General features: G+C 34.9%; 8 protein-coding genes, 1 non-coding gene and 1 pseudogene across 10 annotated transcripts in view; 6 read left to right on the forward strand and 4 right to left on the reverse strand.

Annotated features, from left to right (window-relative positions):
- Positions 1 to 2,904: 2,904 nt before the first annotated feature.
- On the forward strand, positions 2,905 to 3,168 carry LOC131617400 (small ribosomal subunit protein uS14z/uS14y/uS14x-like; annotated as a pseudogene).
- Positions 3,169 to 24,406: 21,238 nt separating this feature from the next.
- LOC131617411 (uncharacterized) lies at positions 24,407 to 25,418 on the forward strand. The gene has a single exon (XM_058888704.1). The coding sequence runs from the start codon at positions 24,467 to 24,469 to the stop codon at positions 25,364 to 25,366; it is 900 nt and encodes a 299-aa protein (XP_058744687.1). The 5' UTR covers positions 24,407 to 24,466; the 3' UTR covers positions 25,367 to 25,418.
- A 1,850-nt stretch (positions 25,419 to 27,268) lies between these two features.
- Positions 27,269 to 27,342, reverse strand: TRNAI-AAU (transfer RNA isoleucine (anticodon AAU)). The gene has a single exon. It is a non-coding gene; the product is annotated as a tRNA-Ile (tRNA).
- Positions 27,321 to 28,321, forward strand: LOC131644258 (uncharacterized). The gene is made up of 2 exons (XM_058914708.1): positions 27,321 to 27,557; positions 27,756 to 28,321. Exon 2 carries the CDS (start codon positions 27,761 to 27,763, stop codon positions 28,151 to 28,153), a length of 393 nt encoding a protein of 130 aa, XP_058770691.1. The 5' UTR covers positions 27,321 to 27,557; positions 27,756 to 27,760; the 3' UTR covers positions 28,154 to 28,321.
- Positions 28,322 to 29,098: 777 nt separating this feature from the next.
- LOC131644259 (uncharacterized) lies at positions 29,099 to 34,736 on the reverse strand. The gene is made up of 12 exons (XM_058914709.1): positions 34,571 to 34,736; positions 32,441 to 33,920; positions 32,149 to 32,156; positions 31,306 to 31,487; positions 30,996 to 31,056; positions 30,817 to 30,912; positions 30,582 to 30,679; positions 30,390 to 30,503; positions 30,193 to 30,260; positions 29,857 to 29,967; positions 29,497 to 29,728; positions 29,099 to 29,411 (listed from the first exon to the last, which is right to left on the reverse strand). Exons 2-12 carry the CDS (start codon positions 33,823 to 33,825, stop codon positions 29,301 to 29,303), a joined length of 2,466 nt encoding a protein of 821 aa, XP_058770692.1. The 5' UTR covers positions 33,826 to 33,920; positions 34,571 to 34,736; the 3' UTR covers positions 29,099 to 29,300.
- Positions 34,737 to 42,832: 8,096 nt separating this feature from the next.
- On the forward strand, positions 42,833 to 45,669 carry LOC131617420 (ribosomal lysine N-methyltransferase 3-like). 2 transcript variants are annotated; one of them, XM_058888716.1, is made up of 5 exons: positions 42,833 to 42,932; positions 43,027 to 43,399; positions 44,043 to 44,239; positions 44,522 to 44,756; positions 44,883 to 45,669. In XM_058888716.1, exons 1-5 carry the CDS (start codon positions 42,922 to 42,924, stop codon positions 45,492 to 45,494), a joined length of 1,428 nt encoding a protein of 475 aa, XP_058744699.1. In that variant the 5' UTR covers positions 42,833 to 42,921; the 3' UTR covers positions 45,495 to 45,669. The 2 variants fall into 2 exon arrangements, with proteins under 2 accessions (XP_058744699.1, XP_058744694.1); XM_058888711.1 differs by lacking the exon at positions 42,833 to 42,932 and having other exon boundaries at positions 42,953 to 43,399.
- A 445-nt stretch (positions 45,670 to 46,114) lies between these two features.
- On the forward strand, positions 46,115 to 47,974 carry LOC131617438 (4,5-DOPA dioxygenase extradiol-like). The gene is made up of 3 exons (XM_058888727.1): positions 46,115 to 46,421; positions 46,521 to 46,891; positions 47,050 to 47,974. Exons 1-3 carry the CDS (start codon positions 46,191 to 46,193, stop codon positions 47,243 to 47,245), a joined length of 798 nt encoding a protein of 265 aa, XP_058744710.1. The 5' UTR covers positions 46,115 to 46,190; the 3' UTR covers positions 47,246 to 47,974.
- A 6,615-nt stretch (positions 47,975 to 54,589) lies between these two features.
- On the forward strand, positions 54,590 to 55,237 carry LOC131617459 (zinc-finger homeodomain protein 2-like). Its single transcript, XM_058888748.1, has one exon. It carries the CDS (start codon positions 54,590 to 54,592, stop codon positions 55,154 to 55,156), a length of 567 nt encoding a protein of 188 aa, XP_058744731.1. The 3' UTR covers positions 55,157 to 55,237.
- On the reverse strand, positions 55,198 to 58,042 carry LOC131617449 (peroxidase 47-like). Its single transcript, XM_058888737.1, has 4 exons — positions 57,724 to 58,042; positions 56,154 to 56,342; positions 55,910 to 56,072; positions 55,198 to 55,811 (listed from the first exon to the last, which is right to left on the reverse strand). The coding sequence occupies exons 1-4, from the start codon at positions 57,961 to 57,963 to the stop codon at positions 55,432 to 55,434; spliced, it is 972 nt and encodes a 323-aa protein (XP_058744720.1). The 5' UTR covers positions 57,964 to 58,042; the 3' UTR covers positions 55,198 to 55,431.
- Positions 58,043 to 64,604: 6,562 nt separating this feature from the next.
- The window catches only part of LOC131655055 (uncharacterized), a 7,857-nt gene continuing 1,536 nt past the window's right edge, over positions 64,605 to 70,925 (reverse strand). Inside the window, exons 4-11 of the mRNA XM_058924962.1 lie at positions 70,257 to 70,459; positions 70,033 to 70,122; positions 69,496 to 69,937; positions 68,407 to 69,344; positions 67,112 to 68,314; positions 66,237 to 66,455; positions 65,289 to 66,029; positions 64,605 to 65,182 (exon numbers count right to left, since the gene is read on the reverse strand). Of these exons, the coding sequence (XP_058780945.1) occupies positions 64,605 to 65,182; positions 65,289 to 66,029; positions 66,237 to 66,455; positions 67,112 to 68,314; positions 68,407 to 69,344; positions 69,496 to 69,937; positions 70,033 to 70,122; positions 70,257 to 70,459 (4,414 nt within the window). The remainder of the gene's footprint in view (positions 65,183 to 65,288; positions 66,030 to 66,236; positions 66,456 to 67,111; positions 68,315 to 68,406; positions 69,345 to 69,495; positions 69,938 to 70,032; positions 70,123 to 70,256; positions 70,460 to 70,925) is intronic.

The following is a 70,925-nucleotide window of genomic DNA, read 5'->3' on the forward strand; positions in this document are numbered from 1 at the left end:
TTTTGACAAAACTCCTAATACTCAAGATTTCAAAGTATTTGGTTGTCTTGTTTATGCAACCACCATTCAATCCCACAAATCTAAACTAGACCCTAGATCTAAAAAAGTTGTTTTCTTGGGATTCAAGGTGGGATTCAAAGGAAGTGTCATTTTTTATCTTTACACAAAAGAGATATTTGTTTCAAGACACTTATTATTTCATGAACATGTAATTCCATATCCTACCAACAGTCAATCACCTACCAAAAATTGACATGTCTACTAAAATCACAAACCAGACCAACCTCAACATTCATCTTCCGTCAAACATGTAGCCACAACATAAATTCTACCTGTCACCAACACACCTTTACCTATTACAAACACACAATCACCTTCACAACCTACTACTTTACCTCCACCCCTTATATTGTATGATGATAATGATATTCCACCATATATTATTGTCACATATATCAACCAATCAGAACTGACTGATCAAACCATACTTGTCCATAAACAGTCCACAAGAGCCAAACAACCTCCATATCATCTCAAAATATACTTGTGCAACCCAGTCACTAATCAAACTCATCAATCATCATCAAGTACTAATCATCTTATTCCCCATTATTTATCATACTCTTCATTTCTCCCATATTTCATCATTTCATCATGTCCATTAACACTCTTTATGAACCAAAGTCTTATGTTGAAGCTAGCAAATTTGAGTGTTGGAATCAAGCCATACAAGTTGAATTGTCAGCTCTTGAAAGAACATACACTTAGAAAATTATTGATGCACCATCAAACATTAAACCAGTTGGATGCATGTGGATATACAAAGTTAAATTTCACGCAGCTGGATCAGTAAAGAGATTTAAGGCCGGATTAGTTGTCTAAGGATACAACCAAATTAAAGGGCTAGATCATTTTGACTCATGTAGCTAAAATGATCATAGTCAGATTGGTCATTGCATTGAAAATCATTAACAATTGGTTCATTCACCAATTGGATGTCAACAATGTACTTTTTTCATGCTTTTAGTTTGGTTGTTTGTGCTTTTAGTTTGATTTGCGATTTTCTATTGGATTTGTTTAGTTTTGAACACCCTTAATCATTACATGTGATTTTTAAGAAACAACAAAATCAACCTTTTACATAAACCTGGAAACTTACAGTAATTAACATAAAAAAGTTGCTTCAACCAAACATATCTTATACGAATTTCACAACATTTGAAATTTGGGTACGAGATGAGGAAATTTTACATAAACAAGATTTCAAAATTAAAAATTTAGGACAAAATTTGATGTTACTTTAAGTTCAATGAATGTAAATCTTTTTAATGTCAAACCTGCTGATTGGAAAATAATATTTTATTTGAAATGGTGATGTTAAATAAGTGAATGTTCATGATTCGTTATGTAAGTGACAAAAACATTATGTCTCTTTCTCTTGTTAAGCCTCACTTGATTGGTTAGTTGAACCCTTCATAAGATTCTTACAAAAATCAATTTGTCCTAAAGAGCAATACTCAAATGTCTATCTTGATGTAAAACTTGTCTCTTTCCTAAAGGGAATAATGTGAATAAGACAATTCACAAAATATTTATGGTTCTTTGTTAGTAGAAAAGTTCAACTATCTTAGACATTTTAATGAGCTATTTTAGCTGTCCATTTGAATTCATATTCCGGATTAACATATATGGTAGGTGGAGAGTGGAGTATCAATTTTTACCATACTCCACCAAAAAGGAAAAGAGTTTTGAGAAAATGCAATATGCTAGAACAGAATCCAGTTCATATACTTCTAAGCACTAGATGTTCATCATACAATATAATAAAGCAAAATGAGAATTTTGGCAAGTTTGCCAAGTGTCATATTTTTAGAGTTGTTTCTATTTTCATATTTTCTATTAATAGCAAACTTTCTATAATTATCTTTTAAATGTTTAGTTAATTTATTTATTTATTTCTAACTAATATTTTTTATTAATAATAATAATAATAATAAAATTGGACTTTGAAAACAAACAAAGAAACCGTTCAGTTTTTTTGTTATTAATTAAATCTTAAGCAATTATTAAATTATGTTACATCCATTAATTATCACATTAATTGATAAGGAATCTTTAACAATTGTTATGGTCATTTTTTCCTTTTTTTTTCCAACGACCAGCCATGCCTTTTGGGTTTTCAATCTCACATAAATTAACATAAATTAAGGTTTGAATCATTATAATATTTTTGGCTATTGAATTCTACCCACATTCATATTCTTGACCTTTTGTATTCTCACTATTCAAAATATAAACCCTAAACCCTTCTTCCAATATCAATCAGTTTTATCTTTTCAAGCTTTTCTCTCTAAACATGATATATGTTGTCTTTTTCTTCATAAACTAATGATTTAGGTTCTTGTATAACAAATCATACTACAACCTGTATCATCATTCAAAATATAAACTTATAATAACAACAATTTCAAACCATAAGCTCACAATTGTACAATTTTTTAGGAGAATTTGCGCAACATCATCTCCGAATTTGCGCAACATACCATCATAACTGCTCACATCCGCCTCTGTCATCTGCCCTGCAGCCCCAAACCACTGTGATTTCTCCAATGACACTTGCAGACTCACCTTCCTTTGACCCAAGAGAAATTTTTATCGTAAGAAGAAGAAAAATGGTACATGAGATAGATATAAGAGTTTGTTTAGTTTTTTTCATTTTTTTTCTTTCTATTTTTTATTACTTTATTATTTAGTGATTGTCGTGTGTTATGTTTAATTGGTGATGTAATTGATGAGACTTAGAACCATTTGAAAAAATTATTTGATTTTTTGTGTGCGTGACTATGGTTTTTATTTTTGAGATCGCTGCTGCTCTTGCATTTCCTCCAATCTCAAATCGAAGTCATGGGTCACTCCAGTGTCTGGTATTCTCACCCCAAAGACCTGGTTATCGCACCTACTGTGTATGTGGAAACTCTCATGGATTGATCAGGAAGTACAGACTCATGTGTTGCATGTGTTGCAGGCAATGCTTCCATAGCAATGCCAAGGAAATCGGTTTCATTAAGTATCGTTGAAGAGTTGTTTCCACTTACAGTGTTGCAGTATTGCTGATGTATCAGCATTCACATGTTCCAATGTTTTATATTTTACATTGTCATGTTAATCATGCCAAGATGATTTTTAATTTTTGAAGAACTTATTTTATGGTTTTTAGTTAATTATGTTTGTTATCAAACTTGAATTATGAGAATATTATATTTACTTTACAACTTTGTTGTGAAAAAATAATAATAATATTAACTACAAAATGCAGCGCTCCCTTATTATGGCCATTTTTTTTAATTTTTTAATTTTGTTTTATACATTACTATTTTTATTATTATTATTATTAGATAATTAATTTATTTAATAATTAGAGTTTATTTTTCATGGCTTCTTGGACCCATTCAAATGCTATGCATACCTCTCATGTCCTACATATCTCTTTTAGTTGTGCTGAATTTATTTAACTTTAAATTTAGTTAAGTTAGGTTATTATCCAAAATACAAAACCATAAAAAGAAGATTTGGGTTCCTGAAGATTTCAGTATCTCATATATTTTTTTCAAAAATTAATAACAAAAAATCAAACTATTGTCACTATTAATTGTAACGTGTTTAGAACTACACCAAAAAAATTGGTATCAAACATTTTTATTAATATCAATTGAATAAGTTGCTCTGTATGTCATATTTTATCTCAACCACATTATTTCTCCCTCTTAAAGAATTATTATGCATTCTTTTTTATATCAATCATTTATTTAATTTTCTTTCCAATAAATACAATTTAATTAAGAATTATTAGATTGTGATTTTTTTATCTTCAAGTGCAACATTTGTTTGTAATTTACAACCCAATAAGTTGCTATGTATTCCTTCTTAATCTCAATCACATTATTTCTTTCTCATAAATATTTATTTGAATAAGTAGAACTATAAAATTATCGATATACTTATTTATTTTATTATACTTATTATATTTTTAAATAATTTTTAATAAAAATATAAGATATTTTATTTTAAAATACAATGTGAATTCATAAAAATACATGTATTCAAAATTTATTTTTCCGTGCATCGCACGGGTAAAACTACTAGTATACTTGAACAAGGATAATTTAGAGAATATAAATTGGACTTGTATTACACTTTTGAACTTATAATAGACTTTTAAACTACTACTAAAATTTCTTAGGTACTTTGTATTATGTTAAAGTCGGTAATTATCCAATCCCCACTTTAAGTTTGAGAAATATCAAGAAAAAGAAGTGAAAAATTATAAATAAGGAGAGTTAATTTAAATTTATTCACTACAATAATTTTAGTATTTTTGTGTATTAGATATTTAGGCAGTTGTGTGTTTAGGAAATTTGTAATTTTTTTGTCAAAAATTATAGTTTCATAATTTTTACAATTTCTCGGTTCATTCATATATTATAGTTGAGATGATTTATAATTTTTTCCGTTTAAAAATTAAAAAGTATAAGTGTAAGAGTTTGTAATTTTTTTTTTTATAATGTTAACTTGTGTGCCAAAGGCACAAGTTAAGAGTTAGATTTAAAAAAAATTACTTGAAAATCATGTCTTTTTTCATTAAAAATTTATAATTAATATTTTTTATTAATTTTTCAATACAAACAGTTTTTTAATGGTGAAGACTGATACCCTTGAGTTTAGTTGGGTATCATACTCTTGTCCAATGAAATGCTATTATTTAATGCCAAGTTATTTTTTACAATTATTTTATTTTAAAATAAATTTAAAATCTAAACCAATTTACACTAGAAGTACCCATACCCAATTACTTATGATGAGTACATAAGAATTCACCTTATTTAGGGATTAAAATATATTTAAGCCAAAAAAAGATATTTGAAACACCTTCAAACAACCATTGTGATATATATATATATATATATATATATATATATATATATATATATATATATATATATATATATATATATATATATATATATATATATGTTATACTGTTGAATCTTCAATCTTTTCTTATGACTTTTAGATGATAAAGAATAAATCTAACATTTTCGTCTTTAATATGAGTAACAATAATCTACCTTTTTTTTTATCTTTTGAATATTTTCTTAGTTGTTTCAGCAGGGGATGCTTATATTGAGACCGTGAATATCATTTATATTATGAGTATCATTTACCACAGTTTCCAAATAAATTCATGGAATTATTTCTAATTTTCCAAAATCTTGATTTTTTGGTCTTATGAAAGTATTCTTTGTCAACTTTTTTTTCTCCTAATAAACCTAAAGTGAAAAAGATAATAAAATCATATTTCAAGATGGCTAGAAACTAAATTAGCAGAAATCAGAAAAGTAACATGAAGGTCGAAGAAAGGACGTCGAAATCGTAGAAAGGCGATACGACAGAGGATAAATGATAGAGCCGGCCTTATAATCACGATGGTGACAAAGCTCCGATGGCGGGCGACAACTAATGGACCGGGTCTGGGATGAGGGACGGTCCTCAAGCATCCGATCTAGTTTGGGTGATTCGCTGGTATTACACATAGTATTTCCAATTCATGAAGTAATTCGTTGACGGGTTTGGACCCTTTATGGATCTCTTGGGTCTTAATTGTTGTGAATAAATATCTCTATAATGCTTTATAAAACAACCTTTAGAATGTAGTCTAAAAGACAAAGGGATTAGGTGACAATCCAATGGAAAACTTAGAGAGGTAAGGGTATAAATTCATAAGATTGTATTTTTGGCAATCTTTGGAGGTATCTAAGGTGATTGAGAAACACTTCTAAGCACCTTGAGCTAGTGTGATTTATATATAGAGTTGAAGAGATTGTGAAACACTTGGTAGAAAATATTGTTTGTTCTTGGAAACTTGAGATACTATTTTCATGTAACTCTTTCGTAATCTACTATAAAACTCTTGAAAGTATAGTGAAACGGGGAGCTTTTCTCCCCCTTGGAGTATATTGATTTCATCGAAATGGGTAAACAAGTTTATTTGTCTTATTATTTTTTATCTTCATTTTGCTTGATGCAGATTTGCTTACACTGATTATCGATTATTTTGGTTGCTTGAGACAATTTTGTTGTTGTCACTATTCTTTGTCTCACACATATTTACTAGGCGAATTTAAAATTAAAGTTAAATGAGGGCTTTGTGTGTTTCAACCTATCAATTGTTTCACTATTATAGTATTATTGTTAGAGTTTTCACAATAAGTGGCAAAAATGGATTTTCCATTTACAATTGAACATTATAAGTAATAAATGGGACACTGAGAAGGGTTTCAGAGACAACTATTTTGGGTTGTGGTATATAAGCATTTAAGGATGAGGCATCGTTGCCTGCACGCCTAACATAAGAAGAGAAGATTGAGATGTTGGATAAGGCCCAAAGTTTCATTATCTTGTGACTCTAGGATAAAATTATAAGGTAAGTGTCATACCCCAAAATTTGCCCACCACATCCTTACTCAAACTCAGAAGCTCAAGACTTGACTGACTGTACACTCTCCTAAACAACAACCCTCAAACTAGGGTTTTGATCTCTGCAAAAAACAAAATCGAGTTCTAAGGCCTCAAATGAATCCCATGGCTTCTCAGACGATTCAAATAATCTCCATGCCAAGTTTCAAGCCTTGATTCAAAAGATTGCTCACTCAATGGCCCAAACGATCAATAAATCGACTGGTTGACCTAAAAGTCAAACTATGGTCAAATCACAGTCAAAATTCCTGATTTTTGGTCAAAATCCTAAATTTTAAGTATCATTCATCATTTGATCAATATTTGATCATGATTCATCAAGAAAATCTCCAAAATCATCAAAACCTAAGTTTCTAAATTAGGGTTTTTGGACTAAAAGTCAACTGAACTTTGACCAGGCTAAAAACGCTTCATTTGAGAGATATAAGTCAAAACATTATAGGTCCTTTTCAAAAGACAACAAAAAGACATCCTTTTCAAAAGCGCACACAAGGAGCATGGAAAATTATTTTGACATGAGACCAAAAACACTACTTAGAGGAATCTTCAAGGTTTCTAAAAAGTCCTAGAACTCCTCCATACCTCAAAAATTGAGGGAGATATGCCTTGTCAAAGTTGACTAATTTTGAAGGGAAAAATGTGAAAAAAGGTGGTTCAAAATGGATTTTATTTCAAACAAGTCCAATCTCTTATGGCCCAATCTTGATCCAAAAGGCATCCAAGATATCAAATTCAATTGCCACGAATTTATGAGATTTATTTGATTTTTTATGAATTTTTTTATTCATTTAAAATTAACATAATTCAAGTAATTCAAACAAAAATCAAAAGATTTGATTGGAGAGATTTTTTTAACCAAATAAAATCACCAATTGGACATTATATATGATAAATTTTCGTGGAGATTGAGATTGGAAAGAGAAGATCAAAATTAGGCTAAATTTAGAAAGCTTTTAACAAAATTCTCCAATCAAATTTCCAAGATTGAAAGCTTTGGATTCAATGGGATTCTATTAGAATTTGTAACCCTAATACATGCTAATATATATAGACAACAAGAGCAAAGGTTTTAGGGACGAAAATAGGTGAAGCAACTAGGGTTTCAAGGTTCCAAAATTCCAAGAACAAGGAGAAACTTGCATTCGAGTATTCAGCCCTTTTCAAGGTCAAAGAACCGTCTCGAATCATCCCTGAGGTATTATGGAGTAAGAACACATCAGTACTTGAGCTTTATAGCATTTATAATGAATGCATCAATTTCACATATTCATGCATATTTTGTGAATTTTCGTATTCCATGAATCATCACGTTTTGCTCCTGTTTAACGATTATTTTGAGTTTATGAAACGGTTTAGAAGGGAACAGGATCATCCAGCGTGAGAATTGGGGTAAGAATTGTAACTTGCCATGGCTAGGGCATGATGAAGCTTCATCACTGTATTCATCTTCCCAGCGGTTTCGGGCCAAATAAATAATATTTTTGAATTCACCATGGTCTAAATATATGATCTGGGCTGTTAGTTCGAATGGTTTTTACGTTTTTTTGCAGATTTGAAACTCTCCAAAATTAGCTACAGAATTGGTTACAGTAACTATAGCGAAAACCGCATGAAAATCGTAGCTAAATTAAGGGGTTGGTGTCAACGAAGAGGATGAACAGTTGCCACACGCGTGGCTTCTTTCCATTCGTGGGTCAACCAGATCCAATTCCCCTTCCGCTTCCTATTGGTCTGACGCAATGGCGGTGGGCCTGCGTTTGACTTTACTTGAAACACTTCGTTTTTTTTATTTAATTTCGTTTGACTGACATTTTGACAAATAGAAAACGCAACACAGATGGTAAAGCGCATGACTGTTTGATGTTAGAGACGTGGGTTCGATACCCAGCGTCTTACAAATAATTTTATTATTTTGTTTGTTTAAACTTACTTTAAGATTCAGTGCCCTCGCCTCACACAGGATCATGGTACACTCTCATCTCCAACCATCAGATCATGTCAATCTTGGATCCAACGCTCACAAGAGTGCAGGTGCACTATGGACATCAAGGACGTGCCACATCTGATTACTCACGCTAAGTTTTAAATTTTTTTTTATTATTTATTTACTTACTTATTTATTTTTATTCTCTTTGCTTTATTTTAAATTGTTTTTTTAAAAACTAAAATTTTTCTTTTTAAAACTAACTCTTTTTTCTCTCTTCATGAGAATGATAAACCTTCTTTTTATTTTTTAATAAAATTATAATTTTAGAATAAATAGGTTAGTAATTTTAGTAAGTGTTTTTTTTAGGGAAACATAGTTATTTAATTTAGGTTTAGATTGATAATTTTATTTTTGGCTAATAAATTTATAATTAGTATCAATCCTAGTCTAGGTTTTTAATTTGATTCTATTAACAATGGTTAACTTTGCCCCGTTTGGGTTTGCCTTTTCGCCTCTTGCCATGCTTTTTATTTGTTTTGCCTAAATTATTACCATTTTAATTTTTGATCTGTCATGTTATGATTGTTGAGTTCTTTAATGCACTAACGTTTTTTTTTCTTCGTGGCTAATTTTCAAGAGTAACCAGAATCTTCCGATTACGCGTCGTCGAATCAAAAGCTAAGTTCTCTATTTTCTCTTGTTTAAATATCATTTTATTCATTTTATTTTTATTCTGCCTTTTAATAGGGTTAGCATCAATAGCCATTGAATCTGCAATACGCTAACCCCCTATTACTTTCATTTTGATTTTCAGGGTCAATCGAAGGTTCGAGGGAGACCAAGGCATTCAATGTTTAAAACTTATTATTGATCCTTCTTATTTTTCCGCCTTTTAATTTCCCCCATCCCCGCAGGTGTTTATTGTAATAGCGTAGGAAATTTTATTTCTGCTTGTATTTTATTTTAACTGCGTGGTTAGTAATCTTAGGGAGTGCAAGCATTTAACAAAGTTAGGATAACTAATTACAAGATAAATAATCGAACTGAATCACGTGATTGTTGCATCCACACACCTTTAGGGTAATTCCTCTTGTTGCCTGTTGCCTATTAATTGTTGCCTTGTTGCCTTGATTTTGTTGCCTCTAAATATACTAAATAGTCAAAGTCCCTCGATTCCGAGGATACCTAAAGCAATGTTGCCTTCAAAGTTATTGAAACTCCCTCGAGGTTGCCTCATAAGGAATGATTGTCCCAATTGCTAAGGTATCCTCGCATGATGCCTTAAATGACTATTATATCTTTCCCTTAGACTACCTGCCTACTTTATGGCAAGGGACAGTCCTATGGCGAACGATAATTTCTCGATGACCCTTCAACATCCAATTGAAAGACTTCCTGCCCTCTCATGGTATGGATAGATCCTTTCGCCCGAAAAGCTAAAAGAACGTTTTTTCAAACTTAGGGTAGTTGCTACTAATTGCTTGCTCTAAAAATCAAATTACTTTTCACACCTCTCTTTTCAAATTCTTTCAAAACAAGGCTACGTTTATTTACAAGCTAAAGTCCTTAACGAAATCTTTTTACTATTCACACACGACACTTCAAACTTTTCAAACAAACAAGTGAGCTAAGCAATTAAGAGCCCATGGATAACCATGGATGCAAAGGGTGCCTTACACCTTCCCTTTGTATAACCTACCCCCCGAACTCAAAATCTTTCAAAGGTCTTTCCTGTTCCTTTTGCCTTTCCAATTGGATAAAATAAAAGTCGATGGCGATTCGTGCTATCCGCAACATTTCGATACTAAAGTCAGTTCACCGTATTACAGAACTGGCGACTCTGCTGGGGATGTCGATTAAAAAGAGGGGTTACCTTAAAAGTTTAGGAATCACTTAATTGTATTCTATTGTTTGCTTTGCTTGCTTTATTTTTCAGGGTTGTTTTGTGAATTAATTGAAGGACGAATCTTACACCCGGATTCAAGTACACTTAAGATTAGGAGTGGCATAGTCATGGCGACCTCTTTCACATATGTGGGAGATGAGTCAATATGAAGTTCACACTTGAGTTAGGACTCCATAGCATATGCACACCTTTCTCAAATGAGGGAGGTCTATGCATGTGTCTGTGGGTGCGCTGGAGCTCAAGGACCTTTAGTTACCTTTAACCCATCCTAGCCTTTAGGAACGTAGTGGGGGGACTACTCTTGACAAATGTTGAGAACTAGTCGTTACCCGATGCTACAATTCAGATAGGTTCTCTCTCAAAGTATCATTGCATGGTGCAAATGCATCATGTCCGAGGGTGCTTTAGAAGGGCTGACAATTCTGGATAACTTATAGAACCTGTTGCTAAAATCTCTTTATCCATAGAAATACCCTTGGGAAGGACACCTGATCAGACTCCATGCAAGCCTTAAGCCAAAAATTGTGTGACTTGTGTGACTTGTGTGACTTGCCTGTGTTTGCTACTAACCTTCGTTTCCTTGCAGGTTTTGGTTGAAAGGACTTGTTTGTCCTTACTATCTCACACTTAGTCTAATGAACTGTATTCGCATAACATCATGGCATCATGACATCATAAGCATAACATAATTAACTAACCCTTTCAAGGATCTTAGGAATTTAGGGCGCGCAATTTCAGGTGCTCTTATCAAGGACTGAATACCTATCTAGGGGCAAGAGAATTTATTTTCCTCTAGCCACATGCCTTCCAATTCAGAGACTTCGTACCTATCAAGGGGCAAGAGGATTTATTTTCCTCTAGCCATGTACCTTCAAATTCAGAAGTATCCCGAATTAGAGGCGATGACCCACTCGATATGGTGAGCTTGATTCTCAAAGAAGGACGTTCAACGACAAAAGTTAAAGTTCTTCAAACAAATACGCGATCAAACCATTTTCTAATGTTGCTAACTAAAATCCTAAAGATCCTTGAAAAACATTGCATTTGCATTCATAAACACCGCATAACAGGTTTCTTACAATAGGTCTCTCATCCTTCCTCGCTGTTTATTTCAGCATCATGAATCTCGAACAATCAGTTAAGGATCTCCAAGCGCAAAACAGAGTTCCAAGCCTTGATTCTGAATTTGTCCAAGGGGCAAGAAGAGCTTAAAGCTATGCTGACTAAAAAGAAGAAGAAGAAGGGTAAGAAGACTCAGGTGAAAAAGCTTAGACCGATCTTGCAACTCAGGGATGTTGAAACCTCTGAAGACAGTGATGAGGATGAGCAAGATGATGATGCTAGTATCAAAACTGATGCAAAAAGTAACCATGATTCTGCCAAACCCTCTAAAGAAGAAGAGGACTATTACCATGAGGACGAACATCCCGATGACAAATACAAGATGTTAGAAGAGCGTCTGAGAAGCGTGGAAATTCAGAAGGTACCTGGGCTGGATTTTGAAGAGCTTGGACTCGTTCCCGGGGTCGTCATTCCTCCAAAATTCAAAACTCCCGCCTTTTCTAAGTATGATGGAGTCTCCTGTCCCAAGATGCACTTGAGATCTTATGTAAGGAAGATTCAGCCTCACACTGCTGATAAGAGGCTCTGGATCCATTTCTTTTAGGAAAGCTTATCTGGAACTCAACTCGAATGGTACTATCAACTGGAAAGTACCAACATCCATACCTGGGAAGATTTGGTTGTTGCCTTCTACCAGCAATACCAATACAATGCTGACCTCACACCAACTCGCATGCAACTACAAAGCATGTCTATGGGACCCGAGGAAGGTTTCAAGGAGTATGCTCAGAAATGGAGAGATCTAGCTGGAAGAGTCAAACCCTTCTTAGCTGACAGAGAATTGGTCGATATGTTTATGAGTACACTGACTGGTCCTTTCTATAGTCATTTGCTGGGAAGTTCATCATATGGATTCACTGAACTCATACTGATTGGGGAACGTGTCGAGAGTGGCATTCGAAGTGGTAAGATTCAAATGGCTACATCCTCAGGTACTACAAAGAAGCATTTCAATGGGAAGTCAGATTCCAATGAGGTGTATGGTCAGAAAAGGAGTAACCATGACCAATCTGTTGGGGCAGTTCTGATTTCCACACCGGCACCTCAAAAAAGTCGTCAAAACAATCAAGACATGCCTAGGCGTCAGTTCACAAAGATCAATATGTCATTGGCTCAAGCATTACAACACCTGTTGAAGTCAGAATTGATCACTTTAAAGGACCCCCCTAAGAATCCTAGTACTTCTTCTCGTAGCTATAATCCCAATGTGAGGTGTGCATATCATTCTGATAGTCCTGGTCACGATACGAATAGCTGCTGGACATTGAGAAACAAGATTCAAGATATGATCGATGCTAGAGAAATTGAATTTGATCCTCCTGAGACTCCTAACGTAACTGCTAATGCTGTGGATGGCTAGAAGGAGGGACTTTCAGATCATTAGTTTTACTTTCATTTGCAAATTTCTATTCTGTTTGTTTAAAACATTCGAATTATGATAGACATTATCTGTTTTAATAATCATCATCAGTGCATTGCATATGTTTGTCTTGAATAAATTATTTCGCTATCACTCGTTTTAAATTGTGTACTTACTTTGCATATGTTTTGTGTTTATTCAACTCCTGCTAAGCTGTAAGCCTTTTGAGGGAGGATGACGAAAACGATACCGCAACCTCATACAGTATGCTTTCGAACAGACTATGCTGACGATGTACAGGCATTGTTTCAATTCCTAAACAGTGGAGATATAAGGATGTTAATCCCTAGTCAACCCCTTTGAGCCTAAGGTGTAGGAGTTTTTCTTTCTCGAACAATTTAAAACCTTTAATCATAACCTGGGGAAGGGTAGTTACTCAGTTAACCCAAGTATACTAGCTGTTGTTTACGCAAATAATGATGGATTCCCGTAACCATTAAGTCAGGCAGTCCATATGCATCAAGAAGAAAAAGCTGTAAAGTCAAAACCTATGAAGGAGACTTATCAAAAATCGAAACATCCCGCTGACTGTAATCTCAAAATAAACAGTTCAGGAAAAAGTTAGGGATAACAAAGTCAAAAAAGAGGTCACTACAAATCCTCGACCAAAGTAAAAAGAATTACAAAGAAGGGTGACTGACTATCCAAATAAACTTCTGATACTTTAACCATCATCAAACATCAATGTTACAACTTCAAGTGTTGCTAAGGCTTAAGCGGCAGAGTTAACTGAGCATAGGATCGAAGAACATCACGAAGATTGGGATGGGTATAAATAAATTTTTGAGCCATTATCCTTTGTTTCTTAAACCGTGAACCAAGCCACGTTACAACCCTCAAAATTCCTAATTGAAGCATGGTTAGTCGAAAGCATACTATCACCAAAAAGGTATCCTGACTCCTTAAGGTTTACAAAAAATGCTGAGTTGATATTTCATTTTTACAAACATCACGTTTTTACAAATATCACGCTTTTAAATCTCCTGCTTTAATGTTTTTCAAAAACTCAAGACAAACGTATGCATTGCATCTAATGAATTCATTATTAAACAAACTCTGCTACATAATTTCAAATGTTAGCAACAAAAAGAATTTGCACAGGGTATGACTAATGAATGAAAGTTATCCCGACCAACAAAGATTACTCCAAAAAGCAATGTCTCCTACGTATACAAGGGGCATGACGCGTTTTGCCCAATCAATCTGGGGCAATCAAGTCAAGATTCCAAGAATCTCTCAAATGCCAAACAATCAGGTGCATGCATCCAAGTGGGTCTGAATCTACTTCCTGATCAGTCAGGGGCATCATATTAACGGCATGTCGCCCATAGTGCACATCTCATAAAGTCCTCGCGAGGCGAATCTTTCCAAAGTCCCTACTAGCAGGGGCCAATCTATGCGAGTCCAGTCTGACATCCTGATCAATACTCAGTGGTGTGTCCTAATCAATATAAGTCCAGGAATAGCAAGAGCTACAAAACACTGGGAGCAATATTCAAAGCATTCATGCCTTCCCACAAAACCAGTTTCACAGGATCATATCCCTACAGAGTAATCATTAAGAAGACACCTTCAAATGTTCTCGTCCAACAAAGACTGAGTTCCTCAACGGAGTTTAAGTTGACATCTTTGATACTGTTGGCTCTCCGACACTTTTCTCTTCTCAAAAACACGATTTATTCATCTCTCTTATCCCCGGTCAGGGTACATCAAGATCAATCATTCAGATCGCTTTCATCCCCAAGCAAAAATCATAAATCCCCAGCTGAGCATCTTCAAGACAAAATTAGACAACAAGATCACAAGGACATAGAGATTTATTTCCTCAATCAAGACAGCATCAATCATAATCACATAACATATGTCATAAACACATTCATACATTGCATACATTACCTCATAAGGAATTTATACATAACACGCACATTTCTCATTTATTTTGAGAGACTCGTCACATAATACATGCATCATGACATTGCATAGAGACTAACTTTACCTTTTTCAAGATACAGGTACAAGCGGATAAACAATATCTCCAATTGTCAAAGATCTAATCCAGTTACTACGAACGGTGCTGACACAATCAACAGTCGAAGATCTAATTCTATCATCACAAACGGTGTAGACACGATCATCCTTCCAAGATCTAATTTGGTCACCACAAACGGTGCAAACACGATCAACATTCAAAGATTTAATCATGACACTCAATTCAGAAAAGGCCACGACAATGGAGTCACGACAACTGAGTCACGATAAAGGAATCACGACAACTGAGTCACGATAAAGGAATCACGTCAACTGAGTCACGATAATGGAATCACGACAACTGAGTCACGATAATGGAATCACGACAACTGAGTCACGATGATGGAATCACGACAACTGAGTCACGATGATGGAATCATGACAAATGAGTCACGATAATGGAATCACGACAACTGAGTCACGATAATGGAACCACGACAACTGAGTCACGATAATGGAATCACGACAACTGAGTCACGATAATGGAATCACGACAACTGAGTCGCGATAATGGAATCACGACAACTGAGTCACGATAATGGAATCACGACAACTGAGTCACGATAATGGAATCACGACAGCTGAGTCACGATAATGGAATCCCGACAACTGAGTCACCTTAATGGAATCACAACAATCGAGCCACGACAATGGAGTCACGACAATTGAGTCACGTATCTAATCCCGGTATTCAGTTCGGAAGCAATCATGGCAATGCAGTCACGACGATGGAGTCGCGGCAATCAAGTCACAATAATACGACAATGGAGTCATGACAATAGAGTCACTACAATTAATTCACTTCATATTCCCAACATCCAGATGGCATCCGTAAGCCCATCACCGATAAATTTCCTATCAAAAGCCCGAATGGCATCTTTAAGCCCATCTCCAACAAACACTTCTCAATACTTCGAGCTCGGATATAGTCTAACGTACGACTTATTCTGACTTTCGTATCTATCAGATCAGATGGCATCTTTAAGCCCGTCTCTGGCAAAAGTCCTTGTTTCAGCAAGGGCAAATTCCTGGGTATTCTAGTGTTCAATCCTCTTCTACCTTCAGATTCCAACTGGCACACAAACCACCCTACATCTTCAAGTTTAAGAAAATTGAACAGGGGCAGCTGTCATACCCCAAAATTTTCCCACCACATCCTTACTCAAACTCAGAAGCTCAAGACTTGACTGACTGTACACTCTCCTAAACAACAACCCTCAAACTAGGGTTTTGATCTCTGCAAAAAACAAAATCGAGTTCTAAGGCCTCAAATGAATCCCATGGCTTCTCATACGATTCAAAGAATCTCCATGCCAAGTTTCAAGCCTTGATTCAAAAGATTGCTCACTCAATGGCCCAAACGATCAACAAATCGACTGGTTGACCTAAAAGTCAAACTATGGTCAAATCACAGTCAAAATTCCTGATTTTTGGTCAACATCCTAAATTTTAAGTATCATTCATCATTTGATCAATATTTGATCATGATTCATCAAGAAAAGCTCCAAAATCATCAAAACCTAAGTTTCTAAATTAGGGTTTTTGGACTAAAAGTCAACTGAACTTTGACCAGCCATAACTTTCACATGGAATATCAGAAATTTTCCATCCAAAGCTCATGTTGAAGGAAACTAAATTCTCTACAACTTTGTCTCTCACATGCCAAGGCTAAAAACGCTTCATTTGAGAGATATAAGTCAAAACATTATAGGTCATTTTCAAAAGACAACAAAAAGACATCTTTTTCAAAAGCGCACACAAGGAGCATGGAAAATTATTTTGACATGAGACCAAAAACACTGCTTAGAGGACTCTTCAAGGTTTCTAAAAAGTCCAAGAACTCCTCCATACCTCAAAAATTGAGGGAGATATGCCTTGTCAAAGTTGACTAATTTTGAAGGGAAAAATGTGAAAAAAGGTGGTTCAAAATGGATTTTATTTCAAACAAGTCCAATCTAATTTGGCCCAATCTTGATCCAAAAGGCATCCAAGATATCAAATTCAATTGCCACGAATTTATGAGATTTATTTGATTTTTTATGAATTTTTTTATTCATTTAAAATTAACATAATTCAAGTAATTCAAACAAAAATCAAAAGATTTGATTGGAGAGATTTTTTTAACCAAATAAAATCACCAATTGGACATTATATATGATAAATTTTCGTGGAGATTGAGATTGGAAAGAGAAGATCAAAATTAGGCTAAATTTAGAAAGCTTTTAACAAAATTCTCCAATCAAATTTCCAAGATTGAAAGCTTTGGATTCAATGGGATTCTATTAGAATTTGTAACCCTAATACATGCTAATATATATAGACAACAAGAGCAAAGGTTTTGGGGACGAAAATAGGTGAAGCAACTAGGGTTTCAAGGTTCCAAAATTCCAAGAACAAGGAGAAACTTGCATTCGAGTATCCAGCCCTTTTCAAGGTCAAAGAACCGTCTCAAATCATCCCTGAGGTATTATGGAGTAAGAACACATCAGTACTTGAGCTTTATAGCATTTATAATGAATGCATCAATTTCACATATTCATGCATATTTTGTGAATTTTCGTATTCCATGAATCATCACGTTTTGCTCCTATTTAACGATTATTTTGAGTTTATGGAACGGTTTAGAAGGGAACAGGATCATCCAGCGTGAGAATTGGGGTAAGAATTGCAACTTGCCATGGCTAGGGCATGATGAAGCTTCATCATTGTATTCATCTTCCCAGCGGTTTCGGGCCAAATAAATAATATTTTTGAATTCACCATGGTCTAAATATATGATCTGGGCTGTTAGTTTGAATGGTTTTTACGTTTTTTTGCAGATTTGAAACTCTCCAAAATTAGCTACAGAATTGGTTACAGTAACTATAGCGAAAACCGCATGAAAATCGTAGCTAAATTAAGGGGTTGGTGTCAACAAATAGGATGAACAGTTGCCACACGCGTGGCTTCTTTCCATTCGTGGGTCAACCAGATCCAATTCCACTTCCGCTTCCTATTGGTCTGACGCAATGGTGGTGGGCCTGCGTTTGACTTTACTTGAAACACTTCGTTTTTTTTATTTAATTTCGTTTGACTGACATTTTGAAAATAGAAAACGCAGCACAGATGGTAAAGCGCATGACTGTTTGATGTTAGAGACGTGGGTTCGATACCCAGCGCCTTACAAATAATTTTATTATTTTGTTTGTTTAAACTTACTTTCAGATTCATTGCCCTCGCCTCACACAGGATCATGGTACACTCTCATCTCCAGCCATCAGATCATGTCAATCTTGGATCCAACGCTCACAAGAGTGCAGGTGCACTATGGACATCAAGGACGTGCCACATATGATTACTCACGCTAAGTTTTAAATTTTTTTTTTATTATTTATTTACTTACTTATTTATTTTTATTCTCTTTGCTTTATTTTAAATTGTTTTTTTAAAAACTAAAATTTTTATTTTTAAAACTAACTCTTTTTTCTCTCTTCATGAGAATGATAAACCTTCTTTTTATTTTTTAATAAAATTATAATTTTAGAATAAATAGGTTAGTAATTTTAGTAAGTGTTTTTTTTAGGGAAACATAGTTATTTAATTTAGGTTTAGATTGATAATTTTATTTTTGGCTAATAAATTTGAAATTAGTATCAATCCTAGTCTAGGTTTTTAATTTGATTCTATTAACAATGGTTAACTTTGCCCCGTTTGGGTTTGCCTTTTCGCCTCTTGCCATGCTTTTTATTTGTTTTGCCTAAATTAATACCATTTTAATTTTTGATATGTCATGTTATGATTGTTGAGATCTTTAATGCACTAACGTTTTTTCTTCTTCGTGGCTAATTTTCAGGAGTAACCAATCTTCCGATTACGCGCCGTCGAATCAAAAGCTAAGTTCTCTATTTTCTCTTGTTTAAATATCATTTTGTTCATTTTATTTTTATTCTGCCTTTTAATTGGGTTAGCCTCAATAGCCATTGAATCTGCAATACGCTAACCCCCTATTACTTTCATTTTGATTTTCAGGGTCAATCGAAGGTTCGAGGGAGACCAAGGCATTCAATGTTTAAAACTTATTATTGATCCTTCTTATTTTTCCGCCTTTTAATTTCCCCCATCCCCGCAGGTGTTTATTGTAATAGCGTAGGAAATTTTATTTCTGCTTTTATTTTATTTTAACTGTGTGGTTAGTAATCTTAGGGAGTGCAAGCCTTTAACAAAATTAGGATAACTAATTACAAGATAAATAATCGAACTGAATCACGTGATTGTTGCACCCACACACCTTTAGGGTAATTCCTCTTGTTGCCTGTTGCCTGTTGCCTATTAATTGCTGCCTTGTTGCCTTGATTTTGTTGCCTCTAAATATACTAAATAGTCAAAGTCCCTCGATTCCGAGGATACCTAAAGCAATGTTGCCTTCAAAGTTATTGAAACTCCCTCGAGGTTGCCTCATAAGGAATGATTGTCCCAATTGCTAAGGTATCCTCGCATGATGCCTTAAATGACTATTATATCTTTCCCTTAGACTACCTGCCTACTTTATGGCAAGGGACAGTCTTGTGGCGAACGAGAATTTCTCGATGACCCTTCAACATCCAATTGAAAGACTTCCTGCCCTCTCATGGTATGGATAGATCCTTTCGCCCGAAAAGCTAAAAGAACGTTTTTTCAAACTTAGGGTAGTTGCTACTAATTGCTTCCTCTAAAAATCAAATTACTTTTCACACCTCTCTTTTCAAATACTTTCAAAACAAGGCTACGCTTATTTACAAGCTAAAGTCCTTAACGAAATCTTTTTACTATTCACACACGACACTTCAAACTTTTCAAACAAACAAGTGAGCTAAGCAATTAAGAGCCCATGGATAACCATGGATGCAAAGGGTGCCTTACACCTTCCCTTTGTATAACCTACCCCCCGAACTCAAAATCTTTCAAAGGTCTTTCTTGTTCTTTTTGCCTTTCCAATTGGATAAAATAAAAGTCGGTGGCGACTCGTGCTATCCGCAACATTTCGATAATAAAGTCAGTTCACCGTATTACAGTAATTCATCAAGGAGAAGACTATGACTTCGATGTAGGCAAATCTTGAATCATTGTATATGACCAAGTCCTTGGCTCACTGGTTATGTTTGAAACAACAATTATATTCATTCCGAATGGTAGAAAACAAATCCATAATGAATTATTTAGCATAATTTCACAAGAGCATTGACGATCTAAAGAATATTGTGGTGAATATTAATTATGAGGACATAGATCTACTATTGTTATGCTCATTGCCAAGATCTTTTGAGCACTTCAAGGGTGTCATTCTTTATGATAAGGAATGTACTATTACTTTGGATGAAGTCTATACGACTTTAAGGTCAAAAGAATTTTCAAAACTGAAATATTTGAAGAATGACAATAATGCTAAAGGCTTAAGTTTTCTCAATAAAAGGAAGTGAGTGTAAAAGGGTATCCAAAATCAAGAGGTTTGGCAATTCAAGGTTAAAATTATTTGTTTTATAGAAACTCAGTCACTTCATGAAAGGATTGTCCTAATTTGTAGGAAAAAGAATAATATATCTTTTCAAATTACTTTTGCCTTAGATGAGGATAGCAATGACAATGTCGGCACATTAACGGCATCAAGTTTGTAGACTGGAGAAAGTTGGTTCATGGAATCAGGTTTCTCATATCATGTGTCTAAGAAAATAATAAATTGAGACTCTGAAGCTAGAGAAAGGTGGAGTAGTTCACCTTTGTGATAATAAAGCTTACAAGGTTCTTGGTATTGGTATGGCAAAACTTAAAATTTTCGATGATCGCGAGTTCTTTCTACATAATGTGAGGTATGTTCCAAAAATCAACTGAAATTCATTATCCATAAGCATGTTTGATGATTAAGACTATAATACTAGAGTAGAACATAGGGTGTTGAAGATTTCACAAGGTGGAGCTATCATGACTAAAAGGTATAAAATATATAGTTTATATATTTTCGAAGGTTCCAACGTTGTTGTTCATTCATCATCATCTATTCAAGGTTTCGTGACTAGAATAAGCTATGAGATTTAAGCCTGAAATGTGTGGTAGAAGCCTTGAGTTTGTTTCAAATCACTTTATGATTTTTTCAGTAATCAATGGATATAAACACATTTTACCGCGAAGTGGAAATAAAGTTTATAAGGTAAGGATGGTGCAAAAGTAGCTTACTTGATCAACAAATTTACAATCACTTGAATAAACTTCCTATTGAATTATGGAGATTTAAAGTAGGAAACCCAAAGAATACCTTGTTTTGAAGTTCGGCAAAACCTTGCATATTGATCAAATAATTCTAATTTAGCTTGATGGGGAGGTTATGAATTGTGTCTTTAATTGTTACCCAAGAGACGGGAAGGGTTATATGTTGTGGGAAGTGGAATATAACGGATCAAAGTTTACCATTTAGAGGTGTATTTCTTATAGTGAGTCCCAAAAGGGGAGGAAGAGTAAGGACCTAGATATATAAAAAATTATGGCGGAGAAGATTCAGTTTGACGTGGAGGTTCTTGTTATGGATACTAGTAGTAATGAGGGAATAACTACATAGGCCTCTAATTATAATTTGAGTCATGATAAGGTAAGAAGGGGGATTTTACCATCTTAAATATACAATTATGTTGGCCTTGGTATTTATTCATTGAATATGGTTGAAGACTTGCAAAACTTGAAAACATAAAGCTTCAAGGATGAATTCAAAAGAAAAGGGATTCAAATATGGTTGAAGAACCATACTTGGGAGCTTGTTAGACTATTAAAGTAGGATAAGGCGGTAGGAAACAAGTGGATTTAATTTAGGTTCAAGTGTGGGTTTAACTTGATCAAGGTTTAAGTGGCAACATGGTAGTGAGCAACAAGGTGGTTGATGAATAAATTGACATAACCATGATTTAAAGTCAGGGTGGAGAATTATAGAAGTATTCCTTTAAACCTTAAGTGATGAATTGAAGGAAATCATATTTTGATACTTGGAAACTCATGATCACATACAACAAAAATATCCTAGATTCAACACCTTGGAAACTCATGATCACACACAACATTTGAAGATCCTTCTTCACAACCACATATATTGGAATGGGCTTCAACTGTGCCTGTCTTGGTCACCATATAGTCGAATTTGAAATTCTATAAAATTCAGTAAACACATAAAACAATCTAAAAGACTGTTTGAAATAAACTAAGCCAAAGGGGGGAAGAAGAACTTTCAAATCAACCGTGAAGATATGAAAAAAGAGTATAACAGAAACCTCTCGGTCCAAATACCGACATACATATTGGAATGCTTATATAAACATCCATTAGTTAGGATGCAACTACGAATGCGCCAAGGCCGAATATCAAATAACTTGTCGCTCAAAAAGGGTGAAGGGTAAAACAAATTCCATTTCCTAGAAAACCACATCAAACATGGGGAAAGTTGGATGAGGGAAATTTTGACATATTTTATCTATGAAAAAGGGAATAATAATCTTCCCAGCACCAGAAGGACCCCCTGCTTCAGCAACAACATCGTAATTTTCTATTTCTCTTGAATAATAGTAGATTGAATGCGTTTTTAAGTAGATATCATTTACCCATGGGAAAAGGTGTGTGCATCCTCATTTAGAACAAGGTTGAGTGGGTATCTGATAGCATTAACCGTTGCACGTAGATACACAAAGAAGAGTGTGAGATGTAAAGGGAACAACCTCATACACTCACCACCACTCCCAGAAAACTACCACCACAAAGTGAAGGATAAAGGCAATGAAATACAGAGAATACGGGAATGAAGAAATTTATCAGTTGAAGAAGAAGGAAGCTAAGATTATTTTGAATACGGTTATGGAAGATGCCAATATCGGCTTGAAGTGATTGCAAGAAATGGATCAATGACACCAAAGGGGAAGACTATAACACCTATCCCTTTTAAGTATTTATAATCATCAAAAGGCTAAAGATGAATGAAGTACATAGTAGTGGAAAATTAAACATTAACCAACTGATGAGGCACATGTGACCAAAGGCGCTATCAGGGTTATAATAGCAAAGATAGTTTCTAAGAAGGCCATCATTATGAGACTATCGATAACACATCATGTTACTAACCCTATACTAACATACGACATGCGGGTGAAGAGATAGAGATTAAGGAGTCTTACCAACCTCTAACAACAAGGCTTAATGATACTTAAAAACTAAAGGAGAAAAATAAAGGGAAGATAGGGAAAATCCAATGTAATCTTTTCATAACCCTAACTACAAGAAGCTACAAGTCTATACCCGACTCTATTCAATCAGGCTTGGGGAGAAACCATTGCTACCTTGACCGAGGCAGTGGTGAAATCGACCCCACAAGAGAAAAACCATATAGACTCAAGAGGTAGAGATATTGGATAAGGGCAATGTCAGAACGATGACATCATAACAATGCCATTAAGCAAAATAGATTCTAAGATTTGGGAACATGCATAGGCATGCCTTAAAGAGACCTACTCCGAGCATAAAATGAAGGCATAATCGTTAGATCACATAACGAATCAAAGTCTCGTATTTAACATTATAAATGGTCATGATTAAAGCTAAACGAGGAGAATTTACATAAACCCTAGTGAAAGTCCTATAAAAAGAACAAAAGACAAAACAACAAGGTATACATTCCTAAAACACCCAAGACAATTTGTTCGTTGCCTCGATCTCTCACATACTTCAGTGTTAGAGTTTTTTTCTTTTACCACCCACAATGCATCGCCGAGTCAAGAGGGAATTAGTCAAGCTAAAACCATACCGACATCTTATCTGATTGCTAATTTATTGTGAGACATTTTGGTCGGGACATTCAGAAATTTTATTACTTAAAAGGATAATAAAATTTATTAGTTCTAGCAACACTCTCCTACTTTCTTATTAGTTAAAACATGTGTGGGTCCCTCACTTTAAAAATAAGTCCCACATAAAATGGTAGGACTCACACATGTTTCAACCAATAAAAAAGTGAGTGTTTGAGATAGTGTTGAAAAGAAAGTGTTCTTAACAATAAAATAAAATATATAATGCATGTGCCAATAATTGGAAGCAAGGCCCATAATGTTCCTTTCGTACATGGTAGTGTCCTGCCGCACCATGCACTCTCATTACAGCTCATTTTCAGCAAATTATTATCTCACCAATATACATTGCTTAATTGTTTCACCGCAAAAATAAACAAAAGAAATGTGGGGTGGGTCCTTTTAGAATCCTTTTCAACGACTAAACCATAAAATTCTATTTAGTTAGGTCCTCCATTGTCCCTTTTTGTACACCTCAATTGCAGCTATAGAATCAATTTCATTGATCCTATTCACTTTTCTGTTGTTCTGTTGTTTTTTGTCTTCAATCTAATATTGACACATGTCTTTTTCTAATATGCTTATTCATCTCTATATATAGATGCATACATTGTACCACCACATTATCAATTGGTCATCTTCTCTTCTGTGACTTCATCCTTCTCTTGTGCTTTACCAAAACTATATCAAAATATTAGCACACCATGAAAGCACCAACTATCTTAAAGAGCTTTCTCTTTCGACCAAGGGCTCCCGCGATGGTAGTTCCTTTGCCGCAAAAAACCCGATTTGACCGAAAACTTACGGCCGGACTTGGCGTCCACGGTTGTGATATGGAGTTGGTTCAATTACTTGATGCTGCCGTCACCACCCAAAAAATTGTATTGGATTCTCTAGCTAAAATTTCTTATAGTGATGGTTATGATCATGGAGATGTTGATAAGTACCTAGAAGACAACGTTGAGTTTCTTGATGTATGCAATTACTTTGTTGAAAAAATCGAGAACATTTATAATTATCTAGACAAATTGAAAGTTGTAGTACATTTAGTTGATAATAATTGTAGTCCATTGAAGCCTAATAATGTTGCAACAACACGTGCAATGGAACTTTTGAATTCATCATCATGTAAAATTGTAGAAAAGAGATCAAGCAATGGTTTGAAAAAATTGTTAAGGCAAAAGCTATGTCATGATGAAACCGAAATGAGTGAGATTATGTGTGGTTCTAAGGCTATGACATTGATGTGCTTAAGGTTTCTGGAACTTGGTTTGTCATTTGATTTGAAAAGTTTAATGTTACCAAAAATGAAAATACTTTCTCAGCCTACAAGTTCTTCATGGTTGAGATTGTTGCAAGAGTTGACAAAAGAAGCAGAAGCAAGTGTTGATGGGAAGAAGTTGCAGGAGACAGTGGATGCAGCTAGAGAATTGAAGGAACAGATGAAGAGGGAAAAGGAGATGAAATGTTGTGTTGAGAGATTGAAGAGAAGATGCAAGGAATTGGAGGATGTGGTTGAGGTTATTGAGGAAAGAGTAAAAGATTTGTATAAATGTTTAATTGATGTTAGGATGACCCTTTTGGGAATTCTTTCCCAGCACTGAATTAATTAGATCTTATGAATAGAAATTTAGAATAGCTAGCTTGGAAGCTTGGTTAGGATATAATTCATTACATAAATGATGTAACTTTGGTCTATCACGTTTAGTGTTCAAAATAAAAGTTACTGATGTGTAGATTTTTTGAATATAAATAATAAATCCCCATCGTTTGTATATATATTAATTCATCTAGCTAGCTAGCTAGCTAGTTTCTCCTTATAATCTCTAGTTATTTTTAGTTTTTATGATGATCTCTTCATCCCACCGACCACTAACGAAGACTCCGTTTAAAGTCAGAACTTCATAATAAAGTTCTGTATGAATTGGTCCGACACAAAGATTAATAGCACATAGCAGAATTCGAACTCATGACTTTGAGAGAAACAAAGAAATATCTAAGTTAGTTAATTCTGTAAAAGGAATCATGAGAATGAGACAATGCACAAAATTTTCATGGTTCTTTCTTTGTTACACAAAAAGTTCTCACTTTTCAAGCATATATAGGCATACCTCTCCGAGAGAATTTATTTCCATGAGCTATAGCTGTCAATTTGAAGTCATATTCCTAATATATATTTATGGTTGCTTTGAGAGTGGAGTATCAATATCAATAGTCACCATACCTTTTTTTTTTTAATTGTGACCATACTTCATGAAAGGGATAGCCTGAATTTGATTAATTTTTTTTTTTGAAATATTTAATCTATCAAGAAACATCAATACTTACCACAACTATTCTTAAAAAAAAATAAAATAAAAATTGTTTCTTTTAATAAGAATTTGACCTAACTTATCCTTACAAAAACCGGTTAGTAAAATGAGTAGTGTTACTCTATATAAATTATTTTTAAGTTCTAAGTCTAACCAATGCGGGACTTAGAATATTCTTAACACACCCCTCACGCTCAACACTCTTTTGAGCTTAGTGTGTGGATATTAACGGTGGGCGGCCCATGATCTGATCGATAGGCTCTGATACCATATTAACATTTGATCTTGTCCATCCTTATAAAATCGATTGATAAGGTGAGGAGTGTTACTCTATATAAACTATTTTTAACCTCTATGTCTAACCAATGTAAAACTTAGAATATTTCTAACACTTCTTAATCAAACAAACTTTTAAGTTTCATCACATCTGTCACATACAATTAAAGATGAATTTATGAATGATACTCTAGAAGACATGATTTGTGATATTGGAGTAGAGGCTTTCGAGAAAGTTAATGTAGTACATACTTTGCAAAGAGACATGGAAGAGTCGTCATTGTATATGGGATGTAAAAGTTTTACAAGATTGTCAGTTGTGTTAAGACTATTTAATTTTGAGCGGACGAATAGAAGTTTCACTGAATTATTGTTGAAAGAAATGCTTCTAAAAAGTAACATGTTGTCGAACCATAGTTATGAGGCCGAGAAGATATTGTGTCCAGTAGATTTGAACTATGTCAAAATACATACATATCGTAATCATTGATTGCATATTATATAGAAAATAATTTGAAAACTTGAAGATGTACCGAGGTATGGGGAATCATCGTATCAGAAATTTCTATGCAGCGGTCATCTTCAATCTTTAGTTTATTTATGATCTAAGTTTGAAATAGTATATAATTTGGTCTTGGTTATTGCTATATACATGGTAGTTCAATTGTTTGATAACATTCTTAAACAATATTTTCAATCTTAATCCAAACTTATAGCAAGAACATTTAATCAACATTTAGAACATATTTAGATTCACTTACTGGAATTATCTATACATAAATTTTGAGATATTGTTTAAGAGATTTCTGTACGTATTTAGGTTACATGAATTTTAAATAATTTAAAACTAAAATATATTATATCACACAAAGGTCTCTCATTTCTTAGTTGAAAGTATTGACTGTATTGTCAAAAAATTGGCCCATGCAGGTCTCGAACCTGCGACCTTCGCGTTATTAGCACGACGCTCTAACCAACTGAGCTAATGGGCCAGTTGGTAGAGTCGTCACAAATACACATAATATTTCTACTTTCATTCGCAATCATGTTTATGTTTAGATTAGGATTTTCAGAGTTGCAGTGTTCCTTCACTTTTTCATCAACACTTCTAATAATGCGTTTCCAATTACCAAATCTCTAACAGCATCGTGATTTCCCCAATTTTTCGTTACCCTAATTGTTGCAATCAATAACTTCATCCAACACGGTACGATTCTTTGTTCCTTTCCTTTCAAACGTTAAAAATATTATCTTTTCATTCTGCTTCAGTTTATGTTTAACTATTTCATTAGTTTTAGCTTAAGGGTTCTTTTATTTATTTTAAGTTTCAATTTTTTTTATTTGTTTCATTGTTGGTGAATGCAATTGGGTTGCAAATTGAATGATATTGATGTTTTACTTGCAGTGACAATGGCTTATGTTGATGAGGATGGTACTTCTGCCTCTGGAGATGATTTGAATATGTTGGATGGACATAAACCTCACCCTGTTGTTGTTCGATCTGGTTCCGGTGGCCAGAAGCGAAGCAGGAAGGTTACCGGTGACGCGATTGTCGATGCCATGTTGGAGATAGCAGCTGCTTCAAAGATGAGAGCATCTGTGATTTTGAAGAATGAGGAGAGGTTCTGTATAAGTAAGTGTATTAAGGTGTTGGATGAGTTGCAGAGAGTTGATGAACGGGTTTATTTTCATGCTTTGGATTTGTTCGAGAATAGTTCTAGTGCTCGTGAAATTTTTATCTCTCTTAAGGGTGATAAGAGATTGCCATGGTTGCAGGGAAAGTGTGGTGTTCCCTTTAGTTGAGATTGTTAATGGAAATGCTTTGTTTATCATGTTGAATAGGTCTGTACAGTTAAGTATATTGATAGGGAATTGTCAATTGTGTATATAGATTTGAAATTTTTGAATGGTAATGGAGTAATTTTCCCTTTTCATAGTGCCAATTCTTTTGCTTGGATTGCTGTTTTATGAGATACTGTATCATAAATGACATTGTTTCTTGCACTATTTGTATTCGTCGAGGTTCATCTTTATAGATACACTGGTCAGGATAACATCTGCTGCTGGCTGCAATCATGGAGTTGCCAGCAGACACATTTGTGCGATGTTCATTTTTACAGATGCACAGGTCAGGCTAACATCTGCTGCGAGCTACAGTCATGGAGTTGCCAGCTTGCATATTTGAGCTGCAGACTATACTATCCACCTTGGCTGGTCTGCTTCAGACTCACAATCACTAATCTAGATTCTATAGTCCAATGAATGATGACCAAGATCTGACTTTCCCTTAAATTCCTAAAGATTTCACATGCTGCAATGACTGAAGATATTGTTTTGGATTGCATAGATTTTGTGGGGAAATCTCTACATTGAAATGTATCAAGGATGCTTTGGTTAAATTTGTAACGTATCAGTATCAATGTTCATTACCTTGCAGTGCTGTATTACATAACTGCTGTCATAGGTTCCTCAGTTTGTTTTACTTTTTACTATGTGTAGTTAAACCTCAAAATTATGGGTAGATTTTGTATTTGATAATGCATATTCTTTAGTTTAAATGTGTTTCTTTTACATTATACACCAGAGGTTCTTGTATTGTTTTTTTGCTGTATGGAAAATTGATTACTCTTAAATATAAAATGTTAGTGCTACTACTTAATTGATTGTAGAATATCTGTATTGCAATTTGGATTAAAGAAACAATCAAATGAGGCAAGCCCCTAACAATCAGCATGGCTTAAAAAAATATTGACAACATAAAGCAATTTTTATTGGTCTCAAGTCAACATAGGCATGCTACATAAACTAAACTGCTAGAGTTACAACATACAAGAGGAAATATCTTTCCGAATAAGTACATAGATTAGTATTTAATACATTGATTATTTCATCTCACCATCACTTCCCAGAGGACATGAAATAACATAAATAGAATCCCAAAATAAGAAAACTAATTCATTGACAAGAAATGCACCCTTGCAAGGGTATATTCCTTTCCTGCAATCCAAACACCAGTTTGCGACCATTGTATATCTTCCCAGTCCAAGTTCTCCTCCAACACCTAATCATTGTGCAAATAATAGTATTATTATATACATTGTTTTACATGCAAGTTGAAATTAAATGGAGAGTGGTATGAAAAATACCTCTACATGTTCAAGAGGCACAGGGATGCCAATCGAGCGCATCACTTTCTGTGGCAGAGGCTTCTTACAACGAGACCACCGGAAGGCGTCGATCATGACATGATCAGGCTCATGTTTTTCACCATTTGCAGAATGTGGATGGTGATTTTGAGACTTCTCTGCGCCTGACTCATGCGACTGAATTGCTGGGGTAGCCTTGACCAGTTTCTCTCCAGCAAAACAAAGCTCATATCTACAACAAAATGACTCAGTTAACGACAACAGAAGGAAATTTCTTCGTGACTTCAATAAGACCTCAAATTTTCAATTAGCCTGAGTCATGCGGCATTAGAATGTGCGAGAACTTCCATGTCAAAATACCTGGAAGTGTGTGTCTCCAAATACAAAACTTCTCCCTTCTTCAATCGTGCAGATGTGTATTGTGGCTTTTTCAGACCCTTGTCAGCTACAATGCTTATACTATATTTGATCCTGATGGTGTACAAAATAAAATTAAGATAAGATGCAAAAATGTTGCATTGCATCTGATAACTAAAATTGGATAAGAAAAACTGCATCTCAATTCACATTGCATGTCTCAAAATTGAGATGTTTCCATACATTACTAAAATAACACAAATTGGCTCCCATTATTTTTGCACCAACTCAGCACAATATTAGTTTAGTCAATCAATTTAACAACATAAACTAGCATACCAGGGCTCATTGCAAAGATTGTACTGAATCGTAACTTCTCGAACATATCTTTGCTGCCGCAATGCATTCTGAAAAATTAAGGCCAGAATATAAGACAGTAATAACTAATAATAACTATGAAATAACATAAGCAATTATTGGTTATATTTTCCGCAGGCAAAAAAAATGTTTGCTTATTATTAGATGCTGAAACAAACCGAAGCTGCAGCCCTGGTAGTCATTGTCCGCTCCACAGCCACTGGAGCAAGGGTGGGCTCAATAGTTGATGTGTGTGTAAGGCAAGGTTCAAGATCAATAGTTCCACCTCCTTTCTGAAGATAAACAAAACGATCAGTTAGATATTAAATTGCTAATAATTATAGAAGATTTTGCAGGTCGTCTGATACTACCTTCACAATGCAGCACCGTTCAATTCGATAACTGCAGCCATTAGCAGCACCTCCCCAAGCGCGGGAACGTACATTGTTCCTCAGTGTAGAAATATAGCCTGAGGTCACATAATTAAAAATTTTAGATTGAAGCTTTAACTCAGCCAAAAGAAAATTTCTTAGTTTTTATTTCATTACTGCTTAAAAGGCAATTAGATGCGATAAAGATAATAGTGATTAAGACTGTGGGACATACAATCTTTTGGAGGTAGCGCCCGAATGGTTGCGCGCAGTTCTTGTATGGCTGCAGGAGGCTGAGATGTTAGGCGACAGTAACCTGTATGCATGAGAACTGTGCCAATACTAACGTCAAACACATATCTTCTAGCATATGCAAAATCAAGCAAATCCATCAGTTTTGTAAAAGACATATACCAGAAACAAGATCCGAGTCATACGTGTACACATCAGTCCCCCAAAGCTGGCCACCTCTGACCTGAATATAATAATGTCACTCTCGTTAGTATTTTATATTAAATTGTTACTAGTAACAAATCTATAAATTAACAGTAGCATTGTATTCACTGGATCAACGCAGGCAGAAGATGATACAAAGGTGAAATGAAAGGAATAGCTACTCAAAATAACCTTATCAGTAGAATAAGATCAAATCATTTAAAGAGAAAAAGCACAATTGATACTCTTTCATCGATTTAAAAATATCAACAACAAAAAAAAGGCTTACTTGACGATTTGTAGCAGTAACATACTCAGCCGGTATGCGAATTTCCAGAGTGGGGCCATTACTAGAGCTTTCACCATTTCTTTCGATTTGAGATTGAGATGATTCATATTCCCTCCACAACTTTGTCAGCTCTTGCATGCTTTCACCAACTTTATAAACAACAAAAGAAACCTCCACTTTACCTGAAATATCAGAACTAGTATATTGGACATACAAAGGAAAAGGTACTTTCCAAACTCAAATCCGGAGTAGTTAATCCTAGATAGCGGCGCGGAGCGGCCGACCCCAAAAATGGGATAGCGGGATGGCGTATTGCGGGATGACCATTATTTAATTCTTTGGACAAATTTCATGAAAAATAATTATAAACATATGAAGTAGGGAAGAACGGGGAACTTGTGATTTTTTTTAAGCGGATGAAGTGCAGAAATGTCGGTGAAGGAAGGTTAGGGTTGAGTCTCAACTCAAATTTGATTGAAAAACCCGAAATTACCCTTAAAACATTTTAAATTTATTTAAGGGGTAATTTCGGTTTTTCAGAGGGGAAAAGGGTACCGGAAAAGAAAGCACTCCGGGGCGGGAACAATTTTGCCCCCGCTACCCGCTAATTATCCTATAGCGGCCGCTATAGTGTTCTACACCGCTAAGGCTCTTCCCATAGCGGCCAGCCTTTGCTCCACTCCGCTAGAGCGGAATAGCGCTGCTATTGACTACCCAGCTCAAATCTTCTCCACTCCATCAATAAACAGTGTCATCAATTGATTAGCAATGGCCAGTGACAAGAATTTCTGCTGGCACCGGTGTTACGTTAAATCAAGCCACTGAAAGAAAATGATAGCATACCTTGAGACCTGCAAAATATATGGCAAGATATAGTTATTAGAATGAATATAATGAAGAACCATACTTACAAACTATGTTAAAAGACAATTCAATCAATTAAGATAAAGAAACCTCTATCTAATGTAATTATGAAGCTTCAACTATTATAAATTTATACCTTAAACTGATGGTGTAAATTATAAATAATAATAATAATATATTGAAATTTTCGCTAGATATGTGAACCATGGTATATTTTATGGATAAGAAAACTAACAAATAAAAAAAAAATCAAGGAAGAGGAAGAAAGTACCCTTCGTTGTCTTGAGTGCGAGATCTAAAACGAGGTTCCCGATTAGGCACTTGAGGGCTCCCCCGTGATCTTTGTATCCTCTTACGGTGCTGACCATTATAGTTATAAACATCCCTCTCTTTTTCAACTGCTCCTTCCCCATCAGCACAACCATCATCAGATTCCTTGTCAAAGCACCTACTACGCTTATCAGACTTGTCTCCTACCAAATCACCTTCCCTTTCTTTTCTCTTGTCTCTAGCTTCTCTATCAACATCTTTGTGTTTCTTCTGATCTGGCATCTCAACGTCTTGTTCAGGAACCTTAGCTGATCCTTCAACAGGTTCCTTCTCATTATTTGAAACATCTTTCTCGGCTATGTTCCATGATTCCCTCTTCATCTGATCCTTTTCTCGCTCTTTTAAATTTTCTTTTTCTTTCGGAAGATCTTTTTTCTCCCTCTCCCACCTCTCCAATCCACTATCTTGCTTCACAGGTTCTTTCCATTCACCACCCGTGTTGCTAACCTGTGCACTGTTTCTACAATCATTCACAGACTCTTTCAAGTCACTGCTCGCGTTGCTTATTTGTGCATTGTTTCTACGATCACTTCTTTCCTTTTCCTTCTCCCCCCAGTCCCGATGTTTCACATCCTTTCTTTTTCTATCTTTCTCTTTAGATCTATCGTCAACTTTAGAATCAATTTTGTTCTCCCCAACAGCTTCATGAACTTCCCCGCCGTACTCCTTATGTTCAGCCGATGAACTCTCTTTTCCAATCTCAAGTGCACCTTGAGTATGGCCACGTAACATAGGCCATTGTTCCAAACTCGCACCGGGAGGATCAGAATACATTTTTCCCTTGTGGTATTCTTTTGAATCTTTCCAATTCAAGTGAAGACCGCTAGCCGCATTATAACTGTCCTTTTCTGTCTTAATATCACCTTTTGAATCATTATGACTATCCCGATCATGTCGGACATCCTTGTTGTCATCTCCTCTAACTTCAACATGCGAGTCCTTTTCACTTTTACCACTCTGAGGATCCTTTCTCACTTCGCCAAACAACTCCTTCTTCTCTATCTTCGTATCGCGATTCTCAAACCGAAGATCTCTACTGTCCTTTAAATCTCTTGATTCTAACCTCTTCTCGGGACCAACAAGATGATCCGCGTGAGAATCAATAGCAGACGACGGAATCCGATAAATTGAATGAAGGGGAGACCTTCTATCCCCATCACGCGGCACTTTTGCCACCCGGGAATCCTGACTTATATCATAAGACATATGATACTCATTCGAAACCGACGACGGCACCAATTTGGAATACGAACCCGCATCCTCATGCGGGTGTTTTGAAGACTGATGAACAGATTCTTCATGAGATCTCTTAGGCGTACCACTCATAATGAAAATCCAACACAGTCATACACAGTCATACAGCACAAAGGGAAGTTATTCTCGCGCCGTTATTCGTTATATTAAAATCCTCAATACCGTAACTGCACACCAACAAAGAATCCAATTTCAGAAGCATTCAAGAATAAATATCTTCGAAAACACATATATTACATTACCATAAATGAAACACATCAAACATTTACAACAGAATACATAGTAGAAGAGAGAAAAGACATAGGAACCAGAGAGACAACAACAATTGATAAAGCAACATCCTTAATCCTCAATACAGTACAGTTAACAGCAAACCCAAATTGAAAAAAATTGAAACTGTTGACTTGTTTCCATAATTACATAAATGCAATACAAGTAGGGTTAGATTAGAACGCTATATAGAATAAATGTTCGAGCTTACCAAAACAAAAAGATGCAAAATGAAAATTAGCAAGCAAGATTATAGCAGTAATAGATCTGATAAACAAATGATCGAAAAAGTAAAACATAAGCAACCTAAAAAAACCAGATGAAGAATAGAAACAATATGAAATGCAATTTAACGTAATAGTAAGAAGTAAAGTGTTGAATAAAGGTGAAAACATAGAACAATTTGTACTAGGAAAAGCTTGAAAGAAGAAGCACTAACTAATATATGATAATTTTTCAAAACAAGGGAAAAGAGAAAGTGGTTAGGGAAGTAAAGATACATTGAAATTGTGGAAATTGAGATGAAAACCCTAGAAATTGAGCTTACTTTTTTGGTTAGATTTCAGCTTTGGTGAGAGAGACAGAAGAGTGGTTATGTTTGAAACAAGTTCTACTACGTTGTTGATGTTGTGTTGTTATGTTTGATGTTTTTTTGAGGAAGCTGTTTTATATCCATCAATTAAAACCACGTCAGAATCAAAACGAATACCGTTCCAGTTACAACTTACAAATCAATTTACTAAGTGTGTGTTTGTGTTCCAATGAGGCACGGCACCATCATAGTGATAATATGCAATGACTAATATACCCCTTGTTCATTGGAGAAAATACTTGTTAATTTTTTATTTATTTTGTTGTTAATTGTAATGAATATGTCTATTTATGTCTTTATCGTTGACAATATTATATGCATATGTATATTGAAAGATGTCAGTTCAAAGTGAATTTATAAAATCAATGCAATGCCGCTGTTTTGAAGTATCTCTATCTTTAAATACAAAAAACTAGTTTGAAAGTTATTTTTAGGAGATGAGATCAATTTATATTTTAATCATATTTATTTTATTTTTTAAAAAAAAGAATCCTATTTTTTTGTTGGTTATAACAAATAAATTAAAATTTTAAAGAAACTAAAATAAAATATTTATTAGTTTTGAAAAATTAAGCATCGGATTGTGATAGTAATTTTTTAGGGATCTTTTGGTCAATATAATATTGGAAGAGTCTCTTTTTAGTTCCTATGATATTAAAAGTTTAAATCTCAACTATGTAATATTATATTTTTATTTATAGTTCTGCATTAAACATTTTTTAATTTAAATTTTTGGTATCGCATAATAATATCGTATTATTTATTATTTTAATCACACGTCATAAATTATATTTAGTTATTATTATTTTATTTAGGGTAAACTTTTTTTTGTTTTCAGTGAGTTTGATTTTAGTCTTTGAAATATTAAAAGTTTATATTACATTCTTATTTCTTGTAATATAATATTTTTTATTTTTAATCTCGTAATATATATTTTATCATTTAAATTTAATGACATGGCATGTTATGTATTATTTTAATCACATGTGACAAATTATATTTAGTAACTATTATTTTATTTATGAGTTAAAAGGTAGTGCATTGACAGTGTAAAATAGTTTTATATTGTCATTCAATAAAAACTCATTGATCTGCCATGTCAATAAATTTTAAAAAAAATAAAAGAATGGTTTAATTGGATACATGGTGGTGATTGTTGACAGTGTAAAAATATTTTAGACTGTCAGTGCATCACCCTTTATCTCTTTATTTATTTTGAGCATTTAACCTGTAGACTCAATTTTTTTAACATGTATCATATATTAATCACATGTTTTTTTCCTTTTTATCGTTTCTTCATATATTCCTCAATTATAAGAACTTGCAACTTCTTGTATGCCCTGATCTAATCATCCTCAAATTTCTTTCATTGGAACCATCAACCAATTCAGATATCCAAATGACAAAACACAACATTTGTTTTTCCCTATCCTTCATTACGAATGTGATGAATCAATACATTGTCGAGCTTGTTTCGAGTTCTTTTTCATCATGTTCATCCTTTTTCAATTTGTCATCTATTTCATTAGGGGTAGTAATGTTGTTCCTTCTTCGCTCGTCTTTTTTTCATCTTGTACCGAAAATCCTTTACCAAACCTATTTATTTAAGAAAATGAGCTTCTTCAATGTTGTATTTCACCATGGTTGGGAGTTTGTAAGAGACGATCACTTGTTTTATATAGGAGGAATTGAAACAATTATATCTAATCAAGATTATGATAAATGGAGTTTTTGTGAAGATGTTAGTTTGGTGAAGGATTGAGGCTACTATGAAGTAAATTTAAGGTTAAGGAGAAAAATTGATAGAGTTGATTTGTAGGTTAAGCCAATGTTGGAGGATTCACATGCCACAGATATTGGTATGCATTCTCTTTATAATAAAGTTGATGGACACATTTATGTTGAGTACAATGTGATAAACATTTTAAAGAGGGTTACAAAACCTTAATGTATTAACGTACAAAAAGAAGTTGGAGATGAAGAACGTGGTTACAATAGTGATGAAGAGGTTAAGGGAATAACTTTTGATAATAGTGAAGAAAAGAGAACAAAGGAAATCAATGAGGGGTTTGTGGAAGTGGAAAAAGCTTTGGAAGGTTCTTCAAAAACCATAATTGATCGAGAAAATTTTGGAATTAAATATAGTGCTTTAGCTCCTGCAAAAGTTGTTGTTGGTTATAAAAGAAAAGTTGATTTTGAATAAGTTAATGATGACGAGTATGTTAGTGAGGATTTGGGAAGTTCAAACTCATGCTTCCATCTTTCTTTTTAACTAACAGCACTTATGCACCCCAAGGTGATACTAGGCCTAACAATTTTCTTTGCTAACAGCTCTTACAGTTGCTTCTTAAGCTCGCTGAATTCGGATGCAGACATTCTGTATGGTGCAATGGATATAGGTCTAGTTGTGACACCCCCCGGTTTTATTCAAATTTCGTTCTTTTAATAATTCAATTTTTTTGCATGTTTGGATGTGTTGGATCCATGATTTTTGGATTGGCAGAATTTTGCTAAAATATGGTTCTTGAAAGATGTTAGGCAAGATGTCATAACATCTTGATCTTCTAATACATATGAGTATGGGCTTACATTAAAAACCAGACGTCTTGACTGATGTCGTAACATTCTGAACCAGAACATCAATATAGGCTACTTGGAATCTTGCCAAATTTGATTTGATTCTTTGATATTTCTTTTGGATATATCTTAGTAATTTTTGTAGGTCAAGAAGATTGAATCTGGAACATGTGAATCAAATCTCCATCAGAATTAAAGTTTCTAAAATTGGATGATTAAGACAATTTAGGAAACTTGAAGATTTGTTCCAAGATTCAAAAAGATTATTCTGCAGATTTGTTGCAACTCTCAGCTTGTGGATCAAGTAAAGTTTTTCGAAGCCCATGAACTGCTGAAGACTATTTAAAGAGAACCCTAGACCTAATATAAACAAGTTTTTAACAATTGTAAAATTAGGGGAAGTCTTGGATCTAAAGTTTTGAGAGTCTCTTGTGTGTGTAAATTACCCACATATCTTTTGATACGGTGTGATAGACTAATTGTTACTTGATTATTTGTCAAGTTATTGTTCTCACTCTTTAAGCTTTTAAGCAAAGAGTTGAGTATTATTCTTGGTTGAAGCTTTTAAGCAAGATCAAGTATTGTTCTTAGTTGAAGCTTTGAAGCAATACAAAGTATTTTGTTCTAGAAGTGTGATATTCTTTTATCACGAGTTTGTGATTTATTTTGTCACTAGGTCTGTGACTTGTCTTGTAACAGTAACTGGAATTGAGACTGTTTGTTTTTATCATTGCGGTGATTGAAAGTGAGATGTTAATTTCTCATATCTTAAGTATACAAAGATTTACACAAAAGTTGGGATTTTATTATAAAAATCAAAAGAATAAAATTGATACGTGCCACAAATATATATTCAAAATAACGATATTTTGGCACTTATCAAGAGGTAAGTAAGAAAGGGTAAAGAATAAAATACCTGACCCTCCTGCAGAGGAGGGTTTTCATAGTGAGCCCTAGTGCTTGGACAATGGTCTCCCTTATGGGTTGGGTGTTCAAGCCCACAACGGATAACTGCCACGATTCCCACGTGAAAGGGATGAGCAGCTCGTGCTCATTGTCCTGGGTCAACCGCTTCGCACTCCACAGATAGTGAATGAGTTTTCCCGTTACGAAGGGCAGAAATGTTCCTCTAGTCACGCGAGATGTACGGGTTTGGTTGGTGATATGTCCCTGGGTGAGGAGCACGTGGGAAACGTGTTCCCCACTGGCCCTAAAGGATAGGGCCAGTACTTTGGGCCGTCCTCAACATAGATATGGATTAGGTCATGCTTGACGGTGGGTCAGCCACATGCCCAATCTAGAACAATATTGAATTGGACATGCACCGTGTGATTCGGCTGGAAAATTAGTGATTTTTCAGTTCCTAAGTGTGAAAAATCGCACTTTGTGAGAAGCTCTTTCACTAAGATCTACTACGACCCATAATTGCTATTATGGGTGCCCGTTAAAGCTCTCTCGCTTTTGTATGGGAAAGGACTTCCCTGCTACACCCGTAATGGCTACTACATGTATCCATAGCAGCCCTCTGATTTCAACACCCTATGTGATTTTTAGACCATAACTTTAAGAGAAGCTCTTTCGCTGGGCACTACTACGACCCATAATGGCTATTACGGGTGGTTGTAGAAGTTCTCTGGTTTTCGTATGTGAGATGGCTTCCCTATTATAGTTGTAGTGGCTACTAAGGGTACCCGTAGTAGTCCTCTTGTTTCAATACCATGTGTGATTTTGAGACCATAACTTGAGTTGCGTAACTCATAATGAGACGAGTCAAAGGAGTTTAAAAGTTAAGACTTAGATCTTTATTAGGAAAATGAATTCATGATATTTATATGTGTAAATGTTGTTGCGAATATGGTAATTCCTCATGATGTTTATATGTGTAAATGATGTCACTACTAGAAAAACTTATTTTTATGACAACTTTTTCATCTCACATATTGTAAAACTGAGGTATATATCTTGTATGCGCCATGTTTTTTCTTAAAAAACATATATTATATTCCATCAGTTTTTTTGAAAACTGAGGGGTTAGCAAATTCAGTGTACATTCTTCGAATTCCAACAACATCAGATTATGTTTTTTTCTCATTAAAAGTGACGCCTTATTAATTATTTTATTTTTAATATAAAAATAAGCCAATTTTCACCTTAGTTTTGTTTCTCAACCGAGGTGGAATTATTTCCCTGATATATAAAGCTTTAGGTTATGACATTTAGTTTCACTTGTCCAAATCCTAACGAAGAGCCCTGAATAACAGAGCCAACATGAGAGCCATAAACAATGAGTGCCATAAACACATGTCATCTTCAATATGAAGATTATATGTGTTTAGGACTCTCATTTCTTCATAGATTCAAATTATTTTCTTTCACTTCTTCTTTAGAGATATGGTACGTCAAACATCACTACTCATATTATTGTTGTTGAGACCTAGTTTTAATGAGAGATTGATATTGATATTGATATTCGGATTATGTTTTTTGTGTAGATCTCATCTTGTTCGGTTTAGTTGAGTTTATTATATCTAATGTCTATTGTTTTTTCACTAACCCATCTATGAAAATATAACCAGTTAAATTGATTTTGGAAATAATCATATGTTAAACCGGTTCTTGTCGAGATAGATGTTGGTCTACGTTGCAAAAATGAACAACTGTTTACTGCTCGTGAACATATGCTTTAATGGTTCCACATGATAGCCAGGAATTTGGGGTTTAGCATTGTAATCGAAAGGTATGACAATGGTTCAAATAGAAGACAACCATTTGTAATCATGTGAAGCGAGAGAAGTGGCACATATGTTCCCCATATTCGAAAGTTGAAATGTGATGGCACCGAAACAAGAAAATGTGATTGTCCGTTTAAATTGCACGAATATTGTAAGGTGGATGAAATATGGAAATTTAATGTGATTTGTGGAATACATAACCATGCCTTGCAAACAGAGCTAGTCGGTTATCTCATTGTATGTCGTCTTAAACCAGAGGAGAAGAAAATTGTTTCAGACATGTACTTAATCAGAGTGGCGCCAAAAAACATACTTGAAGATTTGAAACGGAAACAACCTAAAAGTGTTTCAAATATCAAGCAGGTATACAATGCGCTTTATCAAAACAATCTGGCGATAAGGGGTCCAAGATCCGAAATGCAACAATTTTTTTAAACTTTTGGAAGAAAACCACTATGTTTATAGGTACCCAGTTTATGATGGTAAATTCACTATCCTCATTATCGATTCAACGTATAAGACCAACAAGTATAGGCTTCCTATTTTTGAAATTATTTGTGTTACTTAGAGAATACTTTTTCAGTGGGATTTGCATTTTTGGAATCCGAAAAAGAGGTCAATGTCACGCGGGCCTTATAAATGTGCAAGACTTTGTTGAAGGACCAATAAAACATGCCAAAGTTAATTGTTACGATCGAGACACGACACTAATGAATTCAGTTGCAAAGGTGTTTCTTACATCCTACGCATTACTTTGTCGATATCACATTACAAAAAATGTGAGGAGTTAACTCAAATCCACGGTAGGAACCAAACAAATCAAGGGTTAAGATGGAAAAATGGTCAAACCTAGTGTGGTGGTGGAAAAAATAATGGATGCATGAAATGATATATAAAATTCATCCACACAGGACTTATATACTGCATTTTAAATGCATTTTAGGAGTCTGTGTGTCAGATATTCAAATTTCCTAAAATACTTTGAGAGAATTATCTATGCTTGGACCTATCAGGTTAGACACCCCAACAATTCAACAACTAAAAGAGTCGAATCTACACATTCGGCATTGAAGAAATAGTTGGGTGATAGTAAGAGTGATTTTTGTAGAGATTGGGATAAGATGAACCAAATGCTCTAAAACCAACATACCGAAATACAAATTACTTTTGGTCGGAGCATTACCGTGCAAGAACACTAATTCAAAGACAACATTCTCAATTCATAGTTGGTTGGGTGGGTATCTCGGCCAAGAATGAATTTCATCTTTCACGAAGCAAACATTTATGAAGACTTACGTCTTCCATGTTCTTGTCTCATTGCAAAAAAATGAAGATTAATTCTTAGATACATATGGATGAATGCATAGTCATTGGAAAAGACTTCGGTTTGATGATGATGGTGTGATGAAAGATGGTAAAAAAGGTATAACTATTCTGAGTGGTCCACCTAAAGACACTTTCGGATGCATCATGTACATAGGGTGACTTTCAAAATCGTTACATTTTGTTGAGTTTTTTTTTTTTGAAATTGGGGTGTCCAATACAAAGTACATCATTCGAGTGGACGACACATTCAACAAAAGAGGCAGAAACTTAGCCGAATTAATTTCTGAAGAGAATGAAAGAGTTCACCAAATTGAGCGAGCTTGACAGAGAATCAAATCAAGAAAAGTCGAAGACAAAACTAATAGTAGATTTATGCGGTGATTGATCTTTTTATGCATTTTAGATTGTAATCGATACACTTTTTTTGAATGTATTATCGTCAATGATATAATCTTGATACAATTTAATACATACGTAATATATAACCTCAACAATGATGGTGCAATTCTTGATTAAATTTTTTATATTTTATGGTTTACATTCTATACTAAGTTTCTAGTTTATTTCTGGTTCAGGTAAGTTTTCGGATATATATATATATATATATATATATATATATATATATATATATATATATATATATATATATATATATATATATATATATATATATATATATATATATATATCCAAATAAACCTCACGTATTTAAAAAAAAACCCATCAGGTATGTTTTCGGATATACATCTTCGAAGTTACCTTTTTAGTAAAAAAAATATTGGGGTTTAACCGGAGATACACATCCGAAAAGTAACCAGATGACATGATAAGGTTTTTGAGGTCCAAAGTGACCAAATACTTATATAAATAGGGTGCTTCTCAACCCATTTCCGCTACACAACACACCAAAACCAGAGAATGAATACATATCCCCACCTTGCATTAGTGTATTTCAATAGAGAGAAGTCGTCACTTCCATTTAAGGTCACCGATGAAACATCCATGGCAGATCTGATATTCAAACTGAATACTCTCATGTGCTTTCCAAAAAATCATAGAGTTGTCAAGCTTGAGTATCCTTCACCCTCGTTTAAAAATGAAGAGAAGATACATTTCACCAACTTTGAACTGAAAACAGATGAATATTTAAAGGTTATGTGAAGTATATTTCAGCGCTATGAATCAAATGGTATGATTAAAGTAGATGCAAAGATTCAAAGATCCATCGAGGATATAATTATTATGTTGCAACGTCCCGTTCATAACAATATGTAATTTTGAATTTATTTTAATGACTATTTATATATTGTTGAGTGTTTTAATTTAATGTCAAGTTGGTGTTGGTTTGATTTTCATTTTGATCATAGTTTTTGGTTTTTGTTTGTTGTTCTAGTTTCAAGGCATTTTCGGAGATACATCTCCAAAATTAATTAAGGTAAAATTAAGAAATAGTACGTTTGGAGATGTATCTACGAAAATAGGAGACATTTTGCTAGTGGCCTGGAAGAAGCAAGCAAGGTGCGAAAAGAAATTCCATAAAAAGTGCATGAAAGGCCCAAACGTAATTTGCGGTGAATAAGGGCCCAAACTCACATATGCTGAAACCGCTAAACCCTGGACTTGCCTTCTTCCCACTTCTCTCTCTCTCTCTCTCTCTCTCTCTCTCTGGTAATGGCCACCAGGTACGCTTCTCTACGTCCTCTCTCTATTTTCTTGTCGCACCTCATTTTCCTAAACACAACGGAATGCATCACTCATGATCTGTTATCTGTTCAGGCGTTTGAGGGCATTCAAGCGGTGGATGAAATCCAACGGATTCGAATGGAGCAATGCATTGGAGTTTGTGGACACCCCTGAACAAGGAATATCCGTTAAAGCATTGTGCCAAATGAATGAAGGTGATGTGGTTGCAAAAATGCCAAAGCAAGCTTGTCTTACAATCAAGACTAGTGGTGCATGTGACATCATTGAAAATGCTTGTTTGGGTGGTTATTTGGGTCTTGCTGTTGCTATCATGTATGAGAGAAGTTTGGGTGGGGATTCTCCTTGGGCTGGTTACCTTCAGCTTTTGCCTCAACAAGAGTCTTTGCCTTTGGTTTGGACTCTTGATGAAGTAAGTGACCTTTTGTGTGGTACTGAGCTTCAACAGGTATAATTTTTGTATTGTAGAGATTAAATTCATCATGAGGGATTAATTCAATTTGGACTTATAGAAATATGACTATATAATATAGGACCGTGTTTGTTGATTTCTAGCAAAATTGTAGTGTAGTAATGACTAATGACATAAGCACTTGTGAGACTGTTTGATAGAGCTTATGGAAACAACTTATGGTATGTTTATAGTTTGTTTTCAGCTTGCTTTCATAAGCTCTATGTGAAATCTTATGAAAACAACTCATAATATATGTAAACAATAAGCTATGATGATATGATCAGTGTTTATACGAGTAGATAACCTTTTATTTTATCTGTTGTTGTAGAAATAGTGTGCACATAAGCACTTATATGATGAGTGCTCAAGCCATGAGCATTTAGTTAAGCTATTTATCCGAACAGTGTCTAACTCTTCTTTGCCCCAATATGCTTGTGTGAAACTGACAAGAGAATACTGCTTGTTATTTGATTGATTTTTTGCTTGTTAGTTAGTTTGTCATTTAGGTTTAGTTATAAGATAATTTCTTGAGTCATGACTGCTATTTTGGCCTTTGTATTAAACAAATATAGTGAGATACAGAACTATGTACTTTTCCTTTCATGAAAATTTTCTGATCTCTTACAATTGTAGGCAGACAGTGCAAGAAGACAAAGCTCTTGTGTATGAGGACTGGAAAGAGAATATTCTACCCCTGTTGGATTCAGAACCTTCAAAGCTTAACCCGACGTTCTTCGGTGTGGAACAGTACTTTGCAGCCAAAAGTCTTATTTCTTCTAGATCTTTCGAGATAGATGATTACCATGGTTTTGGCATGGTCCCCCTAGCGGATCTGTAAGTGATGAATTTAAGTTTTTTTACGTTCTTAACATTTAAGCAAAAGGTTATTGATGTGATGAACCGTAACTTTGCAATTAGTTATCTTGGTGGTTTACATAGATGAACTAAGAAAACTTTTTGTGAAGATTTGGAGGTCTAGCATTGAAGCCTTTTTTTATAGCTAATTAATGGACTAACTGTTGTTCTTATTATGTCCTGATTCATTCAAATTTCAAAGTTTCTAACTTTGATCTGCATATCCTATTCTAATGATGCATACACAATTGTCTTCACTAGATTCAATCATAAAACGGGTGCGGAAGATGTGCATTTTACCGCTTTGTCTTCTAATGATGAATCTGAAGACAATGCTGACGAAGGAATTATTGATGAAGAAGCATTAGCTCAAAATTCATCTATGGATACGACTGAGAAGGGTGTGGTTAGTGACACAGAGTATTCTTCGGTTACTGAGGACGATACATCAATGCTGGAGATGGTTATGATAAAAGATGTTAGCAGTGGAGCCGAAGTAAGGAAGTTCCTTTCATTTCAATTTGATATGTTCAATGATCTCCAATGCCACTATGCTACACTTGATGGAGTTCATTATTGTTTTCTTTGACATGGAAACCTCTTATTCTTCCATTTGATGCAGGTATATAATACTTACGGCTTATTGGGTAATGCCGCATTGCTACATAGATATGGATTTACCGAGCAAGATAATACCTATGATATTGTAAATATTGATATGGAGCTGGTACTTCAATGGTGTTCTTCTCTATTCTCTGACCGCCACAGCAGATCAAGAATCTCCCTTTGGAGAAAGTTAGGCTATTCTGGTGACAGCGAAAACTCAGAATATTTCGAGATATCATTTGACGGAGAACCACAGATTGAACTCATCATTTTATTACACATCATATTTTTACCGGATGATGTCTACCATAAATTAGACTTATCAGTAGCAGTTGCTGGAAATTATGGGACTAGTATGAGCAAGAAGCCATTGATGACGAAAGAAATTTGCGCAGCTTTGTTGTCACTGGCTGATATAAGGGAGAGTCTCTATGGTTTGAAATCAATGGAAGATGATGTTGAGGCGCTGGAAAGGTGTAGTTTTGTTGAAGACAGAAAGGTGTATCATTCTTTGGTTCTGCGTATCAGTGAAAGGAAGATCATTCAAAAACTCAGAAATTATGCTTCAAAGTCATGTAAGATTGCTAAACCTAGTTCTGCCAGGAAGAAGGTGAAAAGGACAGCATAGAGAGAGTTGTTTTTTTCATGATATATTTATGATTTATGATTTACATTTTGGTGAATGTTCACTTGCCTATGCAAAGTAGCAAAGTGCGAGTAACTCTTATTTTAGTCAATTTTTGTAGACATTAGATTTCACTGGTTCAAGCATCAAATTAATAATTTTTGTTGAGTAGATTAAATTTATAAAGTTTCATAAAGTTCGATTTAATCTATAATACAAATAAAATGTTGATTATAAACCTATACACCAACATATTTCCAATTTCTGTAATTTTTGGTATGAACACAGAACATTAGACTTTCAATAGAATCACACAAGTGTTACAAATATTTAACATTATTCTATTGGGGCCATACCAAAAATAACGACTAACGAGATTTATAATAGGAATAATGAAAGTTTCATGGAATGGATCATGTCTTTGAATATTAGAATTGGAAAAGTAGTAGCTACTGGAAATTAGTAAAGAAAAAGAACGAATCACAAAACAGTTTGGTCAAATGTCAACATTTAAACGCGGAAGCTATCAAAAAATAATGCAAATGTCAATTCTATGACAAAATATCATTTTTATTTTATTCTATCTTTTCCTTTTCCACTCTTAGAACTATATAAAATGAACACCATGTTAAAGATTTTATCATAACACGGTTCAATATTCAATACAAGAGAAAGAAATAGTGAATTCAATACACAAAAATGGCATTGAAGCAAACCTTTTACATATCACATGGATCACCAGAACTAGCCATAGATGAAACAATCCCTGCATGGAAATTCTTGACATCATGGAAACAGGTGTTTCCTCAAAGACCCTCTTCCATTCTTGTTATCTCTGGTCATTGGGACACGTCTGTTCCCACCGTCAACGTTGTTAGCCGCAACGAAACCATCCATGACTTTGGAGGATTCCCCAGGCGCATGTACAAGGTTTGTTTTGTTACTTTGTCTCATGTCAATGGTACAGTAATTTTATCTAATAGTCTAGATTTACAATTGCATGAACTTGTTTTGTTCCTATATTGGCAGCTCAAGTATCCGGCACCAGGTGCTCCAAAGTTAGCGAAGAGGGTGAAGGAACTAATCGAATCATCCGGGTTGAGTCAAGTGAACGAAGATAAAAAACGCGGGCTTGATCATGGTACATGGGTGCCTCTAATGTTGATGTATCCAGAAGCTGATATCCCTGTGTGTCAACTTTCTGTTTCATCAAGTAGAGATGGTACTTATCATTATAACTTGGGAAAGGCACTGGCTCCTCTGAAAGATGAAGGTGTTCTAATAATTGGATCCGGAAGTGCCACTCATAACTTGAGAGCAATTGGTCCCCGCGAAAGTCCTCCTCCTCCTTGGGCTCTCGCATTCGATTCTTGGCTAAAAGAATCCCTTGTCGAAGGAAGGTATGCGTCATAGCGTAGCGGAATTTGAACAGATTGCTATTGCTATTGTTCTGTGATATGCGATTTAGTATAAAGTGTTGTCAAATTGCTGATATAACGCGTAGAATTTATTAGTTGTATATTTTCTAATGAAAGTGTTGAATGTTTGAATGTTGTAGGTATGATGAAATAAATCATTATGAAGAGAAGGCTCCATATGCAAAAGTGGCTCATCCATGGCCTGATCACTTCTTCCCATTGCATGTGGCTATGGGGGCTGCTGGTGAGAATTCAAAGGCCAAGGTTATTCATGAGAGTTGGGATGGTGGTGCTTTTTCTTATGCCTCTTTTGGTTTCACATCCGCTAGTAGCTAATTGAGATTTGATACATCAAATTGCTTTCCTATTATTCTCCTGTATTTTGTATAGTAATCAAATAAATTGTAGTGATGTTTTATGATCTAAAAATACATGTATGTACATGAATTTTACTAGAAACTTCTTATGTACCTACAATTGCTCATTGAAACATTAAATGAGAGAGAGCATCTGAGGAGTTGACATACAAAAATTTCTAAACCATAGTCATTGCGACACTAAGATTTTTATAATATTTCCTTTTGAAAAAGTGATTTTACAGAAGTTCTTCTGATCTACCTCTAAGAAGTTGCAATTTTGCCAAACACTAGACTTGCTGATCCCTTATCCCTCTGTATCACATCAAATCTCCATTTAAGTATCAATGACCCGTGTTCAATTTTTACTCGGTCATTAGTTTGAATAACAATCTCAATGTTGACCTTTAAGGTAAGATCTCACATTGAATGAGGTTAAATTTGGAAATGCATTTAAAAGTGGCAGACCGTCTTCACCTTACAAATCCGTTTCTATTCTTAAATGGAGCGAAACTCTCTGATACGACGACGTAGATCTTCGGTATGGTGGAATGTGTCTGCAAGGTTAGCACTCCAACACTTAAGTTAATGAAATCAGAAAAGTGCAACATTGCAAGAGTGGGTGATATTATACCTGTTATAGTAAGTAGATGAGTTTATATATGGTAGACGGTTGAAACCACTATCGATAGCTAGGCGTAGAGTGCATGGGACTGTTGGATCGAATTTGACGGACGAAGATGAGCGAGTGACTCAGATCCGCTGTGTGTCATTCTAGCAAGAATCCACATCTCCATCAATCTTGAGTGAGAGTGTTACGGATTCAGCCTCAGGTGTTGAGTCGGTTTTATTGGTCCGTTTGACTGGCCCGAAAAAGTTTCTCCTCAAGTCCTCGCTATCGGGTGTGTAGCTAGGATTTTGACATAATTTCTAAGACCGGCCTTAAGGAAGATCTGTATCGGATAGGAGGATAGAGGGGTGACGAGTAGGAGCAAGTACTTTTTGTTACTACGAGATGCAACCTAGGGAGGGTTTGAATTAGTGTTGCCGCATTTTCTCGATTTTGCACTATGTTTTTAATTTTCTTTGATTATGAAAACAATATGTTTTTAGTAACATAAAGTGCAAAAAATTAATGTGCAAAAAAGTAAATAAAACAAAATTATCCTAGTTCCTCTTGTCAACCAAGGGTACATCTAGTCCCTTCACACTTTGAAGGATTTTCTACTACGTTAGATATTTGTACAAGTCTCACACCTAGACTTCCCTTACAATCTTCTAACATAAACACCAAACAATATGATGGACTTTGAATCTCCCCGTAACAAAGAATCTTTTGCAACAAAAACGAAACACTATGGTGGACTTTGAATTCCACCAATCCAAAGAACTGTTTACAAAAGAACCGGTTACAACAAACAATTTGTTAGAGATTGGTATGATAATCCTGGATATCTTCAAGAATCGTGTTCGTTCACTTTCCGAACAAAGTATTTCGACCCTATTCTTGTCTGGGTTCACGAAATCTTTGCGGGGATAATTCTCGAAGAACAATCTGTTTCTGACAATAGAAAACAGATCAGAATGTAGAGGAAGTATATCTTTCGTATTCGAAACCGAGGCCAAATGACTCCTTATATAGGAGATCAACAATAGAAACCGAAATGACACACCTGTTTGGTAAAAATAGTTATGTTGGTTGGGAAACGACGCACCTGTTCGGTAAAACGGTTATGTCGGTTGGGAAAGGGTGCAACTATTCAAACGAAAATTTCGTTCGGGGTGCTGCCCCGCACCCCGCCCGCTGACCAGGTCAGCGGGACCCCAGCCAAGGGCGCTGACCCTTGGACCCCGGAAGGGCGCTGACCCGCACCCCGCCAGGGGCTCCACCCCTTGGACCTCGACGGGGCGTTACCCCGCACCCCGCCAGGGGCTCCGCCCCTTGGAACCCCATTTCTATTATTCATATTCAATTGCACGTTTGGCTCTACGAGCGTGCACTCCGCATTGCCCTAACTCGTTTCAAGCTTAACGCATAATTGCATCGGCCTACAGTAAATCACATTATTACCAAAATACATTGATGATACTAAAATCACCAACAAACTCCCCCCATTTTAGTATAATCCTTGATTTACTTACAGGTATAACGATCAAACAAATGCATAGAAGAAAATGTCTTGCGATTGAATTTTCATCTTAGTACAAATACACATTCCAAATATTCAAAAATCGGGGTGTCACATTGATTGAACTCGTCAATCCATTTGAATATCTAAAGATATAGTACACATATGTTTCTTACAATACTCTACTATTCATACTTGACAATTTACAAGCCATGTGTCCTTATCCATTAATAAGCATATAGGAAGCCAAGTCCAAGCTTCTTGAAGCGGCAAAACTTCATGCTCACATAGGTGATCCTTTTAATCTTGCACCTGCATTAGCAATTTTTCAAAAGAACCATTAAGAAGATATACTTCAACCTAGCCATCACTTGCAGGTCTGAGCACATACCTTGGGAAGATAAACACAATTGCTCCAATCTTTAACTATGATCTTTCTACATTGAATTATGCTTCTAACGTTGTATTAGAAGGGAATTGGGTATACCATAACTAATAGATTTAAATGGACTTTAATCCCATCCCAATTACCGACTTCTTCACTAAGTCTCTTGCTAACCCCTTCGTCAAGTGGTCAGCTAAGTTTTGTTGCGACCAAACAAACTCAATAGATATCACCCCATTCATGATTAATTCCCTAATCATACTATGTCTAATACCCAAATGTCTAGACTTTCCATTGTATATTTGGCTATATGCTTTAGCCAGTGTGGCACTACTATCACAACGGATAGAAATTGATGATATCGGTTTAGGCCATATTGGAATCTCATATACCAAGTTCCTTAGCCATTCTGCTTCTTTACCAGCAGCAGCTAATGCTAAAAACTCAGATTCCATTGTGGAACTAGTTATACATGTTTGCTTCTTGGAAGCCCATGATATGGCACCTCCCCCAAGCAAGAACACCCATCCACTTGTAGAGGATGAATCTTCAACATTATTTACACCGAAGGAAATCCCATATATGACAATCCATAATTCATAGTACCCTTCAAGTACTTAAAGTCCATTTAAATCTATTAGTTATGGTATACCCAATTCCCTTCTAATACAATGTTAGAAGCAGAATTCAATGTGGAAAGATCATAGTTAAAGATTGGAGCAATTGTGTTTATCTTCCCAAGGTATGTGCTCAGACCTGCAAGTGATGGCTAGGTTGAAGTATATCTTCTTAATGGTTCTTTTGAAAAATTGCTAATGCAGGTGCAAGATTAAAAGGATCACCTATGTGAGCATGAAGTTTTGCCGCTTCAAGAAGCTTGGACTTGGCTTCCTATATGCTTATTAATGGATAAGGACACATGGCTTGTAAAGTGTCAAGTATGAATAGTAGAGTATTGTAAGAAACATATGTGTACTATATCTTAAGATATTCAAATGGATTGACGGGTTCAATCATTGTGACACCCTGATTTTCGAATATTTGGAATGTGTATTTGTACTAAGATGAAAATTCAATCGTAAGACATTTTCTTCTATGCATTTGTTTGATCGTTATACCTGTAAGTAAATCAAGGATTATACTAAAATCACCAACACAATTTATCACCACAACTTTGGTGATTAAATTATAACACACTTTTGAATAATCCTAAGTATTTGAATCTTGAAAGAATTTTAAGATAAAGTTTGATCTTCTCTTTCAATGTTACAATTCAATAATATATAAACCTCAAAATATATTTATGAAACTTTTGTATGATTTTCAAATTTATGCACAAAGTTTTAATATTTTGAAAATGAATGAACACTTGATGATTTCTTTGAGTTGATATGATGATTGATTTTTGGAAAAAGATAAATATGAGTTTTTGAAGAGTACATCTTATATACTTCACGAAATATTGTCATGGAGAGATGCACACTCTTTGAAAAACAATTCATGAAGCATTGCAATGATTTTTGAAACTTGAAACTATGATACAATGTAACCACTCAGATTTTTGAAATCATGAAGCAATGCAATGATTGTGAAAAAACTTGAATTTGAAAAAAATGCATAGCTTCAGGTTGGTATTCGATTTCTATAATGTGGTATTCGAATACCATATATTTTTATTCATATACCACTCTTTTAAGAGTGAAAATTTTGCATATTTTTCAACTGGTATTTGGATACCATATAATTGGTATTCGAATACATCTAAGTCAATTTTACTTCTGTTTGAGCAATAATCGAATACCAGATTTTGATATTCAAATATCATCTTCGGATTTACTAAAGAAGTGTTTTAAAATGCATATTTTCAAAGTTATCATGTATGAAGATGCAATAATATATAAATGGATTGATCATAAGATTTCTAAGCATTTAAAGTATTATATCATGAATTGTAATGAACCTTAATGATAGTCAGTTTACTTTAAATTCAAGATACGCTGGACATGACTTCAATCTTTATTAACGAAAGGGGTCTTGATAACACTTTCCCTGATGTGGGTTCTTCCTCCAATTGAGGGTTGTAATGCCTCTAGAAGGTGATGAGAGGTTATTTAGTAGATAAGAAGGGTGTGTCTTTCATATCCACAAATTTCTATTCTCTGGGATGGGGGTTTTGGCTTCTCTTTAATAACTTCGAGGTGGGGGGGTCCTTAACGACATGGAAATTTTCCCTTCGCACCAGCATCTTGCAAGGTGAGCTTATGTCAAAGTCTTTTAATGCTGATGCAAATATAAGAAGGGTGTCCCATCATTGATTCTTTTCTTCCATTTTTTTAACATTCAATATACTTCGATAGACTAAGAATGAAGCCAAGATTTACTCCCCCTTATGCAAAATAGAAATATATTTTAAGTATACATTGATATCCAAGATCTTGCGAATATGATATCTTAAGTGATTCTTCATTTTTAGCGGCAGGGGGCATGAGGTTCCCCCGATCTAGAAGTGATTAAGCTAAGTACAAGAGTCTTCATGTTGGTTAGACGGTGAGAGTATACCTAGATCATTGTTGATGGTAGCTAATGAAGGTTTTTAACGGAGAGGCGTGGATGGTGATTATTACCTTGGAGAACTCATTTTTTGGAGACCTCGAGACGACGTCAAACTCGAGAAGGCTGGGTCATGATGAGAGCCTGTTTCCATCCCTAGTTAACTTGTCTATACTATTTCTTGCAAATCCCAATCCCAAGGCTACACAAATTTTGCGAGTAAGGCTAAAACGGTCCTTCAAGAAGAGATGGCGGAAATATCATACCAAATGTGCAAGGCAACTCCTATGTTTGCTTTTGGAAGGGAGCGGATTTCACGCCCGAGGGTCTTCTAAAGGAAAAAGAAAGACTCTAGGATTATGGTTTTGATTGCTTGTCTTTTACGCTTTTGATTTTTCTATTTGTCATCGAGTCTCCTCATCAATTGCGCATTTATGGATTGAATTTTAGATCTGTATTTTAGCATGCATAAATCAAAGTGTTTGATTATAACTTAACCAATATGATTGAAATAAATTTATTAAATTTTAAATCAAAAGTTATGTTTGAGAAAGATTCAAGTCATGACTATAGTAGAAACTAAAATATACTTTGAACTTTTGTGAAAAATGAGATTATGCAGGTGTGAATCGAATCACACTTTATTTTTTGAATCAAATCATACTTACCGAGATTTCAAGAATGCATTTCCAGTTATCATGATTTGAATCACATGAATGTCTGATTCGAATCACAACACTCTGATTCGAATCATAGGGATGCCTGACTCGAATCACACTAAATTGAAAATTCTCCTAGTTGCGTTTGGAACTCTGATTCTAATCACCAGTTTGTTTGATTTGAATCACAAAAATGAGTTTCATATAGTTTTTTCTTCTAGATTCAAATCACTTGGTTTTCTGATTCCAATTTACTTGAGAACACTATACCATTGCATGCCAAATCATAAGGTATCCCCCTAATCATAGACGATCTACCAAGCAAAAAAAACATCTGAAAAAGAGTCAAAAGGTCGTTAGGTAAAATTACACACCAACCGGACCAACTGAATATCCAATACCAAACTATAACTACTACCTCACAAGTCACAAAAAGATGAGAGGATGACTCAACGAATCCCGAACTGAAGGGACACGAGACTGTCCTGAGCCCAGGGAGATCCCCCCTCTTAAGTTAGTTTTGTCTAGTAGGAGTCCGATCCTGAAGGAACTTATAAGAGAACACAATTATTTTAGAAGGGACTCAACTACTAGCGATACCAGAGAGAACCAACTCCACTGGCATGACCTGATGATCACTAGAAAACTCACGAGCAAGAAGGCAACATAACTACTAAGAAGTTTAACTCATATATGATGGATTTCTCCATCCTCAAAGTTTTCGCCATTAAAATTTATCCTCCAGAACATAATTTCAATCGCTTAAGTTATTTGGAAACCTCTCACTTGGTTGGATATAATGAAATGGAGATGACACGATTATAGGCACATAAGCTATCTTTGTTTAGGGAAGAGAATGTTTGTGCAAACAAACTTGCTAGCTTAGGTCTAAATAATATGGACCTAACTTAATCTGGTTGGACTATATTCATGATAGTATAAATTTAAATTTCTTGAGCAACAAGAAGGATTCTCCTTGCTTTAGATATAGGTCTTAAGAGGGATTTTGGATCTTGTCCCCCTGTTTTGTTCTTTCTTTTTTCCCTTTTTAAAAAAAATTCTAAATATATTAGTTTATACAATTTGTATAACACTTTTGGAACGTTGGTATACCAATGAGGAGTAGGGACAACCACCAAATCTAGGACAGTCGAACCCTCTTAGGACACAAAGTAATGCACTTATTGCAAAGTAATATTGGACAGTCTTTTCTTCTAAGTGTGATACTTCTCCACAAATCTTCTTTTTCTTCTTCAACTTTCTGCTTAGTTTTATTCTTATCTTAATATTGTTTGGTAATCCTTTTATTAATTTAATCTAAACACTTTTAAAAAACAGCTGTTCTTAATAGGTGTCTCTCACTAACAGTGTATGCTAAGCAAAGCAATCTCATGCACTATATGATCTGAACTATAAACACTGAGCTACTTTTTTATTAGTACACAATGTCATTTGTTGCTTCACTTGCAAAATTCACAATCACGAGTTTGCATGCTTGTTCATTCCATTCCAACATCTCTATAAATAGAAAGGTTTATTTTTTCTCTGTTCATTCCTTTATCAAATGATCATTCATCTGTAGAAGCTTCATCTATAAAGATATGGAGAAAAATACAGTAGTGAAATATAAAGAGTGCCTCAAGAACCATGCTGCTGCAATTGGTGGCAATGCAACTGATGGATGTGGCGAGTTCATGGCTAGTGGAGACAGTGACTCACTTGAAGCTTTTAACTGTTGTGCTTGTAATTGCCACAGAAACTTCCACAGAAAAGAAATAGAGTATGATTCTCAATATTATCCTCTTTCATTGATTCCTGATCATAACATTAATACCCCCTTCTTGGCTCATTTATCTCCAATCAAAAGTGAATCAAATAGTCCTTCTGATCAGCCTTACTATGAGAAAGATTGTATCAAAGAGGTGGAAAATCGAACGGAAAAGATGATTAAGAAGAGGTCTAGAACCAAGTTTAGTAAAGAACAGAAGGAGAAGATGTTGTGTTTTGCAGAAAAAGCTGAATGGAGGATACAGAAGCTAGAGGAATCTGTGGTGCAGATGTTTTGTCAAGAGATTGGAATCAAGAGAAAAATACTCAAAGTGTGGATGCACAATAATAAGAACACTTTTTCCAAAAGAAATGTTTGTAGTATTAGTGACAAATTTTAGACTCTGAGTAGTCCGTCTTGCACGTCCTCAAAGACACCTGTTATATGATTTAGAGAATCTGATATATCCAACTTTAATATTTGATGCTTATAGATATATTGATATATGAAAGATTACCACTATAATAATACATAAAGTACACCTGACCCAACAAGAGCAATTTAGAAGAAACCATACACATACACTGATACACATTTAGTTTACATTATATCTCACATGCTTACATAATGTTATTTTTAACTAACTATAATGACAAACATTAGCCATAATTTTTATTAGTTGATTTTGCGGCAATTGTCTCGAACTTCACCATTAGAACCTTGTTTAATATCAAGCAATCCCATCTTCACCATCGCGCGTTGAAAATCAAGAAAGAACAATGCTTCATTCATTGCATAAGCATTCACAAAGTTCCATGTTCTTGGACTAGTATAGAGGTCTTGATCTGAAAATAGAACACCATTTCTCCTCAACAAAGCTCTAAAGTAAACATTGTCGAAATCGTTCCTGGTTGCATCGAATGGTTGTTCCGCATTGTCACCAGAAGTACATGTTCTAGATAGTGTCTTTGCAAATTCTGAATCCAAAGCTGGATCCACTTGGCTTAATCTGTTCTTGAATGATGAACACCTTGCCACTCCTAATGTATGTGCCCCTACATACAAAAATAATAGCAACTTATAATATCATACCAAATGAATATCATACGAGTGTCAGACACTGATTCATACTATGATGCATGTGACTAATTACCCGAGAGAGCGACCATCTCTTGAGCCGAAAAACCATGTAGACCAAACAACCTAATGAGCTCAGAGGCATTAAAGGTAGGTGATGGTAAATTTCTAGTATCCTCAATTCTCGATCTTCTTCCGTCTTTTCTTCCTTTAGGTATGTTATAAACCGGACCTCCAGCCTGTATATAATTCAAGATTTCATCTATGTTATGAACATCAAATTCTTGATATATTTAGAAATTAATAAATAGCTATCTTACATAGAAAACAGCTTCTGTGGCAGCCATAGCAAGAATATCAGCACATGAAACCACACCAGGACATCGTCTTTCAAGTTCATCTTTGATATCATCTATGACTTCGTATCCTCTTAAGCTTAAATTTGCTGGTGAATCCTTTTCTGCTGTGTTATCCTTAGTGGAATCAAGTAGAATTGACCCATCACATCCCTAGTAACATGTCATGGACAAAAATAATCAATTTTTTTATGTTACATACAGTAAGTAACATGAATTAATATATAGTAATGTAGAAAATGGAAGCAATATATATATATTGATAAAGTTTGTTTGTCTTATAGTTGTAGTTGTTTGATGACTTGATATTGCACGACATGACATAATAGCTTAATGGTGGACATTTTTGCGACAATAAATAGTTGAGCAACCACTAATGTTAATTTTTAGTTAAGAGTAGTAAGAATTTAACCTGCCTACTTAAGACCAGGCCGATCTACAGAGACCTATAACCTAGCTTACTTAATATCTGGTCAGATCAAATCAATTTAGTAAAAAGATCAAATTTAGATTTTTTTAAAGTCTATTTAATTAAATAGGTCAAACTTATACTATTTAAAAAACCTATAAAACCTTATAGGTTGATCTATATTTTTATAAATATTAAAAATAGGCAAAATAGGCGGACATATATATATATATATATATATATATATATATATATATATATATATATATATATATATATATATATATATATATAAAAGACTAAATAGACAGACCTATATATGTATATATATTAGAACAAAGACTAAATAGGTCGTACTATATATGAATATAAATAGATCGACCTATAAGACTTCTCAAGTAATACGAGTTAATTGAAAACTTTAATGAGAAACAAACTTTTAAATAGATTTTCAGGTTATGTCAGACTTTTAAAAAGGTCAGACCAGACAAAAAAAGAGAGCCTATAATAGGCCATAGGCCAAACTCAGGCCTTTTAAGTTTATCGTAGGTCAGACTCAAGCCTTCTAAAGCCTACCCTAACCTATTTCCACCCCTAGTTAAGAGTCTTCCATCGAAAAATATATGGTCTCAACATGTGTTTATAAGTGGAGACAATATTCACCCTAAAAATCGGTTTTTTATGGTTGAATTAAGTCAAACCACACATTCTTAACATGATATTATAGATTGATTTAAGACATAGGTTATAGCCTATTAGGCTTCCGCTATCAGACCATCCGCTAATTGGAGGCAATGCAATCTTCACCTTACAAACTGATTTTGAAGGAATGAATTAGACTCAACTACAATTCTTAACATGTTCAGCCCTAGGCTTGAGGGAGTTTGTTAAGAATGTCACATCAGTCATATATGAACTGAACACATGCTTATAAGTGAAAGCAATCTTCACTCTCGATTTTATATGGTTGAGTTAACAACGTGACATGACAAGAGATAACAAGAATGCGACCTTAATTTAAAAAATAATTTCCTAATAGACCATGCATGTGCGTTATTGCGCATGCAACATGTCATGTGTATGAGTGTGTGTCTAGAGAAAGAAAGGAGAGAGAGAGAGAAGGACCTCAATGAAGCAGTCATGGAAGTGCATTCTAATAAGAGCAGCTGCAAGGGTAGCATCATTATCCAAAGCTCTATTCACTATGTTCTTAACAACAGGTTCAACAAAAGGGCAACTCATCAAGTAGTAGTTCATATTCAACCCACCATCTGCTCCAAATCCAAAACCAAATTGGCACGTAATCACCTCTATTAGCATAAACACTGTCATCAACTTAACCATTACCATTTTCAATGACTTCATAGATGGTTTATATTGAATAATGTGAAAGCTAAAAACTATGAAGAGGAAATTATGAGTTTTGGTTCATGAAAGCTAAAAACTATGAACATGTATATATAGCTAGTGGGAAATAGTTGGCAAAATGATTATAAAATGCAAATGATTATAAAATGCTGACCAAAAGATAAAAATAGAAAAAATACATAAAGTAATTTGATAGTGGTATATACTTTATCTTTTGGCCATGCACTATATATGTGATTTCTTCATGAGTTCTACCTAATCACACTAGTTAATATTGAATAATGTGTTTTGGATTAATAAAACTGATTAAGTTATTGTTTGATTGCATGAAAGTTGACATGTAAGGAATTTCACCTTGGATGATTGTCGAATGTGTGTTTGCCAGATCAATATTCCATACAATAGTTGCAAGTTTTTTACATTGACTTGAATTGTGTGATAAAATGATGAAAACCTTGAAATTAATTCCTTGAAGTGATGAAACATAGCTGCTAGAAGTTACTTGAGATAAGATGGGAAAAAAGTGACCAGTAAAAAAAATTAGATCAGAGGACATTTAAGGGAGTAAAACAAGCATACTTAAAAAAATCAACGATTAATACACATTGAAATTGTACTTATTTCTTGTTTGTAGGTGATAAAATCACGATATGGTGGGATGACAAACTCTCGAATATGAGGAATCAATTTATTGCAAGACTTTTTCTTTTTTCATTCCTTAAAATCTCAATTTTTTTTAATGGTCAAATATTATAAAGAGAACGGTCAAAAACAAATTAAAATTACGAGAAAGATTGAGTTTTTTGAACAAATACAAAAAACTCTTCAATTTTACGAAAGAGAAAGAAGATGAAAGAAGAAAAAATCATGATTGATTATAAGTATTTTACTATTCACTTTCTCAATAAGGGTTACAAGATTATAAACTCTAGTCTCGACAAGGATTGGTTCGATAAAACTCAAAGTCTTGCATATTATAGTTGAAGTCCGTCCAAGCATGCAGTTGTCGAAATATGCTATGTTGTTAGCATGTCGAATTGAGGCAGTTTGTTAGCCCAATTATTTAAGTCAACTTGTTACTTAAGTTAACTTGTTGTTTATAATCTTCCGTAGATATGTCTCTTGAGATAAGTGTAATCTTGACTGCTTTCTATCTCTCCTAGTGTCAATCCCAAGGATTCTGGTGGCAGTACCAAGATCGTTCACCTTTAACTCATGTCTGAGTTCAAACTTTACCCATAATACTTTTTCGGTACTGTCGTTGGATTTAAGGATATCATCCACACAAAGCAACAAAATCACAAGGGAACTTCCAGGTCAAAATCTGAAGTAAACACAATGGTCGAACTGACTTCTAGTGAAACCTTTGTGAACCATGAACTTGTCGAATCTCCTATTCCATTGTCGAGGAGATTATTTCAGGCCATACAAAGACTTATTCCGCTTGCACACATAATCCTTATTTCCCTTTTCTTCATACCCTTCAGGTTGATTCACGAGGAACGTTTCATCTAAATCACTATACAAGAAAGCAATCTTCACATCCATCTATTCCAGTTCTAGCTAGGTCAAACTTTGCCACCATATCAACGAACATTTGAATGGACATGTGCTTCACAACAAAAGTGAACACATCACTAAAGTCGAATCCTTCTTTCTAAATGAACCTCTTAGCGACCAATGTTGCATTGTATCTCTTCGCATAACATTTGATTCCTTCTTTCACCTTGAAGATCCAATTACAACCGACTAATATGGCCCCTGGGGGTCTCTTAATCAGCTCCCAAGTGTTGTTATCGTTAAGAGATTTCATCTCATTACCCATGGCTCTAAGCTATTCAGTCTTGTCTCGACTCCTTATAACTTCCTTATAGTCTCTAGGTTCTACATCTAGAATTTCACTTGCAGAGATTAAAGCTTAAGCTATGAGATGTGCATAACCAAGTCTCTGAGGTGGCTTAGTGACTCTTCTCGATGCGTCTCTTGCCAGCAGGTAGTCATTAATAGTTTCCTCAATATCTTTATCATCTTGTGTTTCTTCCTCGACTTCTTCTGGATTATACAATTCGACATTAACATGCTCCACCTTGACATGAAACTCCTCCTGTTCCAGCTCCTCTTCAGAGATCTTCGTACTTTGATCAACGTCATCAGTTTTCTTGAAAGCCATCTCATATTCATTCAAAATTACATCTCAACTCCTGTAATCTGGCTCTAGGCACCACAACCTATAAGATTTGACTCCTTCCAGGTATCCAAGGAACATACATTTCAGAGCTTTACGTTCAACATTGTCTTTCCTAATGTGAGCATATGCTACACAATAAAATACTCTAAGTTTGTCGAGGTCTCGTGGATGACCTGACCAAACTTCTTCAGGCGTCTTCATCTGTAAAGCAGTCGAGGGACACCTATTTATCGGGTAAGCTGCAGTCATGACTGCCTCAACCCAAAAAGACCTTCTTTAACCCCACACTAACCAACATGCACCTCACTATTTCCAGAATGGTTCGATTAAACCTTTCAACTAAATCATTTTGTTGGGGAGTACGTGCAGTAGTTATATGCCTTGCAATACCAAACATAACACAATAGATGTGGAAAAATTTATTGCACAATTCAAGATCAATGTCAGTCCCAACCTCTTGATTTTCCTACCAGTTTGGTTTTTGACCAGAGTCTTCCAACTTTTGAAAATTTCAAGAGTTTCATCCTTAGTTTTCTGAATGAATACCTATAACTTTCGTGAGTAATCATCAACTATGGATACAAAATATCTTGCACCTGAGTATGAGGGATTCCTTGCAGGCCCCCAAAGATCAGCATGGATATAGTCAAGGGATCAATGTGTTCTTTGTTTACCTTTGTTAAACTTCACTCGATAGGATTTACTGAATACACGAGGTTTCTAAAACTCCATTTTTCGACCTTGCCCCCACCTAGCATATTTTGATTTCCCATTTTGACTGACATGGTCAAGTCTCATGTGCCATAACTCAGTCTTCAACATAAGTTTAGTGGATGTTACATCTGTTGAACTGCTTACAATCTCAACCTCAAGGGTATACAGGCCTTGCCCCTTGATGCCTCTCAATACTTCCTTCGACCCCTTTGTTACCCTTAGAATACTTTGCTCTCCTTTGAAAGCATATACCTAACACCAGTCAACAACTTTATTGACTCATCATGAAGCTTGATTCTGACAGATCCAATTCGTGCAATTTTGCAGGCTTTGTTGTTTCCCAACATCATTGATTCACCATCTTAATCACATAATTCCTCAAACACATTTTTGTTTGGAGTTATGTGCCAAGTGCAACCTAAATCCATAATCCATTCCTAGCTAGAATTTCCGCTATAAACCACCAACACATCATATGATTCATAATCATCTTGATCAATGGTTGCATTTTCATTATCCTTGTCATCAGTATAACTCTTCAACCTTTCAGGACACACTTTTCTAATATGACTTTCTTTCTTACAGTGGTAACACCTAATAGCAAGAGAATCACCACCATAAGACTTTTGTGGACCTTTACCCTTCTTCTTCTCAAACTTACCATTGTTTTTTGAGAATTTTCCTTTTATGCACAATCCTTAACCAACATATGATGGCTTGTGCTCTTTTCTCTCGTTCAAGTCCTTCAAGTACAAGGCTGATTCAACTTCCTCAAAGGTCATTGTCTCTTTTCCATACAAGAGGATTTCTTTGAAGTGAGCATGAGATCTTGGTAAAGCACACAACAACGCTTGATCTTCATCACTGATGATGACCTTAATATTCTCTATATCAAGAATCAACTTATTGAACATATCTATTTATTTAGTCAAGACTTTGGCTTCACTAATATTGAATGAATACATAAATCGTTTTAGGTAGAGACGATTGACCAACAATTTTGTCATGTATAAACCTTCAAGTTTCGTCCATACATCATCCACTATCTTCTCCTTCGAAACTTTCTGGAAAACCTTATCACCAAGGCTCAACATGATGGTGTTGTGGGATTTCTCTATCATCGTCGTATTTTCCTTCTTTGTTAGGCCAAAATCCATCTTCTTTGATCCTTTCAACGTTTTTAAAAAAACTTGTTGAACAGGAAGAGCTTGCATCTTCAAGCGTCATAGATTGAAATCATTCACTCCTGTGAATTTATCATCTCATACTTTGTCGATGACATCTTATTTTCCATGTTTACCGTACCAGTTTGTTGTAACGAAAGCCGTCAAGAACAAATTAAAACTATGAGAAAGATTGAGTTTCTTGAACAAACACAAAAAACTCTTCAGTTTTACAAAAGAGAGAGAAGAGGGAAGAAGAAGAAATTAGGATTGGTTATAACTGTTTTACTATTCACTTTCTCAATTAGGGTTAATAGATTGCAAGTGAATAACAACAACCAATCCTATCTCAACAATCTGAGAAAACCAGTCTATTTACATACTACTAAGCTAACTTAAACAACAAGCTAACTTAAGTAACAAACTAACTTAAACAATCGGGCTAACAGAATGGTCCCATTCGACATGCTAGCTACATAGCATATTTTAACTACTGGATGCTTAAACAGACTTCGACTACAATATGCAAGACTTTAACTTCTGTCCAACCAACCCTTGTCGAGACTAGAGTTAAATCTCATTACCACATCAAAATTGTTTTTTAGATTTTAGAATTTGAAATTTATTTTGAGATTTTCGCATTCTAAAATTTAAAATTGATAATTATGAACAAATACAATAAAATGGAACACTTCATTGAAACAAATAAAATTGAACAACATCTTACTTATGAGACACCAACAGGAAGTTATGAATAATTAAAATTTTCAATTAAATACAAATACTATCATAAACTGGACAAGCTAGTTATTTTTCCATTAGGCTTATCAAATATTATGAGACAAATCACATTTGAACAGATAGAAACAACAAATGTGATCACGGTAGAGTCTAACTATATAGGCCATAAGGAAATATAATGACAAAATATTGAGAATATGGTTCTCACATCATCATCTCTTTGTATTGGCATATTGGTGAAACAAACTCGTCCATCATCGTCGAGTGACAGACAATAATACTTAACTGTGACCACCCTTTTTGTGTCGCGGTAGTTGATACATAGATTCATTTGGTTTAGTTGATGCTTTAGAAGGGTTTAAATTGTAGAATCTAGACTCATGCCAAAACCCCCTCTGCATGAGTCCAGATTATAGAATAAAAAATTGCCCCTTACAATATTAGGGGTCGTTTATTTGATAAATGTACCTATAAAATACAACATAAATAATAATCTTAAAAAACTTTGAAAAAGAATAATTGAACCAAAAAAACTATTCCAAAATAATGTATAATATAACATATCAAGTTGAATATATAATAATATTGTCCATAAAATACAACCAAATCCAAATGAAACAACCTTAATAAATATGCATCTACTACTGGATGTACGAGAACTAATTGTCCTTAATAAATATGCATTCTTGAATTCCCTCAAAATCTCTTGAATGAAAGCACATGTAGGGACTAAACTAGCCACATTGTCATCCTCATATACCTTCTATGTAAGGGCTTCCTCCTCGTCTAGTATAGGCAAATTTTCTTATGATGTGAAAATTAAGTAGAGATGTGATATCGTTAAATATTACCACACGTATCCTTGCAGAGTTTCTGAAACATGGAGGATCTAGTTGCCTCATTCTTGAGTGAACAAAATATAGTCCAAGTACTCAACATACTTCTGATTAATTTGAGATAAACCGATAATAGATGTACGAAAATCAATAGAATGTTTAGGAATATCCTACATGTATAGAACTTGCACAATACTCCTTCAGGTAAGTAACAAACTTGGAAGGATCCAAATCTGATTCAACCAGAAAAGAAACACACGTTATCCAGTGGGCATCATAGTTGACGAATGGTGTAATTATCTATATGACTATGTAGTCTAACAAGCTTTCGTTTGTGTTGGTAGTTTAATAGTTGATAGTTGATATAAGATAGTTTTAGAAAATTGTTTAGAAAGAAGGCTATGACATTAATTTCTTGGATTGATGATTTACAAAGTAACAATTGCCTATCTATAGGCTCAAGTCATTAACCTCTCAATGGTGGTGAATGTTTCTACATTATTTTAGTTCTTTCTAGATGTTTTATGATATATTAGTATCATGATAGTTCTATGTTCTTCTACAATTTTCATACACATTATAACTAGTAAGAAACCCGTGCTGGCGCACGGGTAATATTTTAACTTTTTGTCGTTAAAAAAAAATGATCAAATGATATAAGACGTACATCAAAACAAATAAGATTCATGAATCAAAGACATTGTTCCAATAAGATGAGTTTTGATAAAGTCATAACATATGAATGATAGTTAATAGTTTATACAATTTTTTTGCATGTAATTCTCGAGAGACAGCTGCAAAGGAATCTCCAAAACATGTAGCGACGAATAATAAAAAGGAAAACAAAGCTGCAACATGATTTCCCAAAATGAGTAGGATGTTTGGACCTGAAATAGCAAGGAAACAAAAAACTCATGTATTGTGGAAGTAAAGAACCATTATTTCTCCTAAATTATGTCATGGCATGATAAGTTTATATTTTTAAAAACATACCTTTCAAATGTTATGGAACACTTCTTTGAATACAACATTGGTGGTAGAGAGCATAGGTTCTTTATCTTTGTCATGAATAAGAATCCTTAATCCCTTTTTGGATTTGACTCTTGAGATAGCCACGTATAATTGGCCATGACTAAAAACTTCTTTTGGCAAGTACAAACCAACATTGTCAAGTGATTGGCCTTGCGACTTGTTAATAGTCATGGCAAAGGAAACAATAATTGGAAATTGGCGTCTCACCAGTTTAAGTGGCCATGGTGATTGTGAAGGGGACAAAGACATTCTAGGAATATAAAATAAGTTACCAACATTTTTTCCAGAAATGATCTTAGCTTCAATGACATGAGCAGCAAACCTGGTAACAGTTAGCCTTGTACCATTGCACAAACCTTCAGATTGGTCTAGGTTGCGCATTAACATAATAGTGGCCTCAACTTTTAACTTTATTGAATGGTTCGGCAATCCCGAAGTCTTAAGAGCATTTAGGAACTCGGGTGTCACGTGCTCATATGCACCAAAGCTATTTGCATCAGATTTATCAATAGAATCACTGCTAAAGTATTCTTTCTCTTCTCCTACAACAATTGAAAAATACCTATATTTAGATAAAATGTACGGGCAAAAATAGTTTATATCTTGATTTCAAAAAGTTGTTATTATTAACGGAAATAACTTGAATACCTGGAAGAAGGTTTGTTATATATTGGTTGATATCATCGACTACTTCGATTGTTGAAGCTAAGATCGCACGACTTTGAAGATAATTGGAATCAAGATAGTTATGAATGAGATCAGGGTACGTATCTTCAACAATTCCCTTAATCGGATCTGAAAAGTTAGAAACTAAGAACTCATCTGGAATACAAATATCAGCGTAGCCATCATTTGGCTCACACATGGTCCCATCTCCAATTTTTAAAATCCACTCAGAAAAACTCCTTATGTCATCAGCTGTAGAAGTAGGTTGACCAGTTTGCAAGCGCATGTTCTTTGTGAGCCTCAAGACTTTACAATGATCCCAAATGTAAGAAGCATTGATTGTTGCAAGGATAATATCAGATCTAGTACCTCTTGGTATAACAGGGAGAATTTGTCGGAAGTCACCTCCAAACACAACAACCTTTCCTCCAAAAACTCTTTTAGATGCATGTGTGGTTCCACTCATAATATCTCTCAAGGATTTGTCGACTGATTCAAAGCAAAACTTGTTAGCCATAGGAGCCTCATCCCATATGATTAGATTTGTCATCCTTAGAAGCTCAGCAAGATCATCTTGTTTTTCAATGTTGCATATAGAGGTTTCTAAAGTAGGGACAGGAATCTTAAATCTAGAATGAGCTGTTCTTCCACCTGGTAACAACAAACTTGCAATCCCACTTGAAGCAACCGGCAAAACAATTTTTTTCTTAGACCTAAGTGCTGCTGATAGAGTGTTCCACATGAAGGTCTTACCAGTGCCACCGTAGCCATATAAAAAAAAAAACTCCGCCTTCCTGCTTTTCTACAGCATCAATGATTTCCTCAAAGATGCTTCTTTGTTCGTCTATATCAAGGAGATGTTTCCAAAGAGAGTTGTTAATGTTTATAGAAAGTTTAAGTAATTTAAATTGTTGTAACGAGTGATATTACCTGTAAGAGAAGCGTAGAGACTTTCAAAGAGTTGTTGTTGAGCAAGAACATCATATTGACGTTCATCATAAAAGAGTCGATTTCCTGTAAAGGATTCGACATAATCTTTCGGATATGGCATTGTCTTGAAGTCCTTCAAAGTTCGATTATTATTTTGCAATAGTGTTTCAATAGCCATGAGTGTCCGTTCTTTTAGCTCGGCATCACTCATTGTTAGACCTATGATAAAAAATAAACAAAAACAAAGTGTCAATGAAGAAAGAATGTTTCAACACACATTATGAACATCATCTAAATGTTTTATTTTGTATTGTTTATCATAAACAATTTAATATTTGTTACATTTGGTAAATCAGCAGTGAATGAAAAATTTAAAAAAGGTGCAGCATTATTCTTAAATGACCTATTCTTTATTGAGATCATTAAACAATGTTTCACTGTATCTATTTTTTCAATATCCAGTGGCTGCAATACTTAAAACAGCCGCAGCAACTACCAGTTCTGCACTTATGATCTTGTTGCTTTACGATAGCACGGACATGAGTAAGTCAAGATCACTACATTATGGTGCAAAAGTTCCATGGTTCAGAATTTTCTTTCGAGGACAAAGAACGGTTTGAACACAACAAATAAAGTATTATAAATTCCACACTGATACTGCATGAAAAATATGTGAAATTCCATATTGAAACAGTATGTAATTACAATAAGAGAGGTTTAGTAAAGATACACTTTGAAAAAATAGTTAGCTAATTTGTATAAAACAGTATGTAATTAGTAGAAAAGGGGAATCCAATAAATTTGCAAACGGCTGAAGATAAACAATATGATAAAAAATTGAAACACCGATTAAAAATTTAGGAAAGATAAAATACCTTGATCTCTTGCGAAGACTCGTTGATCATAAAGAATGCCATCTGATAAATACATCCAAGTCTTTCTCCAAACATGTTCGGGTCTATTCATCGATGAAGATAGTAACATGGTAACATATAGCTTGCGTAAAAAATGACCTGAACCCCACTGATGTGCCTCTTTGATGGCCTCGACAAATTCACGATCATCTTGTAAAAATCCCATTGCAAAGCATGCATCTCTAAAAGTTTTTAGCTTCTTACCGTCAACCGTCTTGATGTCTTGATAGCATAACGGACCTTTTTTGACAGTGAGTATCATCCTTAAATAAAACAACTCGCCAGTGCTTTGAGGAAACCAAATGAGTCGACCAATGGTATACCCTCGTTTCCTTGGTTTCCAACTTCGACTTCGTTTATGATAAACAAATTTAGAAACAAAGTCCCCATAAGTTAGTAATCTTGCTTCTTCATAAGTTTTGTTTGCTTCGAACCATGCTGTAAACATAGACTCTGTTACACTTGGTTTGAGCAACACATCACCAACCTGCTCATAGTCTTTGTAGTACACAGAGTTTTCACCTTCCATGTGAAAAAACAATCTTTCTACGGCTGGCTTTCTGCCATGTATAGAATAGGAAAATATCCTCCAACATGCTTCACTTGGGGAGATGTATCGACAATCCAAATATTGTTTGATCTCGTCGACGTTGTTTTTATCTTGGCCTTGTATGATTGCAGAAATTCTATCGGAACCTTTGTTTATATACTTGAAAAGGTATTTGATAGAAGTACTTTGGTTGCACCATTCCATGTTAATGTGGGCTTCGTACTTCAACAACAAACTTGGATTGTGAGGAACAACATGACCACTGTGAAAGATGAGTCCATTTTTCTCAATGGTGTGTTTGTTGTCTCTTCTCGTATAAACAGGATACCCTTCTTGGTCCACAATAGTCGTAGGTTGAAATTTCTTAGGGTAAAACTTGGTGCACCTCCCATCTTTCGTGCAAGGTGTTTTGGGATTTGCCAAACCACAAGGACCATGAACCATGTGAGCTTTGACCAAACTGTACAACCGAGGGTGTGTTTCGGGATCGGGCACTTCAGCACTAATGATCTTGTCAATGTCTTCTGGACCTGGATATTTGTTTGAAGGATGCAAGAAGATCAATATATGGGCATGAGGCAATCCTCTCTTTTGAAACTCGATGGTGTACATATCTACAGTTAGAAAAGCATAAGCAATTCAGAATTACTGTTATAAATTATAAACAATATAATGACATCAAAGTTAAGGGGGATAATAAACTCACAGGCAAGTACTTTGCCGAGAACACCTTTTTTGGTTAAATATGTAAGCAATTGATCAAACTTGATTTTGAAGACTCTTGAGATGATATCCGGTCGATCGTGAGGTTTCAAATGAAGAGGTCTAAGTACTCTTTGAATCTCAGGCCAATTAGGATTACAAGCAAAGGTAATAAACAATTGATCCATAAACCTACGATCTCCGACAAAGGAGGAAGGAAAAACCACTCGTTTACCTATGTTGTTCCCTTGGGCTTGACTCTGGTCTCCCTCTTCATTTAAAGAGTTGTACTTGGAAACTCGAAGTTTTGGTTGATTTTTACGTAGCCATTCAAGTTTCTCCGACTCTAACATTGTGTAACTATCTACCAGAAATTGCTGGAACAACCTTCTAGAAGACAATAAAGTCTTAGCTTCATTTAACCTGGTTTGAATGCGGTATGCCAAAAATTCCCGAATTGTGAGCCTATTTCGTACGTTGTTATTGTTGGAAGGCAAGTCCCTATGAGCTACATCAGGTCTATAACCGTCCTCACCATAAGGAAAAATCAAAGGATACTGGTAAGCCATGTAAGCAGCATGCAGTTCGTTGATTCTCTGAAGTCCCCCTCCTCTTGTTTGCATAATGATATCACGCATTTCTGCCGTGTCAATATCACCAACAACCAAGGTTGCAACTTCAGACACAGTAGGTTGGTTATACACCCTTCCATTGGTGGATCGATTAGAAACGAGGCGTAACTTGAGGTTTTGAGTTTCCCCATTGTTTAACCATTGTTTTGCCATTTGAAAGCTCTTTGCATGAGGATTGAATTCGTACAGCATATTGGACAACTGGTTTACAACATCAGAATCAATGTTCTCCTTGCTCCTGACATTAGAAAACAAAGTTGTCAATACTTGAATGGCCTTGTAGAAAAGGTGACAGTGAGGATTTATAAGTCTAATGATATAAGAAAAGTAAAACATGGTGCCAGTGAGTATTCAAAGGCCTAATTATATAAGTCATGTAAAAAAAGTGACAGTGAGTATTAATAGGCCAAATTATATAAGTCATGCAAAACATGTGACAGTCAGTATTCATAGGCAATTACCTAACGCCATGCATCCGGTTTTCGACTTCATTTTCCGTGTCATATATATATAACTGTGCAAATTTTGGTTTTTTCCCTTGAGGAGGCAGCAAACTCCCAATTCGATGACACGTTTGACCTTGTATCCTCATTGTTGGAGGGCCGCGACCATTGTTAAAACGATTGTCTATCTTTGCTCCCGGTGATGTGAATGCAAACATCATATTGTATAGTCGGATTTGTTGTTGAAACTTCCGGCTAACTATACTGTCATTATCAAATAAAAGTTTTGCAAGTTGCTCAGGAGGCTGTTTTAGCATTGGTAGTTCAACTTTGCCGTTACCACAGCACATCATAAACTTTGGGTTAGCTGAATGTGTACTTTTGTGCATCCTTTCTTGATACCACATCATTGCTTTGCAATAACAACATTCGATAAGAGGGGAACCGATATCGTAATATTCTACATAAGCATAGAATGTAGGAAATTTAGAAAAGGAAAGCATAATGGTATAATATTGGTAGTAATGGTAAAAATTCCAGATTACAATTATTTACCTTCAGAATGTCCGGTTGCGATGTCATTGATTGTAAAAGGTGCTTCAAGATCTTCTGAGTCTGAACAGTTTTCCTCGTCGGATAGGTATGCTGCAATAAACATACACATATATTTCCGACATGAGACAATGCCGTTTATGTTGACTGCAACGTTCTATTCGCAGTTACAGTTAAAATTGGTCTATTGAATAAAAATCTGAGTGATAGAACACTTATTAAAATACTTGCAAACGGGTCGTAGTCGCTGTCCTCATCGGAGTCGCTATTAAAATCCATATTAACCGTAGGTGTAAAAATAGGACACGTTGGCTCCGTTCTACGCTGATGATTGGTCGTGGACTGTGACACTTGCGTTACCTCGTGAGAAACATGATTGTTGGATATCTTGCCTATTTGCCGAGCAGGTGGCGGTGTGTTAATGACACTACTGTTGAAACAAATGATGCATCAGTTATATTAATACAGTAGGCGTTGTATAAAATGAAGGACATCATGTTTGGTACCTTGGTCCGGGTGTATCATTTGGAATGGGATGCGTCCGACTACTCGTTTGGCTGGGGAACCTTGTATTCAAATACAACACCGATTCTGGATCAAGCATTTGTTTTCTTGGCCTGCCTCTAGCTCGTTTGGGAGCATCACCACAACTGTGTTCAAGTTTAGTGAATATTTTGGACCTCAGTCACTTGCAAAACTTGATGAAAAACCTCAAGCCCATATAATATGTATCTCTGATAAATAACTTATTGAATATCAGAAATACAGTATGTATTCTTACACATAATTCTTATGGATTTAATGTCTCAAACAGGCTGAGGTTTAGACACCTATTATTGTTTAAATTGTAGGCTATTATGAGTTTTCTACATGTCTGGTAGGGTTACATTTCTGTC

The sequence above is a fragment of the Vicia villosa genome, linkage group LG1 (assembly GCF_029867415.1).
Source record: "Vicia villosa cultivar HV-30 ecotype Madison, WI linkage group LG1, Vvil1.0, whole genome shotgun sequence".
NCBI classification, from domain to species: domain Eukaryota; kingdom Viridiplantae; phylum Streptophyta; class Magnoliopsida; order Fabales; family Fabaceae; genus Vicia; species Vicia villosa.

What these genes read in the sequence shown, in the direction of transcription:
- LOC131617411 (XM_058888704.1), top strand. Translation starts at nt 24,467, where the DNA reads ATGAAAGCACCAACTATCTTAAAGAGCTTTCTCTTTCGACCAAGGGCT.
- LOC131644258 (XM_058914708.1), top strand. Translation starts at nt 27,761, where the DNA reads ATGGCTTATGTTGATGAGGATGGTACTTCTGCCTCTGGAGATGATTTG.
- LOC131644259 (XM_058914709.1), bottom strand. Translation starts at nt 33,825, where the DNA reads ATGAGTGGTACGCCTAAGAGATCTCATGAAGAATCTGTTCATCAGTCT. An exon ending in CTACCAGGGCTGCAGCTTCG is followed by an intron (nt 30,261 to 30,389) that starts GTTTGTTTCAGC and finishes TTAATTTTTCAG; the next exon opens with AATGCATTGCGGCAGCAAAG. An exon ending in TGCCTCTTGAACATGTAGAG is followed by an intron (nt 29,412 to 29,496) that starts GTATTTTTCATA and finishes CACAATGATTAG; the next exon opens with GTGTTGGAGGAGAACTTGGA.
- LOC131617420 (XM_058888711.1), top strand. Translation starts at nt 43,007, where the DNA reads ATGATCTGTTATCTGTTCAGGCGTTTGAGGGCATTCAAGCGGTGGATG. An exon ending in ATGGTCCCCCTAGCGGATCT is followed by an intron (nt 44,240 to 44,521) that starts GTAAGTGATGAA and finishes TGTCTTCACTAG; the next exon opens with ATTCAATCATAAAACGGGTG. An exon ending in ATGTTAGCAGTGGAGCCGAA is followed by an intron (nt 44,757 to 44,882) that starts GTAAGGAAGTTC and finishes CATTTGATGCAG; the next exon opens with GTATATAATACTTACGGCTT.
- LOC131617438 (XM_058888727.1), top strand. Translation starts at nt 46,191, where the DNA reads ATGGCATTGAAGCAAACCTTTTACATATCACATGGATCACCAGAACTA. An exon ending in TCCCCAGGCGCATGTACAAG is followed by an intron (nt 46,422 to 46,520) that starts GTTTGTTTTGTT and finishes CTATATTGGCAG; the next exon opens with CTCAAGTATCCGGCACCAGG. An exon ending in GAATCCCTTGTCGAAGGAAG is followed by an intron (nt 46,892 to 47,049) that starts GTATGCGTCATA and finishes TGAATGTTGTAG; the next exon opens with GTATGATGAAATAAATCATT.
- LOC131617459 (XM_058888748.1), top strand. Translation starts at nt 54,590, where the DNA reads ATGGAGAAAAATACAGTAGTGAAATATAAAGAGTGCCTCAAGAACCAT.
- LOC131617449 (XM_058888737.1), bottom strand. Translation starts at nt 57,963, where the DNA reads ATGAAGTCATTGAAAATGGTAATGGTTAAGTTGATGACAGTGTTTATG. An exon ending in CCACAGAAGCTGTTTTCTAT is followed by an intron (nt 56,073 to 56,153) that starts GTAAGATAGCTA and finishes AATTATATACAG; the next exon opens with GCTGGAGGTCCGGTTTATAA. An exon ending in AGAGATGGTCGCTCTCTCGG is followed by an intron (nt 55,812 to 55,909) that starts GTAATTAGTCAC and finishes TTTTGTATGTAG; the next exon opens with GGGCACATACATTAGGAGTG.